At 36.6% G+C, this 72,089-nt stretch overlaps 2 protein-coding genes and 1 long non-coding RNA gene across 3 annotated transcripts; 1 reads left to right on the top strand and 2 right to left on the bottom strand.

The window, feature by feature from the left end:
• Nucleotides 1-30,359: 30,359 nt before the first annotated feature.
• Nucleotides 30,360-39,839, bottom strand: LOC113709367 (uncharacterized). Its single transcript, XM_027232116.2, has 2 exons — nt 37,505-39,839; nt 30,360-30,596 (listed from the first exon to the last, which is right to left on the bottom strand). The coding sequence occupies exon 1, from the start codon at nt 39,215-39,217 to the stop codon at nt 37,529-37,531; it is 1,689 nt and encodes a 562-aa protein (XP_027087917.1). The 5' UTR covers nt 39,218-39,839; the 3' UTR covers nt 30,360-30,596; nt 37,505-37,528.
• A 320-nt stretch (nt 39,840-40,159) lies between these two features.
• On the top strand, nt 40,160-40,558 carry LOC140014753 (uncharacterized). The gene is made up of 2 exons (XR_011821418.1): nt 40,160-40,240; nt 40,371-40,558. It is a non-coding gene; the product is annotated as an uncharacterized lncRNA (long non-coding RNA).
• A 16,263-nt stretch (nt 40,559-56,821) lies between these two features.
• On the bottom strand, nt 56,822-67,026 carry LOC140014620 (uncharacterized). Its single transcript, XM_072065693.1, has 4 exons — nt 66,939-67,026; nt 58,305-61,455; nt 57,194-57,902; nt 56,822-57,022 (listed from the first exon to the last, which is right to left on the bottom strand). The coding sequence occupies exons 1-4, from the start codon at nt 67,024-67,026 to the stop codon at nt 56,822-56,824; spliced, it is 4,149 nt and encodes a 1,382-aa protein (XP_071921794.1).
• Between the last annotated feature and the right edge of the window lie 5,063 nt (nt 67,027-72,089).

Raw genomic sequence — 72,089 nt, 5'->3', positions numbered from 1 at the left:
TTTCCTTTTGATTTGGCAAACCAGACATGTATCCACTTTTGAATACTTTTGTATGCCACTTTGGCTTGTAAATGCTAAGTTTCAAGATGGGAATGTTTGCTTGGTATTTGGTTGGGTTCTGACGGGTCGGTTACTATTCATAGCCGACTTCGATTTTATTTTATTTTTTTATTTATTTTACCCGCGTTGGTCAGTTTCGGGATGTTTTAGCTCGTTCTATACCGAACCGTTAGTCCTGGCGAGAGCTGGGCAGGCGGTCCGCCGAACCCTTTGGTTCGCCCTAGGGTAAGGTGGGGCTGTCACAATTCCCCTCCTCTTGAAAGACGATTTGTCCTCAAATCAAGTGCTTGCGTACAAAGGAGTAACTCGGAGAATGTCTTGATAAATGCAATCCAAGAAGCATGTCGCCAAGTCAACTTGATTATGAACACGAACCATTGCACATGCTCCATTTGTCAAAGAATATCTTCACCCAATTGTACTTGGCTAGAATTTGGAAGTTCAGTTTGGAACTCAATTTTTGGATTTTGGCAGCTGATAATATGAACCAAGTCTAACAAGAATTAGAAATCAAGAATTTGGAAACAAGATTCCAAATCCTTCTCAATTTACAAATCCAACGCAAGGTTGCCTTTTCTTGTCTTTGTTTGTCCGAATTGCTCTCCTGAAAAGGGATGACAAGTGGCGGCCTAACTCCCTAAAATATAGGAAGAGATGGCCGAATGTGAGGATAAGATGAATGGGCTAAGGACAACCCTAAAAAGTAGGAGAAGTGGTGGCTAAAATGTAGGGATAGGTCTTTGTAGCGGGTTAGGAAACTGGGTTGGGAGTGTTTTGGGAATGGTTAGATCGGTAGGTTCTTTGGAAATCAACCAATATTTGGAAATCAACCAAGATTTGGCAATCAATCAAGATATCAATCAAGATGTGGAAATCAATCAAGATATCAATCAAGATTTGGAAACCAATCAGGATTTGGAAATCAATCAAGATATCAATCAAGATTTGGAAACCAATCAGGATTTGGAAATCAATCAAGATTTGGAAACCATTCAAGGCAAGGCTGCCTTTTTTTTTTTTTCCTTCTTTCTTCTTTTTTTTGTTTTTCTAACTTGCCAATTCAAGAAAATAAGGTAGCCGCGCTTCAAGATTCAAGAGGATGATTTTTAGGGTTTTCAAAGTATCAAGATTTTTTTTTTTCAAGAGCCCACTATGCAATCCAAGAACTTCAAGAAATTACCAAACCAACTACAAGAAACAAACACAAGGGCAAAAAAAAAAAAAAATTCGGATGAACAGTACTGCTACAGTCATGAACAGTCCCGATGAGCAGTACCGCCGTGAACAGTTCCGAAATTTTTTTTTTTTTGCTTTTGACGACTCAACACAAGGTTACGACTTTACTTAGAAGAAATTTAATGGGAGTTAAACCCTTGAAAAACCTGTTTTCAAGAACGTAATCACACCAAAAAATTCCAACCTCGATCAATCACAGGATATGTCACGACCCCACCTCCCCCTAAGGCGAACCAGAGGGTTCGGCGGGCCGCCTGCCCAGCTCTCGCAGGGACTCAGTCGATCACTACAGTCCTCAAACAAATACAAGATAAAGTCTCAAATAAAAATCAAATATTCCAACATTTACATATCAAAAGCGAAGCGTCCACGCTTCCACTGCCACTCTGATCCTTGATCACAATTATTATACAGGAGGAAGTCCAAATCTTGACTATTACACATCCAATCAATTCTAAACGTTCAATACAATCCCGATATGAATGATTACACAAAAGGAATCCAAATTCAATCCATACATGAGATAATCCATGAATAAACACTACAAGCCACCCCTTCGCCTTGAGCCCTGTGGAGGGGAATAAAATATTTTGGGGTGAGCTAGAAGCTCAGCGAGTAACCAGTAAAATCAGTTATCAAATCAGTTTCATAATCGTTCATTTCAATGATGTCATTTCAATATGGAGTATCAATAATTCACGAAACATTTACAATGGAAAGCGATAGTAACATTCATGAAAAGGATACGTTCGTTCTCCTGTCATTTCATTGCATTTGGTTTCATTCGTGCATTCATTCACCCCGTCCCTGGCTTTTGGCCAGGCTCCACCAACCTACAAGGTAATACTCGAGTATACCGAAACGTTCACCCAAGTTCCTAGTCGCCCGACCGAGTCCGCTTCTGGCTCGAGACGACCGGTAACAAGGGGCAATGGCCAGTTCAGGCCAAAAGGCTTACATTCATGAGCAAGTAGCATTTAATCATTAATCATTGAAAATTTCATATTTATTTAGGTCGAGTGCGATAAAGTACACACTCACCTAAAAAACTCGTTTTAACAATCATTGAAAGCAAAATCAATAATAACAAGACACTGATATGCAAGCACGCATGATATGTAAGAAAACAGTTCCAAAAGTAACTTTGAAAACAGTTCAAAAGTAAATAATGCAAGAAATGGTTCATAAATAATTTTAGAAATAGTTTGAGGTCACTCACCTCCACGGCCCTGAAACCATCCATCGTATAGCATTGCCTTGCTCAAATCCAAGTCTTAGATCACAAACTCAATGCAAACAAGTCCCTTCAAAGTTCGGACAGCACTTCCCCTGAATTTGCTAACTTTTCCAGCCATCATGGCTTCATTATTTCCTCATTTCATCCCAAAGGTACACACACAACAACAAGTTCATCCAATAGCCATTCAGCAGGCTCCAAGTAGTACTAGTACAAGTCAAGCTAGGGAAAAGTCCGGAAATGAAAGTTAAGCTCAAAATCAGAAAAATAGTTTTGACGTCATTTTACGGTAATGGTACCAAAGGCACATCGAGTATCAGATGAAGGTTCAAGATACACCGTTTCGAAGCTAAAAGACAGGGCTACAACATTGTAGAAGGTCACTCAGTCCAAATCCCAACACAACTAAGTCAAATATGCCAAATAACAAACCAGAACCGTAATTGCAGGTTTACAAATTACACTATGCTGTAATCAGTACAACTCAGTCTAAACAGGTCCAAATGCAGAAATTCCAAAGGCATATGGTAGATAGAACATCAAGCTACATTTCATCAGAAGACCTCAACAACCAAATCCAAAGCAATTCCAGTCAAAACAACCCATTACAGGTGCAGTTCTTACATCCTGATGAACCCAGAACAGCAACAGTAAATTCGGCTTATCTCATTCTACACTACTCCAATTGCCCTGAAATTTTGCAGGCACCCTTAAAACATCAATACCTACAACTTTCATGTTTTGATCCAAGGCCAATTCGGCCTCTATCTAGGACCAAAAATTTCGGACAGAATGAAGAACCAAGAACCCTAATTTTCCAGATTTCTTCCAAAACAGAATTTCCTTGCAATCTTCCACTTTTTCCACCTTCTAGAATCATCAACTATCATTTCCAATCATCATACATAACCACATAATAACAATCATATGAGAACAGAAAAATCCTAATTAAATATAAAACTTCACTAATTTCAACCTAAATCATGAAATCATCCATAAAATCACTTATTCAACCACCACCAATCACTAATTGAACATTATCAAGATCAAAGGAAAGGTTCCTTAGTCACTTACCATGCAAACCCAAGGAAAGACCCAACTTAGCACCTTTGCTTCTCAAACCACTTCACCACACACCTTAATACCACCAAGAGAAAGGTTTTTATGGAGCAAATCACGGTTTTAACGGTTGGTTTGTGAGATTGGGCAAGAAATAGAAGGAAGAAATTGGAAGCTTTTCTCTCTTTTTGTCTCCAAGAGGTTCGGCCAAGGAGCTTATGAAGAAGATGAATTTTGGGTCAAGTTTTTAATCAATTAGTAAAGGTAGTAAAAATGGTCAAAGTCCACCCTTGAGTAAGAAAGTGACACTTGTCACCTTTAGGTTTAAAACTTATCTTTTTGTCTCTCCAATACAAATATCTTAACACATTGTACAATAATATCACTTAATACAAAATTCCAACAAGTTGTCAAAAATATAATGTATTTACCGCACTTGCGGGTCCCACGTTCAAAATACGCTCTTAATTTCTCAAAAACTAACCGACACTAGAAAAATCATTTTAAAACTATCTTTGCTCATAAACTTTATCTGGGGAATTTTTCTAATAAAGAAAATGTAGAAAAGGCGGGCGATTAAAAAAAATAAACCCTAGAAAATTAGAAAATTTCCGGGTTCTCAAACTCATTTTTTTTTTCGGGGCGTCACAATCTCCCCTCCTTAAAAGAATGTCATCCTCGACATTCCCTCTTGTACCAATCAAGTCAGGACATCCCGCAAAAATCTCTCAAGAGTCAAATCAAACCCACAGTCCGGCATCCTAAACTTCAAGCCTAGGATACACTACAAAGATCTGAAGCCTAAGCTCTGATACCACTTGTCACGACCCCACCTCCCCCTAAGGCGAACCAGAGGGTTCGGCGGGCCGCCTGCCCAGCTCTCGCCGGGACTCAATCGATCACTACAGTCCTCAAACAAATACAAGATAAAGTCTCAAATAAAAATCAAATATTCCAACATTTACATATCAAAAGCGAAGCGTCCACGCTTCCACTGTCACTCTGATCCTTGATCACAATTATTATACAGGAGGAAGTCCAAATCTTGACTATTACACATCCAATCAATTCTAAACGTTCAATACAATCCCGATATGAATGATTACACAAAAGGAATCCAAATTCAATCCATACATGAGATAATCCATGAATAAACACTACAAGCCACCCCTTCGCCTTGAGCCCTGTGGAGGGGAATAAAATATTTTGGGGTGAGCTAGAAGCTCAGCGAGTAACCAGTAAAATCAGTTATCAAATCAGTTTCACAATCGTTCATTTCAATGATGTCATTTCAATATGGAGTATCAATAATTCACGAAACATTTACAATGGAAAGCGATAGTAACATTCATGAAAAGGATACGTTCGTTCTCCTGTCATTTCATTGCATTTGGTTTCATTCGTGCATTCATTCACCCCGTCCCTGGCTTTTGGCCAGGCTCCACCAACCTACAAGGTAATACTCGAGTATACCGAAACGTTCACCCAAGTTCCAAGTCGCCCGACCGAGTCCGCTTCTGGCTCGAGACGACCGGTAACAAGGGGCAATGGCCAGTTCAGGCCAAAAGGCTTACATTCATGAGCAAGTAGCATTTAATCATTAATCATTGAAAATTTCATATTTATTTAGGTCGAGTGCGATAAAGTACACACTCGCCTAAAAAACTCGTTTTAACAATCATTGAAAGCAAAATCAATAATAACAAGACACTGATATGCAAGCACGCATGATATGTAAGAAAACAGTTCCAAAAGTAACTTTGAAAACAGTTCAAAAGTAAATAATGCAAGAAATGGTTCATAAATAATTTTAGAAATAGTTTGAGATCACTCACCTCCACGGCCCTGAAACCATCCATCGTATAGCATTGCCTTGCTCAAATCCAAGTCTTAGATCACAAACTCAATGCAAACAAGTCCCTTCAAAGTTCGGACAGCACTTCCCCTGAATTTGCTAACTTTTCCAGCCATCATGGCTTCATTATTTCCTCATTTCATCCCAAAGGTACACACACAACAACAAGTTCATCCAATAGCCATTCAGCAGGCTCCAAGTAGTACTAGTACAAGTCAAGCTAGGGAAAAGTCCGGAAATGAAAGTTAAGCTCAAAATCAGAAAAATAGTTTTGACGTCATTTTGCGGTAATGGTACCAAAGGCACATCGAGTATCAGATGAAGGTTCAAGATACACCGTTTCGAAGCTAAAAGACAGGGCTACAACATTGTAGAAGGTCACTCAGTCCAAATCCCAACACAACTAAGTCAAATATGCCAAATAACAAACCAGAACCGTAATTGCAGGTTTACAAATTACACTATGCTGTAATCAGTACAACTCAGTCTAAACAGGTCCAAATGCAGAAATTCCAAAGGCATATGGTAGATAGAACATCAAGCTACATTTCATCAGAAGACCTCAACAACCAAATCCAAAGCAATTCCAGTCAAAACAACCCATTACAGGTGCAGTTCTTACATCCTGATGAACCCAGAATAGCAACAGTAAATTCGGCTTATCTCATTCTACACTACTCCAATTGCCCTGAAATTTTGCAGGCACCCTTAAAACATCAATACCTGCAACTTTCATGTTTTGATCCAAGGCCAATTCGGCCTCTATCTAGGACCAAAAATTTCGGACAGAATGAAGAACCAAGAACCCTAATTTTCCAGATTTCTTCCAAAACAGAATTTCCTTGCAATCTTCCACTTTTTCCACCTTCTAGAATCATCAACTATCATTTCCAATCATCATACATAACCACATAATAACAATCATATGAGAACAGAAAAATCCTAATTAAATATAAAACTTCACTAATTTCAACCTAAATCATGAAATCATCCATAAAATCACTTATTCAACCACCACCAATCACTAATTGAACATTATCAAGATCAAAGGAAAGGTTCCTTAGTCACTTACCATGCAAACCCAAGGAAAGACCCAACTTAGCACCTTTGCTTCTCAAACCACTTCACCACACACCTTAATACCACCAAGAGAAAGGTTTTTATGGAGCAAATCACGGTTTTAACGGTTGGTTTGTGAGATTGGGCAAGAAATAGAAGGAAGAAATTGGAAGCTTTTCTCTCTTTTTGTCTCCAAGAGGTTCGGCCAAGGAGCTTATGAAGAAGATGAATTTTGGGTCAAGTTTTTAATCAATTAGTAAAGGTAGTAAAAATGGTCAAAGTCCACCCTTGAGTAAGAAAGTGACACTTGTCACCTTTAGGTTTAAAACTTATCTTTTTGTCTCTCCAATACAAATATCTTAACACATTGTACAATAATATCACTTAATACAAAATTCCAACAAGTTGTCAAAAATATAATGTATTTACCGCACTTGCGGGTCCCACGTTCAAAATACGCTCTTAATTTCTCAAAAACTAACCGACACTAGAAAAATCATTTTAAAACTATCTTTGCTCATAAACTTTATCTGGGGAATTTTTCTAATAAAGAAAATGTAGAAAAGGCGGGCGATTAAAAAAAATAAACCCTAGAAAATTAGAAAATTTCCGGGTTCTCAAACTCATTTTTTTTTTCGGGGCGTCACAATCTCCCCTCCTTAAAAGAATGTCATCCTCGACATTCCCTCTTGTACCAATCAAGTCAGGACATCCCGCAAAAATCTCTCAAGAGTCAAATCAAACCCACAGTCCGGCATCCTAAACTTCAAGCCTAGGATACACTACAAAGATCTGAAGCCTAAGCTCTGATACCACTTGTCACGACCCCACCTCCCCCTAAGGCGAACCAGAGGGTTCGGCGGGCCGCCTGCCCAGCTCTCGCCGGGACTCAATCGATCACTACAGTCCTCAAACAAATACAAGATAAAGTCTCAAATAAAAATCAAATATTCCAACATTTACATATCAAAAGCGAAGCGTCCACGCTTCCACTGTCACTCTGATCCTTGATCACAATTATTATACAGGAGGAAGTCCAAATCTTGACTATTACACATCCAATCAATTCTAAACGTTCAATACAATCCCGATATGAATGATTACACAAAAGGAATCCAAATTCAATCCATACATGAGATAATCCATGAATAAACACTACAAGCCACCCCTTCGCCTTGAGCCCTGTGGAGGGGAATAAAATATTTTGGGGTGAGCTAGAAGCTCAGCGAGTAACCAGTAAAATCAGTTATCAAATCAGTTTCACAATCGTTCATTTCAATGATGTCATTTCAATATGGAGTATCAATAATTCACGAAACATTTACAATGGAAAGCGATAGTAACATTCATGAAAAGGATACGTTCGTTCTCCTGTCATTTCATTGCATTTGGTTTCATTCGTGCATTCATTCACCCCGTCCCTGGCTTTTGACCAGGCTCCACCAACCTACAAGGTAATACTCGAGTATACCGAAACGTTCACCCAAGTTCCTAGTCGCCCGACCGAGTCCGCTTCTGGCTCGAGACGACCGGTAACAAGGGGCAATGGCCAGTTCAGGCCAAAAGGCTTACATTCATGCGCAAGTAGCATTTAATCATTAATCATTGAAAATTTCATATTTATTTAGGTCGAGTGCGATAAAGTACACACTCGCCTAAAAAACTCGTTTTAACAATCATTGAAAGCAAAATCAATAATAACAAGACACTGATATGCAAGCACGCATGATATGTAAGAAAACAGTTCCAAAAGTAACTTTGAAAACAGTTCAAAAGTAAATAATGCAAGAAATGGTTCATAAATAATTTTAGAAATAGTTTGAGGTCACTCACCTCCACGGCCCTGAAACCATCCATCGTATAGCATTGCCTTGCTCAAATCCAAGTCTTAGATCACAAACTCAATGCAAACAAGTCCCTTCAAAGTTCGGACAGCACTTCCCCTGAATTTGCTAACTTTTCCAGCCATCATGGCTTCATTATTTCCTCATTTCATCCCAAAGGTACACACACAACAACAAGTTCATCTAATAGCCATTCAGCAGGCTCCAAGTAGTACTAGTACAAGTCAAGCTAGGGAAAAGTCCGGAAATGAAAGTTAAGCTCAAAATCAGAAAAACAGTTTTGACGTCATTTTGCGGTAATGGTACCAAAGGCACAGTGAGTATCGGATGAAGGTGCAAGATACACCGTTTCGAAGCTAAAAGACAGGGCTACAACATTGTAGAAGGTCACTCAGTCCAAATCCCAACACAACTAAGTCAAATATGCCAAATAACAAACCAGAACCGTAATTGCAGGTTTACAAATTACACTATACTGTAATCAGTACAACTCAGTCTAAACAGGTCCAAATGCAGAAATTCCAAAGGCATATGGTAGCTAGGACATCAAGCTACATTTCATCAGAAGACCTCAACAACCAAATCCAAAGCAATTCCAGTCAAAACAACCCATTACAGGCGCAGTTCTTACATCCTGATGAACCCAGAACAGCAACAGTAAATTCGGCTTATCTCATTCTACACTACTCCAATTGCCCTGAAATTTTACAGGCACCCTTAAAACATAAATACCTACAACTTTCATGTTTTGATCCAAGGCCAATTCGGCCTCTATCTAGGACCAAAAATTTCGGACAGAATGAAGAATCAAGAACCCTAATTTTCCAGATTTCTTCCAAAACAGAATTTCCTTGCAATCTTCCACTTTTTCCACCTTCTAGAATCATCAACTATCATTTCCAATCATCATACATAACCACATAATAACAATCATATGAGAACAGAAAAATCCTAATTAAATATAAAACTTCACTAATTTCAACCTAAATCATGAAATCATCCATAAAATCACTTATTCAACCACCACCAATCACTAATTGAACATTATCAAGATCAAAGGAAAGGTTCCTTAGTCACTTACCATGCAAACCCAAGGAAAGACCCAACTTAGCACCTTTGCTTCTCAAACCACTTCACCACACACCTTAATACCACCAAGAGAAAGGTTTTTATGGAGCAAATCACGGTTTTAACGGTTGGTTTGTGAGATTGGGCAAGAAATAGAAGGAAGAAATTGGAAGCTTTTCTCTCTTTTTGTCTCCAAGAGGTTCGGCCAAGGAGCTTATGAAGAAGATGAATTTTGGGTCAAGTTTTTAATCAATTAGTAAAGGTAGTAAAAATGGTCAAAGTCCACCCTTGAGTAAGAAAGTGACACTTGTCACCTTTAGGTTTAAAACTTATCTTTTTGTCTCTCCAATACAAATATCTTAACACATTGTACAATAATATCACTTAATACAAAATTCCAACAAGTTGTCAAAAATATAATGCATTTACCGCACTTGCGGGTCCCACGTTCAAAATACGCTCTTAATTTCTCAAAAACTAACCGACACTAGAAAAATCATTTTAAAACTATCTTTGCTCATAAACTTTATTTGGGGAATTTTTCTAATAAAGAAAATGTAGAAAAGGCGGGCGATTAAAAAAAATAAACCCTAGAAAATTAGAAAATTTCCGGGTTCTCAAACTCTTTTTTTTTTTCGGGGCGTCACAGGATAGGTTAGATTCAAGTGATAAAATCAAGAGAACAAGAATCAAAATTTATTTTTTTGTTTCTTTTAAATCAAAAGGCGGCTAGGGTTTTGGTAGAAAAATAAATAGAAGAAAAAAAAAGAAAAGAAAAGGTTATTAACCTGAATCAAGAGCCGAAGCTCTGATACCAGATGATACGAACTCGACCCAGCAAGAACCTGTCTTGAAGAACCAAGTCGATCAGGCAGCGGAAGGATCTATCTTGATCAGGCTATGGAACAATAACTACCATACTAGACCTAAAGAGAACCCGTCTCTCCAAACCTAGTGGATTGGTTATTGGTTATGGAACAATAACTACCTTACTAGACCTAAAGAGAACCCGTCTCTAAAAACCTAGTGGATTGGTTATTGGCTTGAAAGAACAAGATGATGTGATCATCTTGCCTTGAACACCACAAGTATCCAAGCTAAATACTTGATATTGTTCAAGGAGAAACGCAAGTTCCATCAAGGAACTCCATAAAAGGAGACAACTCTCTTTTTATTAATTCATCCTCCATCTCCCCCAATAGTTAAATAAAGTTGGCTATTTATAGCCATACAAGACTCAAAACCATAATCTAAATTGGAAACAATACAAGCTTCCTTATTTGACTTGACACAACTTCCTAAATAAATTTGAAAGTAATTAACTACTTTTCTAAAACTCTAATTCAATTAGAATAGGAAACTAACTGACTCAATTGGCTTAACTATGGTCAACATGACCTTAGCCTTTATTTCCCTTAATAACTCAAGACTAACTAACAAGTATTGCTGGAACTTACTTAAATAAATAACAAGAAATAAGCATGACAAATCTTCAATGATTCTTGAACCCGATTGCACAATCAACCATCAATCAAATTTTCTTGAATTTGAAGGGAATCCAAATCTTCATGTTCTCATCATTTCCAAGTGTAAAAAGGATGGCAATTACTTAAAATGAGAACTACAACTTTCGAGCTCACTATTCTTTGAATGCCAAATCAATAACACTATAATTCTTCAATATACGATGTACATGCTACAAATCATCCGAATATACAAGCCAAAGTACAAGCCAAAAGTATGAGCTTGAACAACTAGTATTATAATATAGTATCGGCCAAATACAGGTTTAAAATTCCTAATGCAACTGGTGCTATTTTTGTCTCTCTCATCCCCGCATCCTGTTAAGGAAAACAAATAAAGGAATGAGCTAACAGTCCAGTGAGGTTCCAAGAAAACATGCAGTCAAATTGGCAAGATATTTTCCACATAACTCAAAACTTAGAATGAAGATAATAAACAGTTACAAATAATGTCATGGACCGTTCACACATTCAGATAAGTACTTTAACACCAGCAAGAAAAAGAATACGGTACTGATACAGTGGCTTCTGCCAGGTTCTAGGCAGAGCACCTAGGATTCAAACATTGATACAGCTGATATGGTGGCTCCTGCTAGAATTCAAGCGTAGCACTTAGTCCCGTACAGTGTTTCACTTGCAGCCAGTTCCGCAGCAACATTTTCCAAGTCCGTTGACACTCCGTCAATGTTTGAGATATAGTAACAAGTCCAGTAGAGCACCACTTATCTCCATCCACCCATCAACCCCCTATCGGGACCGAACACCAAATAGAAATAGTGGTGGTAATACTCGAGTATACCCAAGTAAGAACAAGTATGATCGATGAAATAACTCTCCAATCAACTTAATCAAGATAGAGGTACTGAGACGGGATGAGAGGCACCTCCTACTCAGATTGAGTGTGGTACATGCTACCGCTCAGCACTTACAAGTCAAACACAAGTACAGGTCAATCAAGTTCAAGCAAATACAAAATCATTCAAGAAGAGAAGGACGAGTGCGAATAAGGACACACTCACCTAACCCTGACCAAGTTACAAATAATTCCCAGCATGTCACATTTCAAAGCATTTCAAGTATTTCAAGTCAATATACAGGTCACATGCAAATCAAGTTACTTGTACATGCATGAATGAGATATCAAGTATTTAGTCGAGTTAGGTCAACTGTTATAAAGTACACACTCGCCTATGAAATGTCAAATCAAGTAATGTCTAGCAAACTTCTAGCAACAATGAGCAGGGAACATGCAGTTGGAACACTCACCGCGTTTAGAAAAGTTAACTTTCCTCGGTGAAAGGATCCGCGGGTTCGCTTTCGAAACCTGTGATCAAATACATAAGGTAAGTGAACTAAAAAGTTCACCATTTTAAAACATTTGGATAAAGTAGTTGTGGCGACCCCACTTCCCCCTAAGGCGAACCAGAGGGTTGGCGGGCCGTCTGCCTAGCTCTCGCCAGGACTCACGCAAGCAAGCTAGCAAAAATCCTTCCGAAGTATAACCTAATCTATTACAACATCGTTTCCCTCCAAATAGGCCGGTTTCTAGAATCACATTAACTTCAGAGATAACAGTGCCTTAAGATAGCCAACGTCGATTCTTGAAATACCTTCCCGATTACAACCCAAGAAACAAAACATACAATTCAAATACATCCTTACAAGCCAAGTAACAAATTCATACAAGCCACATACAAATCCAGGGTTTACACTTTTCCCACTTCAAGTGGCAACCCAAGGCAAAACTACATTGTTTAACTCGAATTACAATCCTAAAAGTAAACAATCTAGTACTACTTCCGGACACCCTTAGTCTCAAACCCTGTAAAAGTAAACCACAACGTGGGATGAGCTACACAGCCCAATGAGGTTCCAAGACACTCTAACAGTTCAAACAAATCAAGAAAGTTGTGCATGTCATATGCATGGTTCGAGGTTACACAATGGCAGGTTATCATGAGGTGATAATCATTACTCGGGTAATTGCTACTTTGAAAACACATGTAGTAGTAGTACTTTTGCTGGTAACTTTACTATGAGTACAACTCATAAATTATCTAAAATCACTAACGTATTTTTGGAATGAATGACCATATACATATATTTTCATGAATTTTAGTCAAACAAATAATGGCTCGTCCGACTAGAAGAACATTACAAGGATTGCTTCGTCTCAGAGATTAATGCTCATGAGGAGTCTTACCCGAGAAATGTCGACTAGGAGAGCAATAACAGTATTAATAGTAAAGCAAACACAAAAGGATACAGTACTCGGTCCACTTCCCGTCCTTATAACTCCCATCGGTAACTCCTTCGGTTGACTGGCCATCACCTTATCCCTCCAGTGGTAGTACTCGAGTATACCGAAACGGTTGTCCAGGGTTCCAACCTACCCGACCGAGCCCAGTCCTGGCTCGAGTAGGTCAGTAACCGAGGCAGGGCCCAAGTTCAGCTTAGAGCTTACAACATGCACAGGTAACCAAGTAATTCGACAAAAGGTAAAATTCATCATTTGAGTAGGTCGAGTGAGGTAAAGTACACACTCGCCTATCAATGATGGACAACTTCATATAACATGTGATTCATGATAATCAAGTAATCAAGTGGATACTTAGCACGTAAGCACGTAAGCAATACAAGTTGATTTCATGGAAGCATGTAATTCACGGATATCGAATAGTCATGTGGGTTGGTAAACGGTTCACGGTTCATGGTTCACGGTTAACGGTTGAGTAGTGGCGGTTATTTGGCAGGCATTTGCCATATTAATTGGCCATCATTGGCCGTTATCTTATTTTTATCACGCGAGAGTCGAGGAGATTCACAACACGTAAACTGGTCGAGGGATTCACCCAACGACGTCACAACACGTAAGATATTCACGAAAATATTTCACACAAGTCACCATTCGAAAGGCTAGTGTGATAAAGTACACACTGCTCACTTCGATGGATCAAAAATCATTTTCCAAATTATCACATATCGAGTCAAGAAAGAACTTTAACCAAATAAGCATAGAACAAGCAGGGATACTCATTTTACAAAACCAAGTAGGTTAAGCAAGTAATTTAGCAAATTAAACATGTATCGAGTTCATATAGTCATTTGATATGGTTAATCATTTAACCAATTCCTGTTGGTATACAATGCAAGTATTCATTATTTATATAGACATGAGTATGGTAAAAACTTAACACTTAATAATCATGAAATGAGCATGTCCTAGACTTATTCAATTACGTGTTCCTATATGGAACACTCACCTAGCAACAAGAGCAATAGGTTCAATTTGAAGTTCAAGCGTCCTCTGTCGGATCCTCTTGAAGGTCCTCGTGTGCGCCTGAACAAATAGTAATAGTCTATCATTTATAATCCCTACTATTGATGAAGATCGTATCATAGTACAATCTTAGGAAAAAATCTCGTGAAACAAGCCTTAATTATCCTAAATCGAGATTCTCAAGCGGGGTTTCAAGGTACAAGAGAAATTAAGTCTACATCATGAAAATCATGGATAAAACATTTGAATAATATCGAAGGAATAAGGAGTACTTGAAAAACTCCCTTCCGTGAAATTCGGAAAATTTTCAGTTTTGATACGATACTTTGAAAAATCGTATCTCACATTCTACATGTCAAAATTAGAAAGATTGGTACTAATGGAAACCTCTTCCAAAGTACTAAAAGTTCCTAGAATACACTTTTCTAAGATTCCACATGGAAAGCATTCAAAATATTCAGTTAGCAAGTCTTTGCCAAACCTTGCATCAAATCTGTCTAAAAATCAGGGTTTTCAAGGACAGAGCAGGTTTCATATTTTGATCACAGATCACTCAAATTAACTCGGAATTTGGCATGGTTTAAGGCGTTGGAAAAAAATTCATAGAGCTATAATTTCACAGAAGAAATCATTATGAAATTCGGCACACAACTAGCTCGAATTCGAGCCACAAGTTGCAGCCTCAGCATTTTGTTCTTGTAAAACAGAGAAACAGAACAGCCGACTTAAAACGGTTGGTTTGGCTCACATACATGGAATCAGAATGTGCATTTTATATCGTCGGAAAGGTTGGAATGTCTAGTTTCAAATTCCGCTGACGGCACTCGATTTTGACATCGGAGCTCAAAATTATGGCCAAAATACGAAAGCTGGTCAGAGCATTACAAAAACAGTTCCAGATTTACTAGCTTTGTGAAATCATTTTATTTGACCAACCAAAACTCAATATTTTTCAATGAAACTTTGTACACCATATACTCAACATATAAACATGATATACAAGTCATGAAACCCTCAAAATTTAGCACAAGAGTGGTGCGATTAAAACAGGGCAAAACTGAACATTTTTGAACTATGCATCCCTCGGCACCATCAGAAATTTTCCAGCACTTAGTTGGTCATAGAACCAATTTTTTCCTCGGTTAGATCATGGTATTAAGTACTCAAATCCAACATGCAAATACTTGACTAGCTAATCAGATCATCCAAGTCATTGTGGGAATTCATAGAGCCCACTCACCAAGTTTCCATTAAAACTCAAAAGAGCCACCATCGGCTAAGCTGGAAAAAAAATTGCAGCAGCTATGTTTCAACATTTTTGGTCAATTCATCCAACGGATCCAGTACTTTACAACTAAATATCTTACAAGACTTAAGACACATATATTTCATGCATTTCTAAACATTGTTTGCTAATGAAAAATTCCAGAAACAACTGCAAATTTTTGTTTCACTCCCTTGGCAAGTCACGTAAATTTTCCAGCATTTACTCAGTCATAAACAAAATTTTCCTTCGGTTAAAACCTTGTATTTGGCACTTAAATCTCACATGCACAACTACTGAACTAATTAGCTAGCATTTCCAGTCCAGATTTGTTATTCTTGGTTTTGATGATCACAAAAGTTTGTTGAAATGTTTATACAGTCCAAGAAAGTGAACACTTTGATCAGGCCTGATGGAACAAAGTAAGCATATGTTCGATTAACTCCAGACTACGATGCTTTGGATGTGGCAAACAAGATTGGAATAATATAAACAAATTTAGTCATTGTTTTGTTCCGATCAAAGATACTGTCTTTTAAGTATGACAATTTTGTTAGTCTTGGTTCCTTGAAATGTTTTATCTAACTTTCTTCAAATATAAGTGTTGTTGCCTATCAAAGAATCAGGTACGAATATGTCGTGAGCAAAAACAGGACACTCATGTCGGACGGCCGAAAGTAATCTGTCGGAGGTCCGAAGGGATGAAGAACATCAGGAAGGAGTTTCTGTCGGACGCACATCGATCGTGTCGGACGTCCTAAAAATTCCACAAAGCTTTGATGACTCTCTGCCAAGACACTGTCGGACGCTCGCAAGGAAGCATCGGACGTCCTGAAGGATCGGACGCATGCTTCGGACGAACATCAAGATCATCGGACGTCCTAAAAATTCCTCAAAGATTTGATAACTCTCTGGACGACGTTCGGACACTGAAGCTCGGACGATAAAATTCCATCGGACATCCGAACTTCAATTTGGCTGATTTTCGGACGATTGGTTCGGACGATAATTTGATCGTCGGACGTCCGAAAGCCCCAACGGCTAGCTGACTCTTCATCTGCCTTCTATCCGTTGGAAGCTTTAATGAAGCCCATTTTTGTTCCCCTTTAAAAACAAACTGTTCTGAACGAAGTAAGAACTTTTGCACACTTGGTCTACAAGATCTCAAGAGATATTTTAGCTAGAAAATAGTCTCCAAAGTTAGATTTGTTCTCTAAGTGGTGTGAACTTCTTGTGGGCTTTTCTCTTGTGGTTGAAAGTTTCATTAGTGTAGCTTTGTTGAGGGTTATCCGAGTGTTTGTAAAACTTCTTAGCTTGACTAAGTGAGGCTTAGGGTAAGGAGGAAGTGCTCCCTCCATTGTACATCTAGTTGATCATATTTCATCAAAGAGAAGTTGCTCAACCTTGTGATTGGTCTTCAAGTTTGAGGAAAGCTTGGTAGACAATTGGTTTGATTTCCTATTATTCTTTTTGTTTAATAAAATTCTCATTGCTTATATAAACTTGTTTTTCTGATCAATCTTGCTATTGTCTTCTAATCTACTTGGTTGATCTTTACTAGAAAAGAAGGTAAATTTTTATTAAAGAAAAAGTGCATAAATTTGGTTAGGATTTTAATCAACCCAATTCACCCCCCCTCTTGGTTGTCTTTGGGACTTACAATTGGTATCAGAGCTTGGTCTCTTTGAGATTAAGCTCTAACGGCTTGGAGTAAAGATGACAACCAGTCATGCTATGTTTGTTGAGGGGCAATCTGTTACTAGGCCTCCCATGTTCAGTGGCTCCAACTATGTTAGCTGGAAAGAACGGATGATTATCTTTTTGCAATCTATTGATATTGAACTATGGTTTATTGTGAGTGAAGGACCGCATGAAGCTAACTTTCTTGATGCAGATACAGGGTTGCTTCGGCCAAAAATGAGAGCTGAAATGAATGCTCAAGATAGGACTAACCTCACATTGAATGCCAAGGCCATGAATGTTCTTTATAGTGCCCTAGATTCAAATGAATCAATTAGAGTAAAAGGCTGCAAATCGGCCAAAGAAATGTGGGATAAACTAAGAGAAATCCATGAGGGTGGTGACAACGTTAAAGAACAGAAAAAGGCTATCTTGGTCACAAAATATGAATCATTTAGAATTGAACCTCTTGAGGATATTGACAAAATGTATTGCAGGTTCACTGACTTGATCAAAGATCTCGAGGTGTTGGGCAAAGAGTACACCTTGGGAGAGAAGAACAGGAAAATTCTCAATGCGTTGGGCAAAGAATGGGAAAATAAAGTGACTGCAATAGAGGAGGCTAAGGATTTAAGTTCTGTGCCTATTGAATCTATCATTAACTCACTAACCTCTTATGAGTTGAAACTGAAATCTAAAGTGCAGGAGGAAGAGGAAGCTAGAGCAAAGAGAAACATTGCTCTAAAGACTACTCAAGGTGAAGATGATACAGCTCACTTGGATGATGAAGACTCGGATGGTGATGATAATGATCTTGCTCTCATCACCAGAGGCTTCAAGAGAATCTTGAATAAAAGAAAGTTTAGAAGGGGAGGACCTAGCAATCAATTCCAGAATCAGCCATCTATCGCAAAGTACAAAGGAAAACAGGATTTCAACAAGAAACAGTTGGACAAATGCTTCGAATGTGGACAGATTGGACACTATGAAAACGAATGCCCCATGAAGAAGATGAAAGATGGAAAAGCTGATCGGAAGCCAAGATTCAACAACTTTCAGATTACTTGGAATGAATGCAACTCCGAAGGGGAAGTAGAAGAAGAAGAAGAATCAGCTCAAATGGCCTTCATGGCTATTGGAAATAATGAGGTAACTTCCACACACTCTCAATCTAAAAGTGATGATGATGAAGATGATGATCTTGAATCCTTTGTTGAAAAACTGCATAATGCCTTGAAGGAATCTTATGATAAAAACAAGCAGTTAAACCAGAAATTGGCTTTTCTCATTCAAGAAAATGCAAGTCTTTTTCAACAAAATAAACAACTAAAGACTGACAATAAAAGTCTTGTAAGAGCCGGATGTAATGTTCAAAATGAGCTTGATAGAAAGACAAATATTTGTGAAATGCTGAAGGAAAGACATTGTGATTTGAAAAAAAGGATGGACAACTTGGATGAGACTTTGAAAGCAAGAAAGCAGGAGTTTATCAAAAGGAACATGTCATCTACACATCCTACTACTTTTCAAAGAACATTTGCACACAACAAAAATGCACATGGTTTCACAACATATAGAAGAGGTGGATTGAGATATGTCAAACCAGTACATGTTAAGGACTCTTCCATTATGTGTGGTTTTTGTTGTCAAAGAGGGCATTTGAAAGGTGATTGCTATGTGAAAAGAAATCTGAACAAAGGGATGAAATGCATGTGGTTAGTTAGATACAATGCTAACTATTGAGGACCCAAAAATTAAAATGGGTACCAAACACTTTCTCTTTTCAGGAAAAATGCTCAAACAAGTCCAAATGGTTTATTGATAGCGGTTGCTCAAGGCATATGACCGGTGATCCCTCTTTGTTCATAAAGCTGAAATCAAAGTCAAGTGGAAAAGTGACATTTGGTGATGATGTGAAAGCTAAGACAATTGGAATAGGTGATGTTGGTAAGGATGGTGATACTTTTGTCCATAATGTGCTCTTAGTTGATAACTTAAGTTATAACTTGCTTAGTGTTAGTCAATTGTGTGATAAAGACTTGAATGTGTTGTTTAAAAAACATGAATGCATTGTGCTTGATTCCAAATATAATATTGTGTTCAAAGGTAAGAGGTTCAACGACATATATATTGTGGTTCTTGATAAAATTGATTCTTCTAGCTTAAAATGTCTTAAAGCTTCAAATGAAGATCCTTGGTTGTGGCATAGAAGACTTTGTCATTTTAACATGGATTTACTAAAGGAAATTTCGAAAAAGGAGTTGGTTAGAGGCTTGCCAAAAATCAGTTTTGATAAGGACAAAGTATGTGATGCATGTCAATTTGGGAAGCAAACAAAAAATTCTTTTAAACCTAAGATGTGTGTATCTACTTCTAAACCTTTGGAACTCTTGCATCTTGATTTATTTGGTCCCACTCAAATTACTAGCTTGGGAGGTAAAAGATATTGTTTTGTAATTGTTGATGATTATTCTAGATACACTTGGGTGATATTTCTTGCTCATAAAGATGATGCCTTCAAGAATTTTACTTCATTGTTTGCTAAAGTGCAAAATCTGCTTGGGTTAAAAATTGTTAGGATTAGAAGTGATAATGGGACGGAATTCAAGTATTGTGGTTTTCCAGAATTTTGTGATCATAATGGTATAACACATGAGTTCTCTATTGCAAGGACTCCACAGCAAAATGGTGTTGTAGAAAGGAAAAACAGGACTCTTCAAGAGGCTGCTAGAACTATGTTGAATGAATGTAGGTTGCCTAAATATCTTTGGGCTGAAGCGGTAAACACTGCATGTTATGTGATGAATAGAATACTCTTGAGACCTATTTTAAAGAAAACTCCTTATGAGCTGATTTTTGATAAGAAACCTACGGTTGGTTATTTCAAAGTATTTGGTTGTAAATGCTTTATTTTGAATCTAAAGGAACATCTTGGTAAGTTTGATAAAAAATCTGATGTAGGAATATTTTTGGGGTACTGTGAGAATAAAAGAGGATATAGAGTTTTTAATAGAAGGACTCTTGTGATTGAAGAAGCTATACATATAACATTTGATGAAACCAATGATGATAATTCCAAAAGTTCGTGTGAGGATGATGATGTAGGTGTTCGAGAAGGAATGGAAAAGCTATCAATTGGAAATGAAGGAAGCTCTAAACCAGCAGCAACTGAAATGGAAAATGAAGTTCATAATGATCAAGAAGAGGAAGATGAAGACAAAAATGATGATCCACTCAAAGATCTTCCCAAGGCTTGGAAATTCAGCCAAAATCATCCAAAAGAGCTTATAATTGGTGATCCATCCGAGAAGGTAAACACTCGTTCCTCATCTAGAAAATTGATTGACAATTTTGCTTTAGTTTCTCTTTTTGAACCTAAAAATATCAATGATGCTTTAAAGGATGAAAACTGGATTTTGGCAATGCAAGAGGAACTTAATCAATTTGAGAGAAATGAAGTTTGGACACTTGTTAATAGACCTCAAAATCAACCTATCATTGGCACAAAGTGGATTTTTAGAAATAAGTTGGATGATAAAGGTGTTGTTGTGAGAAATAAAGCCAGATTAGTTGCTAAAGGATATGCACAAGAAGAAGGAATTGATTTTGATGAAACATTTGCTCCCGTAGCTAGATTAGAATCTATTAGAATGCTTCTTGCTTTTGCATGCTTTAAAGGCTTCAAATTGTTTCAAATGGATGTTAAAAGTGCTTTTTTAAATGGTTTCATTGATCAAGAAGTATATGTGGATCAACCCCCCGGTTTTGAAAATACAAAATTTCCAAGTCATGTGTTTAAACTATCTAAAGCTTTATATGGTCTAAAACAGGCTCCAAGAGCTTGGTATGAAAGACTAAGTGGTTTTTTGATTGAAAATGGTTTCAAAAGGGGTGTTGTGGACACCACACTTTTTACTAAGCAAGTGTTGAATGACCTTCTTATTGTGCAAATATATGTTGATGATATTATTTTTGGTGCTACTAATGAGTATCTATGTAAGGAGTTTTCCACCACTATGCAAAGTGAATTTGAAATGAGTATGATGGGAGAATTAAATTTCTTCCTTGGACTTCAAATACATCAAGCTCTTGAGGGAATTTTTATAAATCAAGCAAAATATACCAAGGAATTGCTGAAAAGGTTTGGCATGGAGGACTCAAAGCAAGTTGGAACTCCAATGTGCACTTCTACAAAGCTTGACAAAGATGAAGAAGGTAATCATGTGGATGAAAAGCATTATAGAGGTATGATCGGAAGCCTACTCTATTTAACCGCAAGTAGACCTGATATTATGTTTGCTGTTTGCTTGTGTGCTAGATTTCAATCTTGTCCAAAAGAATCACATTTGAATGCTGTAAAAAGGATTTTTAGGTATTTGAAAGGTACATTAGACTATGGTCTTTGGTATGCTAGATCTAATGAGTTTGCACTATATGGTTATTCGGATGCTGATTTTGGAGGTTGTCGTGTGGATAGAAAGAGTACTAGTGGAACTTGTCATTTTCTTGGAAATTGTTTAGTCTCTTGGTTTAGCAAGAAACAATGTGCAATCTCTCTGTCTACAACCGAAGCGGAATATATTGCCGCTAGTACATGTTGTGCTCAACTTTTATGGATGAAGCACACCTTGAATGATTTTGGATTGTTGTATGACTGCATGCCTATATTCTGTGATAATACTAGTGCTATAAATTTGACCAAAAATCCTATTCATCATTCTAGGACAAAGCACATAGATATAAAGCATCACTTTATTCGTGATCTTGTTCAAAAAGGTGAAATATGTGTAAATTATGTTTGTTCTAAAGATCAATTTGCGGATATTTTTACAAAAGCTTTGCCATTAGATCAGTTCATTCATCTAAGATCAAAATTAGGAATAATCGAAAAATCATCTTAATTTTTGGGTCTTCGGACGTCCGAAAGAAGATGAACGGACGTCCGATAATGTTCTTCAGCCATTTTCCAGATTGCGCCTGTTCGGACGCAGCTGTCGGACGCGCAACGTCGTTCGGCCGTCCGACAGTGCAACGGATCAATTTTTTAAATAACCTTCTTTCTCATTTGCTTCAGACTCTTCCTATTCTATTTCCTCTCGGACGAAAACTCTCTCTTCCCTCACTCTCAAATTCGTACCATTTTGAAGCTCTCATTCTCAAATTGACTCAAACAAAACTTTTTCTGACTGATTGCGATTCATTTCTCCTGATCATTTCCCCGAATCGCATAACATTTCACAAATTCCCAAATTTCCTTCAAAACCCTACTTTCTCATAACCGCTCTGCCATATCTTGTTTAAGGCCTTTTTGTCCCAAAATTTCTGTGCAAATCACTTCCCTACTACTGTGTGCATCATTTGCATTCTTCATTCCACACATTTCACACAATGGTGAATCTGAGAGGAGGAAAGGTTACTGCCGGACGCAAGCATCCACTCAGGGATGAGGATGAGGATCTTCCTACGGTCAAACGTTCATCCAAACGCTTCAAGAGAGGAGCCATAAAGGGTCAAATGTCACGGCCTACTCCTCAACCCACCTCTCAGCCTGAATCTGGACAGGGAACCTCTGCTCAACCGCCTCCAAAATCAGCCCCACCCCCTACATTCTTTGATGATACAGCAAGAGACAAACACTCCTTGATATCCCAGAAAGGTGTCATCCCTCAACGTACTGTAAACCCTTCTGAATTTCGTCTCATAGGTTTAGAAACCATTCTGAAGTTGTTTGCTTTTCAGAAATGGTCGCATATCATTTCTATGCCAAATGTTTACTATCCTGAAATGCTGCATCAATTTTTTGCTAATCTTAGAAAAGGGTCTGACCAAACTGAAATCTTTTCCAGGGTTAATGGGGTAGACTTAATCTTTGACTCTGAAATTGTGAATTCCATTTTAAATACTACCATTGAACGTGGGTGCAAGGATAAAATTACAAATTTCTTTTCCTATGAAGAGCACCCTAATGCTGATAATCATTTTGATGGGGCTAAAATGATGACCTATTTTAAAAGAAGTTTTTCCTCCCCTGCTGATGCTAAACTGAATGATCTTGCCCCTGTGAATTTAATTGCTTTTTCTATCATTTCAAACCTGCTTGTGCCTACTGATGGCCATAGAACTGATGCAAATAAAATGGAGTTGTACCTCTTTTATTGTTTTCGAGAAAAAATTCGGATTGATTTTGGTTTTGTCATGTGCAAGTTTTTACTTCGCTATACCACTGACTCTCGCAGAAAACTATCCTATGGAAAGTTTCTTCAAAAGATTTTTGAGTTTTTCAAAGTTCCAATTTTAGGTGTTTGTCCCAAAGAAGCATCTTCTTATGCCTTTACCAAAGGATACTTTGAAAGGAAAAATCTTGTTTTTAAAGATAATATGTGGTCTTATAAAGAGGCATCGTCCAGTGAACATAGGTCTAAGGCTGCACATGATCCTTCATCTATTCCACTCACTCCCATTCATCCTAGGAAATCTGCCACTAAGGCATCTTCCTCCTCTAATGATGGAGTGATTGAGCTTCTTCATGAACTCAAACAGCATGTTCTTCTTCTAGAACATGGCCTAATGCTCACCATGTCCTCTGAGCAACAAACTGCCTTTCTAGACAAAAAGAACCTTCTCTTTCCCCCACCTGTGGTTGAGGAAGTGTCCCATGACAAAGAGCCACACCCCACTGATCCAAGCTCATCAATTCCAGACCCTGGTTCATCAACTCCTGTGACTCCTCATGGTCCTTCCACAGCAGATAAAGGCAAGGAACCAGTTGAAGTGGATGCTGAAGCTGATGAAGAAACTGAAGAGGAGGACCTCTCCCAATATCAGCTCTCTCGAAGAACTCCTGGATCCACATAGTTCACTACTTAGGACATTTGCATTCTGTTTGTCTATTTTATGTGTTTTGTAATGGTCAACATTTGTAACCTTCTTTTAATGTTTCTCTTGTTGGTACTGTATGTTTATGTTAAGTATTTTGAATGATGACTGTGTTTATGGATGTTTAAGTATTTTGATGCAATGAATTTGGTTTTCATTGATGAATGTGTTTGTGGATGTGTTGATGTGATTGGTTGCCCTTTTGTGATGACAAAAAGGGGGAGAGGACTGGATTGATTGATGATTGGTATTGATTGATGATTGATGATTGGTATTGATTGATGATTGATGATTGGTGATGTTGGATATGTTGGATTGATTGTTTAAATTGGCTGATATGCTTAATTGTCATATTTTTGGAAAATTGTTTAACTCGGATGGGCAGCCAAGTGAGGGGGAGCTTTTTCAAAATTTTCAAAATTTTATGATTCACTAAATAAGGGGGAGTTCGTGAGAAAGGGGGAGCTTATAATGCAATCATCAAATTTCATTTCAAACTTTTGTTTTGTCATCATCAAAAAGGGGGAGAATGTTATTCTTGGTTTTGATGATCACAAAAGTTTGTTGAAATGTTTATACAGTCCAACAAAGTGAACACTTTGATCAGGCCTGATGGAACAAAGTAAGCATATGTTCGATTAACTCCAGACTACGATGCTTTGGATGTGGCAAACAAGATTGGAATAATATAAACAAATTTAGTCATTGTTTTGTTCCGATCAAAGATACTGTCTTTTAAGTATGACAATTTTGTTAGTCTTGGTTCCTTGAAATGTTTTATCTAACTTTCTTCAAATATAAGTGTTGTTGCCTATCAAAGAATCAGGTACGAATATGTCGTGAGCAAAAACAGGACACTCATGTCGGACGGCCGAAAGTAATCTGTCGGACGTCCGAAGGGATGAAGAACATCAGGAAGGAGTTTCTGTCGGACGCACATCGATCGTGTCGGACGTCCTAAAAATTCCACAAAGCTTTGATGACTCTCTGCCAAGACACTGTCGGACGCTCGCAAGGAAGCATCGGACGTCCTGAAGGATCGGACGCATGCTTCGGACGAACATCAAGATCATCGGACGTCCTAAAAATTCCTCAAAGATTTGATAACTCTCTGGACGACGTTCGGACACTGAAGCTCGGACGATAAAATTCCATCGGACATCCGAACTTCAATTTGGCTGATTTTCGGACGATTGGTTCGGACGATAATTTGATCGTCGGACGTCCGAAAGCCCCAACGGCTAGCTGACTCTTCATCTGCCTTCTATCCGTTGGAAGCTTTAATGAAGCCCATTTTTGTTCCCCTTTAAAAACAAACTGTTCTGAACGAAATAAGAACTTTTGCACACTTGGTCTACAAGATCTCAAGAGATATTTTAGCTAGAAAATAGTCTCCAAAGTTAGATTTGTTCTCTAAGTGGTGTGAACTTCTTGTGGGCTTTTCTCTTGTGGTTGAAAGTTTCATTAGTGTAGCTTTGTTGAGGGTTATCCGAGTGTTTGTAAAACTTCGTAGCTTGACTAAGTGAGGCTTAGGGCAAGGAGGAAGTGCTCCCTCCATTGTACATCTAGTTGATCATATTTCATCAAAGAGAAGTTGCTCAACCTTGTGATTGGTCTTCAAGTTTGAGGAAAGCTTGGTAGACAATTGGTTTGATTTCCTATTATTCTTTTTGTTTAATAAAATTCTCATTGCTTATATAAACTTGTTTTTCTGATCAATATTGCTATTGTCTTCTAATCTACTTGGTTGATCTTTACTAGAAAAGAAAGTAAATTTTTATTAAAGAAAAAGTGCATAAATTTGGTTAAGATTTTAATCAACCCAATTCACCCCCCCCTCTTGGTTGTCTTTGGTGCATGGTAGTTTTCCGAGGGTGTGGAGGCTATTTTAGTCTTTTCACGTCTCTTCCAACTTTTCCACTTAAGTCCTAAATTTTAACCAACTTCTAAAGTTTACCCCAAAAGTAGTTTAAACATCTAATGATACACTAATCTCGCAGGAGTTCGATTATCGAGATTTTAACGTCATAAGTATACTTAGTGTTCTTGTAACGATTTTGTCTACAATTTATCAACCTCCTCTTATTACTAAGGTTCCTATAACCCTTAACATTATTAACGATGAAAATTAGCTATTGGAATTCAAAGAATTAATTATTAAGTCAATGAAATATTTTACCTTAGAAATATTAATTTAGTAAAACAAAACCAAGTAATTTAATAGTTTAGCACAATTATATTATTTTTCACATAAAATTATTATTATTATTATTATTTTTAATAACTCAAGAAAATAAAATAAATTCAAAATATATGTAATTTCTCAAATCGATTATTTACTCCAGTCGCGTATTTACTATTTTCACTTAACGAGCCTTCAGAAATTAATTTTCGAAACAAATCACTTTAAAAATATAACTAAGCTATGGATATATTTAATTAGGCCTAAAAAGGTTAGAAAATAATAATCGGAGAAATCGGATGAGTAAATACTTATTTGAGCCAATAAAATAAATAAAATAAGCAAAATTTTCGGGTCCTCACAGTAGTCGAACCCCCAAGTGCAAGCTTTTAGTCCAAAAGTATCACCTATCCTTGTTCAAACCACAAGAGAAAACTTTTGACGCTAAAGTCAAAAATACAAATTTAAACGGGATAAAATAAGGTTTCAAATGAGGCGAGGATATGGTAAGGTGATATAATAACGTTTACTCTTATCAAAACATTCAACAAGCGACTCGGGAAAAAAAATCACTCGTTCTTTAAAATACCCTAGTTTTAAGTGAAAACTCATTTATAAGTAGTGATCTAGGGGTTAACAAGGCATAGTGGTCTAAAAGCCACAAATTCACCATCCAAGTACCAAGTTATAGTTAGAATTCTTCTTCATAAGTCCTATCATCCTATACTAAACCTTTAACACCATCAAAACTGAAATTTTTGAATCACCACTCAAACCATGAAATTTCTCATGAAAACTACCAAAATCAGGCTCTAAATTCACTCTTATGCAAGTATTAAAAGAAAAGAGGGTTTCTTGATATAGTTACCTTGAAACCCTATGAAGATATGGCAACAAAGTGCTTCTTTCTCCAACATCTTTCCACCAAAGCCCTTAATCCTCCCTAAGTGTCAACTTTTATGGAGTGATTTGCAAGATTAAGGTGAAAACTCAAGATTCAAGCAAGAACTAGGGGTTGAAGATGACCTTTCTCTTCCTTTTTTTTCTCTTCAAGGGGGCGGCCAAATGAAGAAAAAAAATGATAGGTTTTGGTCAAATTTTTTTGGTTTATCAAAGGATAAGAAAGGTTGGAGTCAAAGTCAAAAATCCAAAGCTTTGTTGACAAATGTCCTCTAATGGTTAATCCTCATCCTATTGTCTTCCAAATGCTAAAATATCTAGCCAACCTCTAATTATCCCTTAACACCTTATAAGATAATATCCCTTTACACAAAACTCCTCCTAATCTTCAAAAATTTAACGCACACACCTCACTAGTGGGTCCCACTTGCATAATACATTACGAACTTAACATGTACTAACTCATACAAGGAAAATGATTTAAAAACTTGACTCACTTTGTAAAAATATCTAGAAAATTAAGGCAATAAAGTAAAGTAAAGAAAATGTATTCGAAAAAATAAAACAAAATAAGGAAATTTTCGGATCCTCACACCCTAAGGGGAGGTGGGGTCGTCACAATTACTCTAGTTGCTCCTTCATCTACTTTTTTAAATATTCTGCACAGGTTTACTATGGATAACTAATCTTCAACTCTTTCTTTGAAAATGGCCATGTGGGTTCCTGGGTAGTGGAGCCGTGGTTTTTCTCTGAATCTCCCACCAAAATACATGTGTATGTTAACTTTATCCTCGGATTTCTCCTCTGATGCTGCATGAGAAGCAATAAAGCTCTCACTTTTTAGTAATTTATCTTTCGCAATGACACAAAAAGCTAACATAACGGAACCAAAACAAACAATTCATTATAGGTGGGATTGGGGACTACATTTGACTACAACATGTCTTCATGAACCCCATATTAAGATAACAACAGATTATCTACCAATATTAATCTACTTTTTCTTGTGATAATGATATGAATATAATAGCAAGACAGTAGTTTCATGACACTTCTGCTCATTAAATAACTTGATAGTACAAATTGAAAGTTTCATGACACTTCTACTCAAACACAAACATTTAAGAGGTTGAGTAATATTCAAAGACAACCATATATTCAAATTCGTCAACTAAGAATCTCTACCAAAAAGCAGATTCTAAGGCTTTCCATTTCCATAGTCAACCAAACACAAAACCCTAACAAATCTAACAATCAATAATCAAAATAGCAAATTGAGGGCATAAATCAAAAACCATATCTTAACAACATCCGTAAATACAACAAAAATCTTGTCTTTGTTAAATAATGGCCTCACTGATATCAATAAATCACAATTTCCCTTCCACAAAATACGCCAAAACCCAGATCGAAATAGACTAGGGATGATATACGAACCCATTTTTCTTCGATTTTTTGTCGCAAATCTTCACTTCCTCATATTTCCCATCGATCTTGTTGTTTGATTTAAATAACAATCGAAAATTTTGCTGAAAATTGGCTAAAAAAAGGTTGCTCTCTCTCTCTCTCTCTCTCTCTCTCTCACTTCGTTTGTTTTGAAAGAATGAAAGTGCTAAATTATTTCGGCTATTTTTTGCTTATATTATTAGGATATTTTCATCTTTTCACTCAGTTCCGTCTGTTTTAACGATTTCCGTCGATGATTTACCTTATTTCAAATCATGAGGTAATGACACATATGATATGAAATCACAGAGGGCTTTTCTGTATGATAGTTATACCATAGGAGGTTTTCTATTTTTAACCCTTTCTTTAATCCCATATTAGACGGGGGCTACCTCTAGAACCTGTGGAATTAAGTGCTACGTCGGATGGAGGCCACTTATGTGCATGCCATTCTCCTTCAATGAATTATGTTTATAAAATATATGAAATGAGATGACAAATGTTTTTAATTGATGTATGCATATGGTATGGTGTGATCAAATTTGCAAATGTATATAGTATGTATATAACTACATGATCCGACAGGGGAGTAAGTACTATCTATTGGGTGTACGTCGCTCAACCCACATCTCATTTTTTTTTCTTGCAGATCAAGAAAACCAACTCGTGTACATTTAGAAGATAAGTGAGAGGTAAATAGGTAGATGTTTAAATTCAAGAAACTTAAAGCAAAGCATTTTGTAGATGCAATTTAGTGATGTATATGTATTTCATTGATATCTGTAAAATTTAAATTTTAGTGAAATTGTAAGTTATAATCATGATGCCTTGTATTTATGGAAGTAAGGTCTCAAACATACAGCGTGCCATGTTGCAAATCTAGTTCAGGGATTCGAATTCGAGGCGTGACATTTAATGGTATCAGAACTAGGGTTGCAAACGAATCGAACCATTCTTGAGCGGTTCGAGTCAAGATCGACTTGAGCTCGAGTTGGCCGAATCAAACTCAAGTGCAAAATATTAAGTTCTCGCAAGCTCAAGTGTATATATATATATATACATATTATTTTAATAATAAAATTACATATATTATTATTAATATTTTATTATTTATTAAGAAAAAAATGTTATTTTATTTATTTTTAAATAAAATAAAATAAGTATTTTTATTTTTTTCGAACTCGAACTTCAAAATTGTCAGTTCGTCAAGGTCGAGTCCGAGTTTAATAAAATTAAGTCAAAACTCGACTCGATTCATTTACAGTCCTAATTAGAACTTAGGCTATGTGATCTAAAAGTATGTGAAATGATGTTTGAAATATTAGTGATTTTGAGAATTGAAATGAGATTGGAACTTCCCGCCTTTTTCTTTGTCAACTTTAGCGTGTTATTCTCCTATTGCTAAGTATCATAGAGTAGTGGTAGAGGCTGAAGTTGGTGTATGTATCCACTTCCTCCTATAACTCCACTATTCAAACTATCTCCCACTTTCTCTTCTATATACCTGCAACTATTATGTAGTTATTTATCAGCTCATTGGAAGCACCTTGCCATAGTTAAGATACAAGTAAAGGCATTTTTTAAAATATATATTTATATTGAGCCAAAGATATGCGGAGTATTACAATAGTAATAAAATTTTAACAATTGAGAAGTGGGGATGCATCTCTTTGTTGAAAGGACAATAGGTATTTTGAAGAACTTTAGGAGCTGATTCAACTCCTATTGATTTGATTGATTCAAAAGGTTGGTCATTGCAAATCACAGCATGAACAATTTCTACGCAGAACTAGCAAACCAAACATATTTTTTAAGCTAACAACCTCAAGAACAACATTTCAGCTCATCAAACACATAGAACCTGGCAACAATGCACCAATATATCAAAATATTTGGGTGCTAGCTCAATAATTACTTAGTTGATAATGAGGAATATAAACTTCAGAATCATAACAATCAATAATGAATGGCCGAGGCAGAAAGCAAGCTTTGGTCTGGGCTTGCAGGTGAATGCCATCTTCAGTTACCTGCACCAGGAGAAGCCAATTAAGCAACTTTGTACTGCTGAGTGAAGCAATGCAAAATGGTAAAGATGTTGTCATACTAAAAAAGCAAAACTAATTAACCTACATAAAAGAAATTAACAGCCATAAAGCATTCCATGATGCAAAACTGCAACAAGAGATAATAGTTTTGTTTACTTCTGATCCAGTGGTAACTAGTATAACCGAAACTACAATTCTTATTTCCCAAGCATGCCCATAGAATGCTAATATATATAACCGAAGCTCTCTCTATTTCATCAAGGACAGAAATTATTTATGGTCCTAAAAGCTGAACATGCTACATAAAGGTTTATGGAACAAGATTCGTCGCAAGAGTTATGATGAAGCAGTTGTGGGAATGAGGTCAAAGTGTTGAGTGGCAGCTAACAATTTTGAGTTCCCCTTCACTTTAAGAATTAGCTATCAAAGTTCATTAACTACAATTAGCAACAAGTCCACCAATCCCATCCAGCTTTTGTTGGTAACTTACCAACAAATCCAACTTAAATAGGTACCTTGTTAACCTATATTGCAGAATGCGAATGATAATTTGATATATATACTCAGGCTGACATTCCCACTATGGTCATGTTCCTTCCTTTTGTTTATTGGACTGTGTTTCTAAACAAGCAGGTAGAGTCAAGCTCCAATCTTAGCATCAAATAGACCTATCATCCAATCTTAGATAAAGAAATGAACAGGTGAAATGTCAACATAGCTTCAGCTGCTAGCAATGCAAAACTGTCTCTGTTGAGTTTATGAAAAAATGGGGTTCCAGATTTTTTAAAAAAAAAAAAAGAAGGTTATTTGTGTCTCTATTGCGTTTAAGAAATGTATTGTAAGTGGATACATAAGCATAAAAAACCTTTAATAGGTTATGCATGGGGAAACACATTCAAGCTTATTCTAAAACATCAACACAATTTTACGAGTGTTGACCATCTTATCTCAGTCATAACTTCGTGTGAAGCAGCTAGTTATCTAGAAGGGTGACCTGCTACATGTACACAGTAGTTACACAAATCAAGAAGAACCATGTTTGACAGTTCCATCTAATTACATACTTAAATGAAGGATGGGAACTGCCCACCAGGCATGATACAAAAATAGTAAAAATTGTAAAACGAACTAGCAAACAAAGTTTGAACTATTGACAACTTAGGTTTTCATCGAAAGGTAACTTCTGGAAAGAATGCATGTTGAAACTTTTCCCAGATTCACTAAATAATGACTGCATAAAATGGTTGCTTCAAAAGGATTGTGAGTATGGTTTATACCAGACATTAATGTACTGAAACCACTTCAACTTTTTAAAAGATTTGTGGGTACTAATACAAGCTCTTCAGCTAAGTTGATCAAGTGAGGACAGTTTGAGCTTGATTTTCCAACCGAATATGTCATTCGAGTTTTCAGAAGTTTGTGGCTCTTCAATTATCATTATAGCAAAGGCGTTATTTGATGCACTTCTCTCTTCATGTTCCAGAGCCCCTTACTTCTGTCCATGATTCTAAGGTTAGATACTGTGCAAGAATGTGCCACTTTTCACTGCTATAGCCAATATGAACTTCACTTTATGTTTCGAAATTTATTCTTTTTTAGTTCAAAATAAATTTTTTGTTTAATTTTAGTTCAGTTACTGGACATTTTTAGCATAAGCATGGAAACCACTCCACCCTTTCATCTGTTGCATATATGTGTTTATTGATGAGGTTTTGATATAGCATATATGCATGTATTTTGCATCCAACTTCATTTACAATGCAAAATTAACCAAGTTCACATAAGTAAAACTTTGAAAAAGAAAAGAACAGAAAAAGTTAGGAAAATGAACACTGCAAAATGGCATTTATCTAAAGTCATAGATGCAAAAAGTTTGGGAGGGCTAAGAGGACCTTAAGGAGGAAGTATGTCAGACTTTGTCATCCACTCCTCTACTGTTAGGACAGACATGATAAATCATTCAACGTTCCACAATTTCATAGTTAATTGATTTGTATTCGAGGACTGAGTCAGGGGTCCACGTATAACACCAAAACCAAATGAAATACCAGGGAAAACGTACTGATGTTTGACTATTTCATGTTTTTCTGAAGGAAAAGCAAATCATTATGACTAGTTAGATTAATAGGTAGGGTTTAAATTGGATTCCTTTGATCCAGATCTAGATCCATTAAATTTAGTTAGATCCAGACCTGGACCCAAACCCTTATGGGTTTAAAAAAATAAATCCAGGCTCAAACTCTCATGAATCTGGGTATCCAATGGGTATTCGTTGTATTTTTCTAAATATACTAAAGTAAAATATATAGAGTTCAAAAATAATATAAATACCATCCAATTTTTACTTTTGAATAATAAAATTAATATTCAAAAAGTTGAATGCAATATTATGATCTAAAAAAAGAATTATTATTAATTACTGCTATTTATTTTCAAAATTCTATACCCATATCCAATCTTTTACTTGTTTGCCGTTACTTTTTCTTCTTTACTTTTCTCCTTATCCTAAAAAAGTTTGTACAATTACAATGACAACTAAAATTAGTTTGAAAAAATAAAACAATCATGAAGTCTTACTATATTTGATTTAATTCCCATAGAATATTAAATTATTTTATAAATTTACTTGTGTGTGTTTGGATTTGGGTATGGGTCATGGACAACTAGACCCTACCCAAATCCATGACTCTCTTACAGGATTTGGATTTGGGTAGGATCTAAATTTAAGAAATTAAATTCAAACCATATCCAAGTATATTGAATCTGGATTGGATTTGAGTAAAATCCAACCCATTGACATGCCTAATTATGACAGTAACGACAAAAGAAAGCAACAAATAAACCAAATTGTTATTGTGTGTGTGGTCCCCATCCCCTCCCCCCCCCCCCCCCCGGCAAAAAAAAACCCTCAATAGATGTTGACATTTATTACTACCCAAAATTAATATACCATGCATCCAGCAGGAAAATCTGCAAGTCATTACCAAGATAGATGTAAGAAAAACATTTGGGGAAGAGAAAATGCTTGCAAGAGGGCCAGCATTAATGTCATTGTGCTTAGAGGCAGAAGATAGCAAATGAAAAATAAGCAAAGAGATTTAATTATGAGATTGAACAAAAAGAATAAAACATTTTTTTTTGTCCTCACTGATTTGTACAGAACGGGAGTATGAAAATGAATCATCAATGTCATGAAGTCAAAGCCATTAGAGAGTCTTGACATTAATATACTATAATTGAGTGAGATCATCAAGAGCCCTTGAAGGCTGTAGAAGGTTGAAACTGTATTTAAGTAATTCAAGCGTCAATATTGCTGGATTAGATATTAACTTTAATGATATAGATAGCAAATGACCTCATGTTATGTATTCACTCATAATCAAGCTCCACTACTTTGTTATCTAGGTTGAGCCATATTCTCCTGCTCTGAAAAGTTTAATACACCGAAAGAGTTCTAAATACAATATCTTAATGGAGTAAACACACTTAGTTGGGCGTAAGTAACAACGACTAACAAATCATATAGACTGCTGTAACAAATGTTTTTCTTGCTTGGTATTAAAAAGAAATTTGGCTTTGCCACTTTCATGTAAGTTACTAGGTATGTCTTGGTCAAAAGGAAATCTAAGAATGTAGTTACTGGAAAAGTTGATGTATTGTTACAATACTAGGTGAAAGGGAAAAAGTTCAGAATATTCTTGCCGGAGTATGGATGAAAGTTTACAAGAGTGCTGCAAAATGCTATTTAACCAGCATATGAGGCCAAAAGCCTAAAAATCTAATGAAAAGCACAAACTTGCTAAGGAAACTGATTAAGCAGAAAAATATTCTTGATAATTCACATTTTAAAGCCTTCTTAAAACTACCAGGGAGATTCAGAATTTTAACAAGAATGAAGGTTTAATTGCTTCTTGAAAAAACTTATAGCTTGTGATTTTAGACAAATATGAGAAACTTCAAAACGATCTGAATATTCTTCTCTAATATGTACGCTTCAGCACATCATCCTGGATAAACCCATGCATTAGCACCTCCTAGGAGATTTATAGTGAGAAGATCAATCTCTTGTTAGAGCCAACATTTAGATGAATGATTTTCCATACAAAGTTGGGTCAATTGAGTGTGTGCTACTACCATAGTTCTAACTATAATCAGTTTTCTTGCACTGTTACATGGTATTTACATGCTTAATATTGAATCATTCTATAACCTTTATGAACACGATTTTCCCTTTCAAAATATAAATAAGACATTAGACTGGCTTGATTTTGCAGTTCATGCCAAATGACACGTCTGGTATGGCTTCGCTGTCTACAGTTGATTCTGGTATGCATGAAGACTGATCGTATAATCTGTTCTACCTTCTTTTTTTTTTTTTTGGGTGGAAAACTTTCCTTCTAAGTGGGAGTGGTGTGGGATGGACTAATACTCCCATTTTAAGTCCCAAAAGTTTAACAAAGAATGCAAATGCTACCCTAAGCTATGAAAACTTATCCTTTTTGTGAAAAGCATATGGACCTTTGAAATTATTTATCTCCTTTCCGTTTCTCTGTTCATGAATGATTTGAAAGGTTCCTCACTATCAAATTTGGAGATTTGTGCTTCTTACTTCTAATGGCTGGCTGCTGTTGGTATCCCTCACTTACTTTTCAAAGCAACAAGGAAAGAAACAAAGCCAAAATTGATAAAATGGTAATTGTGCTCAGTATACACATGATTGACTTAGTAATAAAAATTTTAGTCCCTGAAATATGCTAGTCTCTACAATGTCATGTTGCAATTATGGTCGTTGTGATCAATAGAGTTGGTTGATTACAAATTATCTATCTTTGTACTAAGCTGCATAAAGACTCTTGTAATATGCCTAAAGAATCAAGAATTCAACATGCGGATTAGCTTAAGAGGTTATGGTTAGGTAGAAGTATCAAAATTTCGGGGTACAGATTACCATCCTAGGTCACTGCAACTATGCTGCATATCTCAAGGATTAAAATCTTTCCAACTTACCAAGTTTAGGAGAAATAAATTAATAATTAATGGAAAACACTCAATTGAGTATCAGAGAAGGATATATGATTCTTGTAAATGAAATGATGGAGATTTATTTATCTGAAAGATAATCCATATTGGTTGTCATTAAATTAATTAATGTTATTTTAATGGTTTTACACATGCATTTGAAAACTTAATAATGAATAACAGTAAAGTCAAACTTATACTTACACAGTAAACTGACATGTGGCAACCTAAAAACATACCATAAAAATACTATAACCAAATAAAATCTTCCAGTAGTCCACTAATTTTCTTTTTTGCGTTGTGTTTAACTTGATCCTCTCCTCCCAAATTCCAAACTTATCAGCTTAAACCTCAAGCCCTCCAAGAACTCCAAGAGTCAAAGATTAAACCAAATAATGCTTATTAAGTACAAGTTTATGATTGACAAAACACATTAAGCAGATACGTACAGAAAAATATAAGTTTTAGCATACAAAATGAAAAAACTTTGTGGTACAAGTCTGAAAACGATCACATTTTTATTTTTACTTTTTTAAAGAAAAATGTGCATATAGAGGCCCCTAAGCGTAATCCACAATGTGATGGCATGTATTTGATACAAGGCTATTGCTATTAGTATCAGTTTTAGACCCATTGCCTTTCAGTTGAATTATTTGATCTTCATGGGATTTTTCAGCTAAACATTTTCCACTAGAGGATAAAGGAATGCAATCTTAGCCCCTCTAAAACAGCTTGATCACATATCAATGCATAACTCAAGAGGAAACCATGTAGCACTCAGTAAACAGGGTCGGAGAATTTTTGGAACATGCTACAAATGGGATAGTTCATTTCACTAAAATCTCAAAATCTCACACAAAATATGAAGCTCGCAAATATTTATTTCCCTTTGCTCAAGTCATTAGTCCAAAATGCAAACTACCGTGTTAATGAAGAAAAACAGAATGCTTAGCAATATCAGCCTACCCTTCCTATCTTCTTGCTTTGACTTGAAATCCCATTTAATGGCCTCTATAGAGTTCTGAAAGTCTAGCCCTTTAACTTCAAAAACCCACTAAAGTATCAGTACTGACAATGCAAGTTTGGACCTTGGACTTGAAAAACAAAAACTTTATGCACAAAATTCTAGTTGAAACTCCAAAGGCATCCAGCTAATAAACACTATCCGGAAAGCACTCCCAACGTGCATGGATAGACCATTGCATTATATATAACACAGAAAAGATGCATTCAAGCAATACAATGCCATATAGTAAGAGATCCGACAAATCTTGGATTGGCTGCCAACCAATTGACACCTGTTCTAACAGTTATACTTTTACTTTTGTGGGGGCAGGTCAAGGCAGAAAGAAGGAAAAAAAAAACAAATAGGAATCTAGGAAACAAAAGGAAAAGAGTGTGGTTCTGAGCTCCTCCATTTCTTAAAGTGCACTTCTCTCTCAAAGACTAACACCTGGGCTAGCCAAAGACATGCTAGAAAGCAACGAGTGCACTTCTTTCTCTGAAAGACTAACACCTGGCCAAGCCATAGACATGCTAGAAAGCAGGGAACCAAAGAGGATAACTAAGCCAGAGACAACAAGCCGTTCCCCAGGTCGCAGGTATCCATGCATGTGCCACAAAATTAAGACAAACACACCAGATGGCGCTGATAAAAGATACTGCCCAATAGTTACGCTTTTTATGAAACCAAGAAATCGAAAAAATCATTCATGGTACAATAACACGTAGATCCGAAAAGAACCCAAACAATTTGCTTTGGCTAAAGCATAGCGGAAAACCCTCAAGAACTCGTGCAGTAGGAGGCTATAAACAAACTAAAATGTACAGAATATATAACATTGAACTCCAAGAATCAGAAATGTAGTTACCAGGATAGAAGGTGGGACGATGACTCAGTTTTTTCCTTTTGACTTGTGGTCAGAATGGCGGGTACCGTCGCCGTAGCAAAGCTGCAAGCGGGCATCGAATCCGGGGAGAAAGTGGTGGTGGTGGTGGTGGTGGTTCTCCACAGGTGCAACAGCAGCATTAGGTGGAGATGCGGTTGTGCTGCTGAAGAAAGCCGATGATGGTCCGTCTATGGGCGAAAACCTCTGGACGTGAGGTAACAGAGACGGCGGAGAAGAAGAATTGGACTGAAGGGTCCCCCTATTGAAAGCAAGGCCGGAAGAAGATGGAGAAGAAATGGTAAAGTTGAGATTGTAATCACTGTTACTGCCATTACCGTTACCAGTATGATTACTATGGCTATTCCCATTCCCACCGGCAGCTGTCACAACCGGGACGAGGTGGTCCGGTACAAACGAGAAATGCGGAAGGTCCGTGTGGTGGCTGTGGTGGTGATGGTGGTCAGCTGTGATGGTAAACAGCGGGGAGGATACAGACGTCAGGGACTGATGAAGAGGATTACCCAGCTGGATTTGCCCCAAAAAGCTTGCAGATGGTTGATGTATAGCACGGGAAGAAGAGGACAGGCCTAAAAGCCCTGTGGCAAAGTAGTCCATAGGAGTAGAAGAAGACCAATGTCTGGATGATGATTTGTGGAAAAAATTAGACTCATTTGCAGTGCCATTATTACCATTACCGCCGGCATTGCTGCCGCCGCTACCGCTGCCGCTGCCGCCACCGCTGCCAGGGTTTTGATGAATTGAACCGCCTGTAGGACTACCAGTTGTGTTGTTGTTGCTGCTAGTGTTGCTAACATTAGCAGAATTACTCATCCCAGCAGTCAATAGCTGAGTGAAAGAAGAATTTTCAGAAATAGGGTTCACATTCAGGTGTGGCTGATGGGCTACACGAGAAGATTCTTCCTTCTCTTTCTCTTTCTCCTTCTCAGCTGCTCTTTCCCTGGCCCTCTCTCGAGCTTTAATTCGGCTTTCAGACCGGGAAAGCGACAATCCTGAACCCTTACTGGTCTCAGAAGTGCTACTACAAGCAGATTTAGAGAAAGCCCCAAGCTGCTGCTGTTGCTGCTGCTGTTGCTGGTAATTGAGTTCACCTTCCATGTCCACTTCTGCAGAATCAAAGCCGTGCTCATGAGTACCTGCACTTGACCTCTTTTCATCACTGAGCTGCTGAGGAGTGTCTGGAAATGCTGTATTAATCGAGGGCAGCTCCGCGATAGAGCTGGCTGCAGCCTTAAGCAGCCACTCTACGGCCTTGCTGGGCTGATCATAACCCAGTCTATCCTGCAGATCATAGAATTGTATTGCAGTGGTCACTGACAAACGAACACGCCGGTCTCTTAGTCCTTTCGTAGTCCAAACTTTGCTATGCCGATCTTTTCCACCGGATGCCCGTGAAACCCTAACAATCCGAGAAGAAGGCCACCCACAAAGCCTACCTAGACCACTCGAAGCAGTTATATCCAGTCCCCCCACCCCAACAGCACCTCCTCCTCCTCTGGCACTGCCATTGACGTTGGCCCTCTTGACCTCCTCCTCCCCATCTGCTTCGTCTTCCTCAGGCTTGCACTGGTCATCCCCTTTATGCCCTATCTTGGCTGCGTCATCATTAATCCTACCACTTCTGCTGCGGATCCTCGGAAATTTACACCCTGGGGTTTGCATCTCCTCCATCTCCATGCCACTTTCATACCTTTCCAAACCAAGATAAATTAAACTTGCAGAGCGAAAAAAGAAACCCAAGATGCAAGCTGCCCTTTTCAAGATTTAACCAGCAGGTTTTGAGGAGAGGAAGGAGAGAGAGTAAACAAAAGAATAAATAAATAAAACAACACGAATAGAAGAGAGGCCTGATGAAATCTGGGGAGCAGGAAAAATGGAAAATCAAACCCAAGGTTAAGTCATGGAAAGAAAAAACTGTGGGAGTGAGTGGACAGGTTGGTGGGGAAGAAGGGAGGGGGGGGGCTTGTATCTATTTGTGTGTGTGGTTGAGAGTGTACTTTGCATTGATGACAATTACCCTGAGTACTTTGGCTTTTGTAAAGATAAATACACACATCACACATTTATCTCTGTGTGTGTATATATATATATATAAGAAAAAGAAAAAATACGTATAGTGTGTGAGTGTGTGTTGAAAAAGGCTATTTTTGCGGTATGAAATATCACGTTCCAGTTACAGACAGGCCAGGCTGCTAGTAATGTCAGAGGAAGAGAAGAGAGGAAAGGAAAGGAAAGGATGGCAAAAGCAAAGGGGACTTCTTTCTCTCTTTCTTACTCTCTTTCTTTCTCTCTTTCTGTTGTTTGAAGCTTTTTGCAGTAGTGTTTTCTAAAGCAAATAAAAGCCTGTGAGTCTGCTCAGACGGAATCCTCTCTCAAGTCGCATCCTTACCCCTAAAAAAATCAGCAGCAAAATTGCAAGTTATAACTTATAACCACAAAAAAAAATAAAAAAGAAAGACTAAATCAAAAACCAATTCTAAAATTTAAAAAATATAAAGAAAAAAAAAAGAAACAAGAAAAGAAAGATGTTGAGCAAGCATCAGATGCTGAGAAATGTACAACACTACTTTTTAGTACACATAACACAAACACACCATAAAGTAGCCAGTAGTGTTGGTTGTACTCCTAGAGTACTGGCACCATCCACCTCTATAATTCATCATCTGCTAAGAAGAAAAGCTACAGAAGTACTGATGAAAAGTCTGCATCTCTTTTTCATATAGGCTGTATACATACATACATATTACAGATTACTGACCTTTGATCTGTATGTGGTTGTGGCTAATAGCTTGTTCTATCTCAGATTTTGCTGTGTTTGTTTTTGTTCTAGGTTGATGAGGAAAAGGCAATATGGAAGAAGGTGTAATCGCTATTAATTTGCTGTCAAGTCCTGATATGTGAGGAAAGTGCTTTACTGCTAATTGCTGCAGGCGTATCTAAAACTTGGCTATGGCTAATGAGCCTGAAAATGTGGAAATTGCACACTGAATGAAATGAAGATGAGAGATAAATCCCAAAGGCATAAATGGTCAATAAACTAGTATCACTAAAGTAGTTGTAATAAAATACAAATAAATTTGAAACATTTATTTTGACTGGTCTGTTTAATATTGAATGGTAGAGTAATAAAATATGTTTTCAATCTTGGTTGTCTCTTGAGAAGATGCAAATCATGCAATTAGACGACAAAATACAAATCTACTACAGTTGGATCTGTGACTTGTGATCTCATTGAAGGGCTTATTCTTGGCAGATCCAGGGCTAGCTCCTAAAATGTACCAAAAAGAAAAACAAAATGAGCAATTAGAGGGTGGTAGAAACTACAAGTCAAGAACAAATCTCCATACATGTTCAGATATCATTGATCAGGCTTTAAGATTTCTTTCGTACATCTTTTCTTTGCTGTAACGAATTAACTGACATTAGCACGTAAATTATGCAAGAGAAGTTCAGGTTTCTTGAAAACCCATCATCTGTCCTGTCCAAACTTGCTTCTAAAGAAGTGAAATGGGACCAAAAAGTACTACTGCCATTGACTATAGCTGAAGACTGAAAAGCTGAAGAAAATGAGATATCGTAAATGGCTGGCAAGATAGGCGAAGAAGAAGAAGAAGAAGAAGCAGAAGAAGGGGAGGTCAATAGAAAAGTTATGAAGTTCAAAAGGAAAAAATAAAATAAAATAAATTTCTACTGCATTTGTGTTGATCTGTTGCCCGAAATTCCAGTGGTCTTGTTTCCTTGCTTCTTAACTGAGCAAACCCCAAAGCCAACAAAAAGATCCTAAAATTCCCTCACCACCTTGCAAAACCGAAAATCAATGCATTTGTTAGTGACAATTGCACCCTAAAATATATGATCGAACATAATGGACATAATCAATAAACAAATTATGTAGATTCTAAAACATGAAAATGCGACTACTATTTTATCATTTGCATTCTTAAAAATTAAAATATTTTTATATATTTTTATCTTAGTATTTACATTTATTGTTTGTGTCTATTGTATTAATATATGCATTTTATGGTGTAATTGTCCATGTGGAAGCGTAACATATCAAAACTATCACTAACAAAAACTCAATTTTGACATTTACAAAACTTCATTTTCCTATTTTTTTTTTAATGTACAATGCTTGTTTTGAGGGTGTTTTTTAAGCAAGAAAGAAGTGAAATTTAAGGAGTTGAGAGGAGGGAAGGGGATTGAAACCAAGGCTAAATGCTGAACTCTCAATTTTAACTATTAAATTAAGGCTTTTTTGGCCATTGTTTTTTCTTTATTTACTTGTTTGTTTAGTGTTATTATTATTATTATGTTTAGTGTTATTATTATTATTATTATTATTATTTGGATGTTAAGGTTGATTAGGAGTGGTGATTAAGAAAGAATTGAAGCGGTAAGGTGAGCGGCAGGATGGGGCGTGACTCGAGGAGGACCCGAAGCTCAAAAAGCGCTGCCCGAAGGATTAAGGTAAGGTCATATCTGGATTTGGGCAGCTCACCGGGCTTATCGGGAAAGCACAGACACTGCGCCGTTCGTCTCTTCTACATCCTTTTGTATTTGTACACTTTACGTTTCTTGGCCTCTTTAGCTAGGGGATCGGAATAAAAGCTTTTGTTTGATTGATTACTCTTCTCTTTTTAATATTTTTCTTTTTTCTTCATTTACTTAACGTATCCCATCAAATGCATAAAGAAAGGGGAAGAAATTGAGAGAGAGAGAGAGAGGAAAAAATGATAGTGCATCAATATTTGTTGGATACCTTGGTTCGTATCCTTTGAAATGAGGAAAGAAGTAAAAATAAATAAATAAATATAGTATTAGTAAAAACTCATACTACAATCTTCTTATCCAAAAATAACTATTATGTTATTTCATTTACTTTGGAATTATTATCACAAGTGGATAAATCAAGTATAAGATTTGAATTCTTGAACTCTAATACCAAGTGTAGAGTCACATAATTTAGAAACTATCAAACCATTAAGAGTCCGTTTGATTCGTGGGATGACACAGGATTAGAGTAATCACCGTGTCATTCCATGTTTGGTTACATTTTACACATTAGATAACATATCCCAACTAAGTGAATTAATTCTCTATTCATTGAATAAAATAATCCCATGAGAGAGGTGATATTAGTCATCCCGAGATGACTAAAAGATGTGATGATGAAATTTTAGATTAATTTATCTTTACAAATAATATAAATTTATACTTTCATAATTATATAACCTTACTCTTATATGATAATACAATATAAATGGACTAATTTGCCCTACTAATTAATTTAAAATTTTTTACTAATTTGCCCCTACTACCAACGTAACAATATTTGGACTAATTTGTCTTTACGAATGATACAAATTCATACTGAATATTACACAACCATACTCTCACATAATAATATGATAATAAACAAACTAATTTGCCCCTACTAATTATATTAAAATTTTTGACCAATTTGCCGCTATTCATTATTTTAAATTTTTGACAAATTTATCCCTATTAATTAATCAAAATTTTTTGATTAATTTGCCCCTACTTACATCATAATAAACGGACTCTATTGTCACTGGACTAAATTGCCCTCACAAACCTTATTTTCTCAACTGAATTCTATATAAATAGATAACATTATCAATTGGGCTTTGCAAACAGGGGTTTCAATAAGTTCAAACTTAGCCAAAAGAAAATTTTTCTATATTGGCTTGAGTTTGGCTCATTTAAAACTCTTAAATGGGTTGGATTTTGTTCTATTTAACTCTAATTAAGCCAAAACTCAGCCCACTATTGAATTGAATTGCAAATTTAGATTAAAAAAGTTAGGTTAAAACCAATTTTTAAGGGGCTGAATGGGCTAAGTATGAGTGAATGCAAATTTTTATATATCAAACCCTTGATTTACTTTATAATTCTAAAGTTTAAAATTACTTTATTTTAATACAAGTTATAAATTATTAAATTATTTTACTAAAATGATCCTACAAATTAAGGGGTAATTTAGTCATTATAATAGTAATTCTATCTCATCCAATCTCTAACCAAACACAGGATATGATTATTTCCTAATATATCCTAGACAACCTAAAACCAACTAAACACTAGATAACTTGGATTATTAATTTGAGAATGACTCAACCCAAGATTAATAATCTGAAAATGAGTCAACCCATTTCATCCAATTCATGAGCCAAATGAACCTTAAAAATTTAAGCAATGAGAATATTTGATGCACGGATATCTGTTGAAGAAGAATAATAATCCCCACTTTCAATGAAAGAATATGAACATTTTAAAAATGACTGAATGCAATTTTAATTTTTCTCAACTCAATATAAAAACAGAAGTATCCAACAAATAACCTATAAATTTTGGTGAATAAGAAAAAACACAAATAGAAATTATCAAATTAATACACAAAACCTAAAACAACTAATATGAAATAAATTATATTTAATAAAAGTGACTAAGCAACTTAATAACAAACAAAAAGTAAAATAGAAATTAACAAAACTTTGAATCTAACTTGAATTCCAAAATTTAACTTCTAAACTCTTCCAGATGCCTTAACGTTTGAGGGGAAAAAGATCATGGGTGCATCATTGTAACTCAAATCTGGCCAAAAGATTTCCAAATTTGGGGTGTGATAAGTTAGGTGTATATCTTTTAGTTTAGATATAACCCTAATTAGAATCAAGTCACCCGATTTAAATGAATACGACGTGAAAAAGATTATACTAACAAAATTTGAGAGTGACGGGTTAGCCAAATATATATATATATATATCTATATGTATCTGTATGTATATGTGTGTATGTATATATGTATGTATATGTATATATATAGACACACACACAACTAAAAAGAAAGCAAACTGAATTAAAGTCAGGTCAAATTTTGATCTGACAAGTTACACAAATTTGTGATACATCTGTAGTCAATTATGCTTTGATAGACAATTTGCTTCAAAGGGACAGTACAAGTATAACAATCTCAGCAAAGACAATGGCTATAAATTTTTTTTTTCAACAGCGCAAAGAAACACACGTATCCAGAATCTAAGATAATCCCACAAGTTTATCCAAAAAGCATGCTGACTTCTGGGTAAACTCACGGACCTTAAATCCTACACACACACCTCTCATAACTGATGTGGGAACAAGGACGAAGGGAAAGGGAACGCAGGGAAGCTTAAGAGCCTTGAAGAAGAAAATGGCTATAATTGAAAAAGAAAATCACAATCTACAACTAAAAACGAGGAGAACTATTGTTATAAATGTAAAAAATGTTGATTTACAAGCTAAATATATGGTAATGGATGGTACTATGAAAAGATCAAATGTTCCGCATTCCATCTTTTTTCCTTTAATTTTTAATTTTGTCCAATTGCATTTTTAGACATGAGAGATCCCATAATTACAAGTAGATCATTTTGCAGGAGGTAGATAATTTTTACGTTCCTTGTAGTGCATAGAACGTAACAGTTACTTCTCCTGTGTACTTGTTGTAGCCAGAACACTTAGTGGCACAAATGTTTTTGAAATAAAAAACATATTAACAATAGAACTATCAAATTTGGAGGTTGAAGTACAAAGAAAGTGTTTATATAGTTAAGGCTTGCACGAGGACGACACCCATACACCTAAATAAACGCATGCACATATATTTTAAAATTTTCATATTCTTTTAACAATTATAGTTTTATCACTCGAGATTAGAGAAGAATATGTGCATCCTCAAGTGTCCTCAATCGTTGTGTTATTTAGTTTAAAAGTGCAAATTCATAAAAGCGTAAAAACTTTTGCTTTTGAAAATTTGGAAAGTGCAGTTATGGTTTGATTTTTGTAGTTTGATTGTTGAAATATAACGGTGAAAAATTGAGTAAAACATTTAAAGAAGTACTCCTAGCTATGAACTTATTTATTTATGCTAACCAATAAATATGACATTTTAATAACAAAAAATGACGTTTTCATAAATTTTTTATAATGGAGGTCAGGCCTATGTCCCTTTCCAAGTTTATATTTATTATGGCTTTCAATTTAGAATTGGCATTCCTCCCTATTATACGGGGATTTACTAATTAAGGTAAAAAAAATTAACATTTTGGACCAAATACTAAGCAAAAAAGCATAAAAAGAGAGGGGCATGGGGCTGTAAAGCTTACATAAATAGGGCAAACACAGATAAGATAGTTGAGTTTGTACATATTAGGAGTAAAAGTAGAGGATTGGTTCCAAGAATGATGAAAAGGAGAGCACTAAACTAAAGTGCTGTTAAATTAGAGGGCTTTCATTCTTCTCTCCACCACCCAAATGTCAAGTTGAGAACTCATTCTTCCAACTAATCACAAACTTTAATAGAAAAAGGAAAGTGGATTTGTTTCCATATATTCAATCAACTTTGCAAAAGTGAGGATTTGAAGGCAATCGATCTACTTTGTTATGCTTAATTCTAAATAAATGTCATCCGTACGAGTCATTATGTGTCTCATTACCTCCAACCAGTTTATCTAAGCAGAAATATTATAATATTTTTTTTGGTTGGAACAAAGTATTAATAATTGATAATTGGCCACTTGCATATGGTGCTGGGCCATTTGGTTGCAGCAGAAACTCCCACTACGTGCCCATCATCCACTTCAGCCAGTAAACAAAATGTCAAAATCAGCGTGTCTCACTTCGGTTCGTTAATAATACTTTGCCCCCCGGGCTATAGGTTAATCCTACTTAGTCCCCCTAAACCGAAACAATATACACTTTGCCCCTCATGACCAGTTAAATGTTAACTTTGAGTATGTTGTCCCAAAAAAAAAAATGATGTAACAATTAAATTATGGCTTTCTAGCAATTAATGGGCCAAAGTACCCCTGACTTATTAATCAATTTTTTTGTGGTTAATTGCAATTTGACCTCCTATGTTTTAGGATAAATCACACTTGCTAGCATGAATAATTAAAAGAGATTCTTACATATTCATGAATATTTGTTTTTATCAAATTAATGCATCTAAGTGTTTAGGAACCATATTAATTTTAGAATCAATTATTAAATTTTTATATGAATAAAACCTAAAACTATATGTCTATATTTAACTAAATACCAAAGATACAGAAACATATTTTATCCCTAAAAATTGATTGATCTAAGGGTATACGTACTAACATTAAGAAAGAGGAGAAAGAAGTGGCACCTTATCAACAATCGAAGAAGCAATCACCACTACAGCATATATTGATCCCAAACTCCTTCTTGCATGAGGTCCCTCACCTTATGATCTGCCACTGCAGTCATAGATTTATAAAGAGGTTCCAGTCCAACTCAATTATCAAACAAGAAATGAGAAGAACCATTTTTCAAAAGCTACTAAATAGACCCCTCTACTCCATATGAATTATGCCTAGAGTGAACTCTATTTCCTAGTGTGGGGAACACTCATACGTTAACACAATAGATAATTTCAGAAACTTGTCTAAGGTTACTGATAGTTTAACTGTTCTCCCTTGAAATTTCAAAATATCACTAACCTTCCTTAAACTAATGTTCTTGTAATAAATCAGCCCAATTAAAAAAATTCAACAATGAAAAAATGATTTTAAGAGTGGGAAGAATATTTCATTCTAAAAGTGCCCTCAACTTATTACTTGTTAGTTGACTTGGAATCAAAAGCGAATATCAAATAAAAATCGAAATAAAGACCAAAGCTAAGTAGTGTAAATGTTGCTGAGGGAAATTGCAATACTAGCATGAGTAAGTAGGATTCAATACTACTTTCCATCAAACTGCATCAAATAGCAAAATCAAAGAATTGGAGAGGAAATTTTATTAATTTCAAATCAAGATTTGCATGTAGAATTATTTAATTCTTAGTATTGGAATTTGGAAGATTTTGAACAAAAATTAGACTGTACAAATTGTGGAGTCTTCAAGAAGAAACACCACAATAGGTTGCCAATCATAAAAAATATAAAATATACTAAAGTATGTCACGTTTTTTAATTATTCTTTTCACTTGTGGGATCCATTGTTTCACATGATTAAAGAGAAATTTCTATCATTTGCAATAAAAAGAAAAAAATAACAACTCTTAGGCAATGTTTAGATTATTAGAAAGGAAATGAATTTAGTGGATTATGTATGCAAACAATCTTAAAATGTTAACAATTATCATAAAAAATTTTAGTATTCAAGATTTCCAAATTTTTTTACATTCCAAATTATGGTTAATTTAGTTTAAAAGGCCTCAATTAATGTTTCTCTCCATATAACTACATAAAAATCTCTCAAGTTGTAAGGATAATGAAGTCATTTGTCTATCATGAGGTAAACATTGAGTTTCAAATGATTGATAAGAGAGGTAACTGATATTTTCAAAACTTTAGAGGAGTATAATAAAGCTGGTAGAAACCTCAAGAGAGGTTTTTGAAATTATCCCTTAAGACAATATGTAACGACTCAACCTGACCCTATTAAAATTTTGCGGCCGCTGTCTGATTCTCACTAGGGCTAAAAAAACTAGAACCATAAAGTTTACACTTTTTTAAAAATTCTAAATCCTCATTAAAATGACACAATTGAACTTGATGAGTTAATGCCCAATGAGTCTCTTTGTTTATGCAAATGACATTCAATAAAAATATTAATAAGCCATGATAGAGATTCAAAATTTATGTATCAAATATTTTTCAAAGTTATCAAATGAATATTTTCACAAGATTAAATATCGAGGAGTAAAATATTTACAAATTGCACACAATGATCAATCAGATGGATTTTACCAAAACTTGATTGATGTAGCTGATTCAAACGAAAATTCATACAACTTCATAGATTGCACACGCAACTTAGTACCTCCATATCACACCAAAATTTGCCTACACAGCAGCCAAAAATAGAATGGGATACCTAGAATATATCCAAAAAATTCAACCATACCACATAAGATCAAACCTCTTGATCTTGCTGGACACAGATCATGGTTACTTATTACTTATCATCAGCCCAATGCTTTCCTGATTTCCATAAGTCAACACATGAAGGGCCTAAAAACTCCTTGGCATAACCGAATTCACATCCTCTCCGAAAGTTTATTTGCGGATTCACAGAACATATGCAATATAAAGTAGTATACACAAATCATATGAACAACTTTCGGATCCACAAGCCAGTTCACAAAATCGTATTTTTATAAATCTTCAAAAATTTAAATTCAAAATGTTTGCACAATAATCCATGAGGTATGGAAAATCAATAGTTTAAAATCACAAAAATCTCTTTTATATATTGCAAGATTTGAGATTTCACTAAACAAGTGTTTCCAATTTTGAAACATATTTTGGTAGATATAGTACATGAGTTTCAAATAACTTTTTTAGAGGAGCACTCACAATTTTTAAGCTGTTTTGAGTTTTTAAACTCCAAACGCTTTTGATCTACGTTTACTTACTCCATTCCACATACAAGGAAATAAACATTGAATATCCAACCGTTTTCACCTATAATAAATTCTTCTGGAATCTGGCTAATATATTTAATCCAAATTGGCCTAAGACAATCTTAAGAAAAGGGGCCTAAGAAAACTTGCTAATCAAAATCAATTACCTAAGAGTTAACCCCTCATTGTGCAACTTTCGTTGTAGCTGCATCAAGTATTTTTTCCCCTTATATTCTAATAAAAAATAACCAACGATTATTGGTGGGTGTCAAACCAGCAAAAATAAAATTCCTACTCTTAAGTCACGAATTAAGTCCACTATGGTACTGGAGCAGGGACTTAGGCTGTGCAATGGGTTACTAGCTTCACCCTGGTGCCAGAGTTTGTTTGATCCGATATATCAAAGTATCTTAATTACGTGAAAGATAAAATTCGAATATAGCAGTGAGCAGGGTCGAATCCACAGGGACTTGGGAATTTATTTTGAATAAATGTAACATTAAATAAAAATGGGGGGATTGATATGAAACTACCTAATTTAATTGCTCAAATTAAAAATAAGACAATCGCAGATAAAATAAATAACAATAAATATAAAGTAAGTTAACGGAAGGAAAATCTCTAGTCAAAGGTATAATCTCCACTAATGGTTCGAATCATTGATCACAGCTGCAGAGATAAAATCTTTCATTTACAAATAAACTGGTTATGGTTGTCAACAAGTTCTGACAACCTGCCTAACCTTCCTGATTCGATAACCACAACAAGCTCTGTGGTTATTGCCCTAGCCAATTAAGCAGTCCTAAACACGCTCTTAGGATTTAACCTATTGACAGCATTAATCATTAGACTGGCCACCAATTATAACCAACAAACACACACGCTCGGTTTATTTAGGCTATATCATATATTTCCGCAACAACAATTCAAAAGTTTCTACTACAATTGAATCATGTCACTTGCCACATGCACTAAAATTACCCAACAATTACGGATTGAGCACTCTTAGATGGCTGTTAATTACTCACACAATTAAACAGTGATCAAGTATTTAATTGCAAGAAATAATCATATGCATAAGTGAACAGGAAATATATAAATACTTGCAAATTAAAGAACGTAGGCAAATCAATTCGATCTCACAGTTTTGTCGAACCAAAGCTTCGATTTAACCTCTGACTAGATGAAGAAATTAGCCACTCCTCATAGTTGAATTGCAGCCAAAAGTACTACTCGAGTTCTTAATTGAAAAAGGAAAATAAATTGGGAAAAGGAAGGAAAAACGGAACGGAACAGAATGGCCTGCGTTGATTTTCAGAGTCTTCTCCCCTGCCGTTTTCTCCTTTTTCTTTTTTCTAATCCCCTTCAGTTGAACCAGAGGTTTTGTTTTACCTAGTGTCCCCCCAGGGCTTCTTTAGCGTTTCTTTCTTTTTTTTCCAAAAATGGGCCTCGTGTGCAATGGAAGCTCAATGGGATGCGGGCTTTCTACTGCATCAGTTGTACTGTTCTTTGCTGTAAACTAACCAAATGCAAAAGCCCAAAACGCTTGCTAACTTGATGCAGTAACAATCATCAACACCCTATCATCCCTAATGTAGCGGTTTTCAAGTATCAACTAAGAAACTTGTATCAAGATTTTCTTAATGGAATTTCCTCAATTAGGCTTCAATTTCTCCTTTTCTGCCTCAATTGACTTGAAGTTCCTAGAAATCACACAAAAATTCAAATATAAGTAGAATCTAGCAAATTATCACAACATTTGGTCAAAATAAAAGGGAAAATATTAACAAATAAACTGCCTAATATGCGCATTAACAAATTCCCCCACACCAAGACAATGCTTGCCCTCAAGCATTCACTACCCAAAAATCACAGTCAAGATCACAAATACTTGAATAGCTCCTGTCGCGCCCCACTTTTTGAGTGTGTGGTGAAATGTGTGGAATATGTATGTGAATGTGTGTGAAAATGAAAATAAAAGGCCGTGGCACTTGAAAATGCGACGATTTGGCCAAACAAAGTTCAAAAAGGGTTTTTTGAATGAAAAATGGAGTCGCCACTTGGTATAGAGTTAGGGTGTACCAAGTCACCCAAAAAGTGATTTTTGGAAAGAAAAGTAAACAAACCCTTTTTAAAAAACTTTTAGATCTACGTAACCAAAGAAAGGGATCAGGGGTCACATTTGATAGGGGAGAAGGCAAAGGCAAAGCCTAAGGCACTCCCTTACCCTAGTCAAAGCTAGTTGCGTGACTTAGCCCCTCTTTTCCTAATTTCTTCTACCCAAAATATGCGTTGCATGTTGGATGTGACTAATGGATATGAAAAGGAAACGCAATCCTAAATCTAAAATGTCTCTTACAAGGCTTTTTGGTCCCAACCACATGATTTGTGGTGGCCAATAAGGAAAGTCCTCATAGAGGTCGCGAATGATGCAAATGAAGACTCAAATATGAGTGCAAGTGTGAAAATGTAAGAAAACGTGCATGTGTGCGAATGTAAGACAAGTGCATGTGTGCAAATTGGGAAAAATAAAGGTGTTTGTGAGCAAATTGATGAAAATATAATAGTATATACATATAAGTGCAATTGGGTGCAATTGGGTGCAATTTGTGAGGTAGAAAAACAAGTGACAAGAAGAAAAATGTGTAAACATGGCATTTGTATTGAAAAGGGTATAAGTAGTGAGAAAATGTGGATAAGAGGGTGAGGGAGTGACATGATGAGAATGAAAGTGTATGAACCTATAAGAATGCATCAGGTCGGGTACGGGAATGACTCCTAACTTCATGACTTTAATTTTCCCTTTGATTAGAAGGAAGAACTAGCGTGCTAAGGCTATTTTGTAGCCACACTCGCTCGTTTCCCTTATCTAAAGGGGACTCATAAGCAAATGTACCCTATAACTAGCATGCAGATGCAAAAACCTAAAATGAAAGGGAAAGGGTTGGAGGGGCATGCTAAATGCTAAAAAACTAAGAAAAATGCATGAAATGTAGTGAAACATGCGAGTATGAACTAGCGAGGGGAATCCTTAAGGGTCTAGCGTTGGACTAGCCCATATCTATGATTTCCCACTAGCGTTGGACTAGTGGAAAACGGGACAATGAGCCACAACTAGCGTTGGACTAGTGTGGTGACGTGCATTCATCCATTTCATTCATCTATGACTATAGAAAGCAAGTAGTCATGCCAATCACCTATAAACACGTAGCACATAACACTTAGCATGCTCGACTAAATGCAAGAGTCTAATAAAGCAAATTAACATGTAGCAACAAAAGCAAACAATCAATCTAGTGAACCTATCACATTTTTGCTAACTAAAATAAAAAAGGGGAAGGGGAAAATGGACAAAAATGCTCTCCAAGCCCTATCTATTACAAGCCAAGAGGTGTACACATACCCCATAAATAAATAAAAGAACAACTTAACAAAAAGCAAAAGTAAATGAAATAAATGAAAGGAATTAAGGAAAAGCAAGGAAAGCAAAGTAGACATGCAATTTTCACTTAGCACATTGGATCACATAGGGTCAGATAAGGTCAAAATAAGGGATAGAGTGTACCTCCCTTGCAATGGTGATCAAATGAAGGAAAAATGGCTTCAAAACAATAAAAAGGTCAAGGTACCACTTTAATTAAGAAAAATTAAAAGAAATGTGCAAAACAAAGCTCACTTGATCATAAAGCCCCTAAAGTCACGAATTAAATGCAATTAAACAAACTATGGTAATTAATTAAAGCAAACAAGCAATGAAGTTGCAAAAATCAAATCTGCGAAGGATCAAATTGATGAAATTATTCAATTGATTGGGTCATAGTGAAACAAAGGGGAACTTGGGGGGTCAAAGTGCAATTTTTGTGAACTTTTTCATGCAACCCATGCAAACCTACGAAACATATGCTTCTGCAATACCAACCTGTTACCATTTCAATTCAAACAAGGAAAACTTTGATTCAAAACTTGTCATCTAGACTTCAAAATTTAACTTAAGCAACAAAACACATATATTCCACATCCTAATTCAAACAAAATTTAAAAGAAACAATTATGCAAGTCTTGAAGAAATGTTCAAACAGTCCAAAAACAGTCAACAAGCAAAAAACATGTTTGCTGCAACTTTGCAGCTCATCTTAACACAAAGGAAAGATTGCAAACTAACCCAGCATTTAGTTACCAAAATTACATACATCTTCCAACATCATTAACCAAAGGTAGCTGAGTACTCCCTTCATCCCATCCGATAGAATCCAATCAATGGGAACAAGAAACATGCACTCACACAAGAAAAATGCAGCAAGAATTTCTGCAATTGAGACTCTCGGCAATCAAAAGAAAAAAAAAAGCCTGTTAATACTTCACTTTACTACAATTAAACGCGAGCTATCAGCATTGCTGCAACATTTTTAGTTGCTCAAATTGATGCTAATACCTTTAACTAGAAACAACGAAAAAACAAAATGACTCAAAACATGCCATGACTTATTTATACACATGAATCTGGGACAAAGGGGAGCGGGAAGGTTCAACAAGGTCTCTGAACATGAAAATGCAGCAAAGCAACACAATCTAAATGCCCTGAATATTCGTCAAAACCTGAACTCTAGCCCTTCAAGATATCAGACCCAAAACAGAAAAAAAAACAAACCAAAAAAAACAAACTTCAGCAGCTCGAGAGAAAAAGGAAGCTGTTCGCACAGCTGCAACATGATCAAGGGTAACTCTCGGCTACTCTAAGCTTCAATGTAATGAACTAAAAGGGACTTAATACAACTCCTAACTCACTCCAGCACAAAAACTTGGGACGAAGGGGAGAGGGAAGATTAAATACAGCAGTGCAACATGAAATGCAGCAGGGAAAATGGAACGGAATCATCCAATCCCAACTGAAGTTCGGCAGTATAAAGGCGTATGAACATCTGCCAACTTTAAACCTAAAACTTCAAGAAAACAGCCTAAGACCCAAATCATGTGAACAAACAAGATACTAAGAACGACACTTGCAACTCACGAACCACACTCATTCAGTTTCACAAGGGAAAGAAAGCACGAAAGCTAACAGCTTTTTGGTTCCTAAGTTTGCAACAAGAAGATTCTAACACAGCTTTGATAGCAAACAAGTTCATGGCATCCTCAGTCAAGCGACAAACAAAAACAAGAACGACAAACAGGTCACAACTTCGACGACTAAAGAAAGAGAAGGATGATTTACAGTCCTCGTCCTCAAGCATCGACAACACTTAGGAAAGGAAGAAAATTTTGTCAAACTAAGATTGAAAAGGATCCATGACTACCTGAAAGCACCTAGGCTGCTAAACGAAACAGTAGAGGCTCCTGGAAATCGCACGGCTCTGGCAATTTAAATCCACGAACTGGGTTGCAAGAGACTCCAGCGCTGATGCAGGCGATGCCAACCGAAGATCCTTCCTTTTCCTTTTCTGATTTCCAGCCGAAGCCCTCCTCCCAGCTCTCTCTCTCGTTCTCTCTTTTCTAGCTACTCCCTCAAAACTGCCTTTTTTCTAGCCGTCCCACCTCCATCAGCCATTCCCCAGCCGTCACCAAAAGCTCTCTCCCCAGAACCCTCGTAGCTCTTTTTTCCTCTACTGCCGTCAACTCTCAAAAACTCTCTCCATTTTTGTTTTTTGCTTCCCTTTTGCTAGGCAGCCGTCCTCTGGCCTCTCTCTCGGTCGCTCTCTTTTGCCGTTTTCTTTCCTTTACTCGCTCCTTCTCTCCCTACCGTCAGTCCCTCTCAGCCGTTGTTACCCAAAACCTCCCCTTTTCTCTGTTAAACCCCAGCTCCTTCTATCTCTCTCGCTCTTTCTCTCTAGCCACGGAACTCTCCTCTCTGTTTTCCAGCCGTGAACAACCCCAGCCCGTTGCCCCCTAGCTCTCGCTCAACCAGCCGTCATTTCTTCCTCTCTGGTTTTTCTTTTCTTAGTCGTCCCAGAACCTCTCTACCTCTGCCTCTTGCCCGCTACTCCTTTTTATATCTCTAAAGACATCTAAACCTACATCTTATGGTGCTGGTTTTTCTGCATTTATGGTCATTATCCGGAGCCTTTGGATGATGGATTTGGGATAAGAATTAGAGGATGATTTGTCTGTCGTACTGAGGGGCTCTAACGGAAAAGAAAAATGCGAGCCAAGGGGTGTAAATGGAATCCATATTGCCGCTGCAAAATTTCCTGTACTCGTGTGCATATTTGTGCTTGAAATGAGATACGGAGAGATGGCTAGGATCCTATGCAACTTAAGGTGTATGAGCTTGTTTCCTCTTTTTTTTTTTTTTTTTTTTAATACCAATGAATTTAAGTCAAAAACAACTAAAGCATATTTTTTGAATGCTTTTCTTTTCTTTTCAAGAAATTGTATGTTAAAACTTAAAAATAAAAATAATAAAATAAAAAACTAAAAAACTAAAAACTAAAAAGTGAATAAAACTAACACGACAAATAAAAATAATTAAAAATAGTAAATGAAATTATTCTAAAAATTTGGTGTCTACAGCTCCATAAACTTGCACAAGTGTCACATCTTCTCAACAATTTCACCAAAATGAGGATGTTAAAAACTTGACAAACCTCACATGGATAGCAGTGTATACACTCAACCACTCAAAATATGGAAAGGATGTTTATATCACTCAAATCAACAACATAGAATGATTTTACCATATGCTTGCTAATATATCAAATCTCCACCACTTTAATGAACTTGATACAAAAATCAAAGGGTCTTTTATTAAGGATGTAATGGGGCTTGGGTTAAATGTTAGACAAAATGGACCTTTAGGCTAATAATATCAAAAGAAATACCAATAGCTCATTGCATGAAATGAATCGCCCTTTTTTTTTTCAATCCCCTAACTCCAAGGCACATCAACAATCGAAGCCAACTCTACATAAGAACCTTCACACAGGCATCAACCCAACTTTCTCAACACTACTACAAGGACACTTCCATATTTTTTTTGTTTTTTTTGTTTTCTTTTTTTGTTTTTTTTTGTTTTTTTTTGTTTTTTTTTGTTTTTTTTTTGTTTTTTTTGTTTTTTTTGTTTTTTTTGTTTTTGTCTTTTTGTTTTTGTTTTTGTTTTTTTTTTTGTGCAGCAAAACATAACTAAACTTGAAAGATAAACACAACTGCCAAATCCTTGTAGCAATACTTGATAATTTTCACGCAATAAAACTCAGGCATCCTTTTGACTCAAGGTTCAATAATAAAGTTCAAATAAAAAGGCTTAGGGTGCAAATTTGGGTATCAGACAAAGAAACAGTCAAGGCTCAGATTGGTTAACTAGGTGAAATATGATCAAGGTAGGCTTTTAGAAAGTCAAAAGGGGTTAAACCTAATTGCCCTTCTCATATTAATGCCTCAAATTCAAACATGGTCTCGACATGCATAACAAAACAAGTTCTAGAATATCAAATCATGTGTGATATCACTCATTCAAAGCAAATAGAGCAATTATAAATGTAATGCTCATTAGACCCAAAAGCTCACAAAAAAAATGAAAATATGTCAAATTTTTAAACACCCTTCATTTGAATCAATAGTCAAGAAAACACATTACTTGCACTAGCAATAGAATACCATTCACACTTCCATCTTGACTGAATCAATACGAATCTCAAAAAGTCTTGAAAAATCAGAAACTAGACGAATTAACTCAAAAACTGACCAAAAATACTTAAAATTTTTTCTCTTTTTCATTTTTTTTGAAAGAAAACCAAACTAGAAATTAAAATCAACATGATCTCCCTCCCCCACACCTAAACATTGCCTTGTCCTCAAGGAAAAAATAAAAATAAAGTGTAGAAAGAAAGAAATACTCCCCTGAAGAAATACTAAGTTTCCGGTGGAAAAGGAGGTTGGAAACGAAGGTGCTCGAAATAAGCTGCCAGGTTCTGACCCATGCGGGACAAACGTCGATCCATCTGTTGGCTCTGCTCCGTACGAGGACCGACTGCTCGGAGATTCTGCTGATGGTTGAAGGTTCGCTGCTGATCTCGGCGAGGGCCAACAGCTGCTGCTTTATTTGATCCTACCTATCACAAAGAAATTATATCACGTAAATCACTTTTAACAAATCAACAAACACAATCAAACTACTAAAAACAATAACTCTTGGGTTGCCTCCCACGCAGCGCCTTTCTTTAATGTCTTTGGCTAGACAAAATAATGCTTCAATCAGAGAGTTCAGGCACTGCAAGGGTCACCTCCTCAATATTATTAACTTCAAATCCTTCATAAAAAGGTTTGAGACGATGACCATTAACCTTAAAAATCTTGTCAGTGTGAAGACTTTGAATTTGTACTGCACCATGAGGAAACACATTAGTCACAATAAAAGGTCCAATCCAACGAGAACGCAATTTACCAGGAAAAAGTTTAAGTCTAGAGTGAAAAAGAAGTACTTTTTGACCAATACAAAAAATTTTCCTCGAAATTGTTTTATCATGAAATGCTTTTGTCTTTTCCTTGTAAATGCTAGAACTCTCATATGCATCATTTCGGATTTCCTCCAACTCTTGCAATTGCAACTTCCTGTGTTCTCCAGCTTCATCCATCCGCATATTGTAATTTTTAACTGCCCAATATGCCCTATGTTCCAATTCCACAGGTAGATGACAAGGTTTGCCAAAAATTAATCGGTAAGGAGACATACCTATGGGGGTCTTAAAAGCTGTACGGTAAGCCCAAAGTGCTTCATCTAAGCGCAAACTCCAATCCTTTCTATTGGGATTCACCGTCTTTTCAAGTATCGACTTGATTTCTTTATTGGAGATTTCTGCTTGACCACTAGTCTGCGGATGATAGGACGTAGAAACCCGGTGAGTGACGCCATATTTCTTCAACAATGCTTCTATTACTCGATTGCAGAAGTGTGTCCCTCGGTCACTGATAATTGCTCTTGGCGTGCCATACCTGACAAAAATATGAGATTTAATAAAATCAACTACAACCTTAGCATTGTCAGTCCTAGTTGCCTTAGGCTCTATCCACTTTGAGACATAATCAACTGCAAGTAATATATACATATTACCAAAAGAGGAAGGAAATGGACCCATAAAATCTATACCCCATACATCGAAAATTTCACAAACCAGTATGGGAGTAAGAGGCATTTGATCTCTATGGCTTAAATTACCTGTCTTTTGACAATTTGCACATGATTTACAAACTAAGTATGCATCACTAAACAAAGTTGGCCAAAATAAACCACACTCTAAAACCTTTCTTGCAGTTCGCTTAGGGCCAAAATGTCCACCACACGCATATGAGTGACAAAAAGATAAAATTGATGGAACCTCTTCTTCAGACACACACCTGCGAATAATTTGGTCAGAACAATATTTCCACAAGTATGGTTCATCCCACACATAATATTTAACATCACTTTTAATTTTTTCCTTTTGAGCTCTAGACAAATCATTAGGTAGCATTCTAGTAACAAGATAATTCACTAAATCAGCATACCAGGGAGTTGTCTTTTGAACTACAAAAAGATGCTCATCTGGAAAATTATCCTTCAAGGGAGCAGGTCCTTCACTATTGATCAAACGACTGAGGTGATCAGCAACCATATTTTCAGCACCCCTTTTGTCTTTAATTTCCAGATCAAATTCTTGGAGTAGGAGAATCCACCTTATAAGTCGTGGTTTGGCCTCTTTCTTGTTGAGCAAATATTTCAAAGCTGCATGGTCAGAATAAATAATGACTTTAGTGCCAAGTAAATAAGAACGGAATTTTTCTAAAGCAAAAACAATAGCTAAAAGCTCCTTTTCCGTAGTCGAATAATTGCATTGGGCACCATCCAAGGTCCTCGAGGCATAATAAATGACATAAGAAGCTCTGCCCTCTTTCTGGCAGAGTACTGCACCAACAGCAAAATTGCCGGCATCACACATTATCTCGAAAGGAAGACTCCAGTTTGGTGGTCGAACCACTGGTGCTGAAGTCAATGATCCTTTGAGCATGTCAAATGCACTCTTGCAATTATCATCAAAATGAAATACCACATCCTTTTGAAGTAATTTGCATAGAGGATGGGATATCTTTGAAAAATCTTTGATGAAACGCCTATAAAAACCTGCATGGCCAAGAAAAGAGCGAACTTCCCACACACTTGCGGGGTAAGGTAAACATTTGATAATTTCTACCTTAGTCTTATCTACCTCAATTCCTTTAGCAGATACCACATGGCCTAAAATTATGCATTGGTCTACCATAAAATGGCATTTCTCATAATTTAAGACAAGATTAGTCTCAATGCACCTTTTAAGAATTTTTGTGAGGTTAATTAAACATTCATCAAAAGAATTACCATAGACAGTAAAATCATCCATAAACACTTCTATGATATTCTCCACATAATCAGAAAATATACTAACCATACACCTTTGGAATGTAGCAGGGGCATTACAAAGACCAAAAGGCATTCGTCTATAGGCAAATGTACCAAAAGGGTAAGTAAATGTGGTTTTCTCTTGATCTTCAGGCGCCACTGGAATTTGTAGAAAACCTGAAAAACCATCAAGACAACGATAATGAGATTTTCCTGCCAACCTTTCCAATATCTGATCAATAAAAGGCAATGGAAAATGATCTTTACGAGTTAATGCATTTAATTTTCTAAAATCAGTACAAACTCTCCACCCATTTTGAACTCGAGTGGGCACTAACTCACCTTTAGGATTTTCAATAACAGTAATTTCTGTCTTTTTAGGAACTACTTGAACAGGACTTACCCACTTACTATCCGAAATGGGATAGATTATACCTGTGTCAAGAAGTTTTAAAACTTCTTTCTTCACTACCTCCATCATTGGTGGGTTCAATATCCTTTGAGCCTCTCTCGAAGGCTTAGCACCATCTTCTAACAAGATGCGATGCATGCAAGTGGCTGGACTTAATCCTTTTATGTCAGCCACTGTCCATCCTATTGCCTCCTTGTGGTCCTTCAACACCCGAATTAGTTTTTCTTCCTCTAAAGCAGTCAATTTACTAGAAATTATTACTGGGAGTGTATCTCCATCTCCCAAGAATGCATACTTTAAATTATACGGTAACTGCTTTAATTCCACATTCGGGGCTTGCACAATAGATGGCAAAAGCTGTGAATGAGACAAAGGTAATTCCAAGTAAGACACATTGGAAAATTCTGGACAAAGAGAATTCAATTCAAAAATAACTTCCTGCAATTCAAAAGGAAAAACAAACTTCCCTTTTATCTTTTGCAAATTTTCCTGACAGAGACCAGTAGAAATAGCAACCTTCAACGCATCGTCATTATTAAATTCAAAATTTTGCTGCGCCAAAGAATCAATTACATCTATAACAAAAACTGAATGAGATTCACCAGGATATTTCATGGCATCATAAATACTAAATTTAATAACATCACCATCAAATTCCATAGTCAATGTGCCAGTGAAAACATCAATTTTTGTTCTAGCAGTTTTCAAAAATGGTCTCCCTAACAGTATTGGAGATGAATTAGAATTATCATCCTCCATATCAAGCACATAAAAATCTGCAGGAAAAATCAAATTATCAATTTGCACTAAAATATCCTCCAAAACTCCATCAGGATAGGCATTTGATCGATCAGCCAATTGAATTATTACGCCCGTCTCTTTTAAAGGCCCAACGTTCATCAAATTATAAATAGAACGAGGCATAACATTTATCGAAGCACCCAAATCCAACATAGCTTTTTCAATTTTAATATTGCCTATTTTGCAAGGGACAGTAAACATACCCGGGTCCTTGCATTTAGGAGGCAATTTTTTCTGCAGAACTGCCGAGACATTTTCTCCCATATGCACTTTCTCGTTTCCTTTCAACTTTTTCTTACCAGTGCATAACTCCTTCAAAAATTTAGCATATCTAGGAATTTGCTTAATTGCATCTAAAAGAGGGATATTTACCTCAACTTTTCGAAAAGTGTCCAAAATCTCCTGTTCTTGCTCTTGCTTTTTGGACTTTGCCAGTCGACTAGGAAATGGAGGCGGAGGTGTAACCACTTGTGTTGATTTTTCTCCAAAATCTGGTTGTTCCAAGGCCCTAGGTTGAGACACATTCCCCTCTTTTTCGAGCTCTTCCTCAATTGCTTGTTCAGAAATTCTCTTGCTCGGCTCAGGCAACTCTTTGCCACTTCTTAATGTGACGGCACTGGCATTTTGCTTGGGGTTGACAATTGTCTGTGAGGGTAGCTTTCCAGATAATTGGGACTCTAATCTATTGACTGTGGAAGCTAACTGGCTCATTTGATTCTCCAAATTATGAATGCTAGTTTTCGTCTCCTGTTGAAATTGTTGAGTGTTAGTAGCCAAAGATTTCACAATATCCTCAAGTGACATACCTGATTTAGGAGCAGGTTGTTGCTGTGAAAGTTGAGGTCTAGGTTGATATTGTGGCTGTTGTGGAAATCCTGGTGGCCTTGCTGCATAACTAAAATTAGGATGATCCCTCCATCCTGGATTATAGGTGTTTGCATAGGGATCATACTGTGACGCCCCCACTTCTCCCTAAGGCGCACCAAAGGGTATCCGCGGAACGCCTGCCTAACTCTCGCTAGGACTCAAGCAATAAACGTTCAACCTTAAAGCGATACTAGATACCAAAATCAAATTAGTACGAATACATATAGTGCGGAAACGTTCATGCTTAACAATATCCATCCATTACCCAACCTGTCAGCATATGGCTCTGATGCCAACTGTGACAGTTCTCATGGTTACATCACAAGGTACCTATCAGCTTGCCACCCGCACGTCGTGCGTTCATAATACAACTTAAATTTCAAAATATACATCACAGATATCCGAATGATACATTAAACTTCCAAGGTACAATCATAAAGGGGTCAAGCCAAAATACACCTAAAACCCTAAAACAAAATATATCCAAAAGGAGATTTCTCCGCGTAAACTCCATTTCCAGTCCTGTTAAGGAAAACAAATCTACAGGGTGAGCAAAACGCTCGTGAGGCCAAGGACACACATGCAAGCACATTGTTCAAATAGCAATCTCAACTTTATTAAATAAAACCGTGATATTTCAATAAAGTACCATTTGAGCAGGAAAAATAATCAGAAACAATTCAAGGATATAGTAGCTCTCAGGAGCTAAGTTCCACTCGCTCTGCCGATGTCATTCGTATACCTTCCCGCATTGACCCTCCTGTCAACCGGGTCGGTATTTCCATTTCCGTAGATCACCACTTACTTCCCTCCGTCCACCGTACACCCCAAGGGCCCACAAGTCTTTTGTAAGGCGATACTGCACGAGTATGCCAAGCAAGACCTCTAATTAGGTCGAGCTTATAATCTCATGGCTCGCCCAAGTTCCCGACCAAGCCCATTGCCGGCTCGAGTCCAAGGTCGGCCTATGAGTTTGGGCGTCCCCCATTCATTTGAAAGTCGAGGAGGTTCACTCCAACGACATATGTAACCATTACATAGCATTGCATTTCATTCATTCATTCAATACATTTCATTTGAAAGTCGAGGAGGTTCACTCCAACGACATATGTAACCATTACATAGCATTGCATTTCATTCATTCATTCAATACATTTCATTCATTCATTTGAAATCAGAACGGATGCGATAAAGTACACACCCGCCCTTATTTTTAAAATCTCTAATAATTACCACAATTAAGCAAGTATCAAAGATTCACACACTTGACACTCACCGAGCAATTTAATAAAGATTATTCGCTGGAGGTTCAAGTGTCCACGGTGAGATCCTCTTGAAGGTCTCCTTGTGCGCCTGGCATTTAATAGTGGATAATTACTCAAGTATCTCAATTATCAAGTAAGATTGTACATTAGTACGATCTAAGGAATATTTCACAAAAATGAACCAAAAATTACTCGTAAATCGAGGTTCAACTTGCGTTTTATGAAGTATAATATTAGTTGAGTTTTTATCATGAAAATCGTGGGCAAAACGTTTAGATAATATCAAAAGAGTAAAGAGTTCTTGAAAAACTCTATTTCTTTGAAATTGGAAAATTTTCAGCTTTATTATGAATCTTTGAAAAATCGTAACTCACTCGGTACAAGTCGAAAATTGGAAAACTTTATACCGTTGGAAACCTCTTAGAAAGTACTATAAGTTCCTAGAAGATGCTTTTCCATGAATCGAAGTGGAAAGTGTTCAAAAATGGGCTTGAAGGTGCAGACTTGGTTTCAAGGCAGCATTAAGTTGGATTTCGGCCAACTTTGAAAATTCGGCACGATTCACACGTTGCAAACCGGCCTCTGAAATTTGCAGCTCAATTAGTGTTGCAAGTGAGGTGTATAACAAAACAAGCGGATCAAGAATCGGAGTTTCGAGCACCGAGATACGGTAGCTCAAAGTTGAGCAAATTCAAGACTGGATGAGAATTTTCCAGATTTGAACCTCTAACTTTAGTAATTTAATTGGGTATCGAAACGAACTTGAATTGGTACCAAAATTGGCAGTATTTCAATACTATATGGAAAGTATCTCTCTATCGAATTTCGGGGAAAAATACCTTCGGCAAGGTAGTTAATTAGCCAACCAAAGTTCAAGAAAAATCCTAAGGCAATCTGCCTTTGACTTTCATTTTCCAAATTTCCAATTGTTTAACCAAGAAAGTTATCCAACCATGGTTCATTTGTGAAATGAGGGTCTAAGATACATCCATGATACCTTTGGTAAGTGTTTAATATCAAGAACATCAACTAACAAGTTCACTCCAAGATTTTGTTCCAAACCAGTCCAAACATTAGGTTTTTTTCCAAAACAGAGCAGTCCACTTGTTTCAGTCACAACTCAGTCAATATAGCTCGAAATCGAGCATGGCTTACGCCGTTGGAAAATAAATTCATAGAGTTAAAATATCACAGAAGAAATCGTTTCCAAATTCGGCACCCATCTGGTTCAAAATCGGGCATCAAGTTGCTGCCTGAACACTTCATTCCAGATGAACAGAGCAACAGGACAGCGAACTTAAAACATTTGGTTCGGCTTGCTCACAAAGAATCAGAACGTACATTATATACCAAATTAAAGCTAGGAATGTCTAGTTTCACATGCCACCGACGGCACATGATTTCGACATCCGAGGACAGAGTTATAGCCGAAATACCACAGCTGGTCTGAGCCATACGGGAACAGTTTCCAGATTTGCTAGTTTCGAACAAAAATTTCATTTGCCCAACCAAACCTCATTATTTTTCAATGAAATTTTCCACACCTCTAATACATCATATAGGCATCCAATTCAAGCCATTAGTTCATTAAAAACTGGCCTTAAAATGGTCGAACATGGCAGGGGCAAAATCGGAAGTTTTTGCTTCTTACACCCAATGAAGTTTCTACTAATTACCCACCACTAATGCATCATTATAACCACTAAACCAACAATATAATCACCATCACTCATCAAATCAGCAACAACAACCCAAGTGTGGGAATTCAAAGAGCCCACAATCACATTTTTACACCATACACAAGCTAACCAAATGCATGCATGAACTTAACAAGGTAAGATAGCTTCCAAACTTCAAGTTTTCAAGAGTGGATCATCACTTACTTTGGGTTGGTGTTCAAGCAGAAATTTCGGCCCTCTAATGCACCAGAAAAACCGTGATTTCCAGCCCTTGTTTGCAGCTCAAAATGATCCTCAAGTGTCAAGCTAGGTGTGGTGCAAGTTTGGTTAAATTTGGAGATGATTTGGGGTGGTTTTGAGTGAGATTAGTGAGCAGAAATTTTGTTGCAAATGAGTTAGAGAGAGGAGGGAGTTTGGTCGGCTGTGAGGAGAGAGAAAATGGAGGGAAATCTGACTTCCTTTAGCTTCCAAGAGAAGGTGAAATAAGTGGTGGTAATTCACCCAAAAGTCAACTCTCATTAGGGGCCGTTTGGTGCGATTACGGCTCGATTTTCTCGCGCGTTGGGTTCACTAGTGCACTAAACCTCCAAGGCATATATATTCATGTAAATATTATTCACTCTTAATTGTCCCGAAATAAGGGTCTAAAGTCCCTCAATTGAAGTCGCGCGCGTGAAAACGCGTACCGTCAAATTTAACGTTATAACGCGAAACTTCCGAGAAATTCTTATAACGATTGCACTACTAACTATCACTTGAGTATTTATTCATAATATTACCTATTTTAGGACCGTAGTACAAGTCTCCAATATTCCAAGTTCATTGTGCTCCTACGCGGTTAAAATCTCCAAGCACTATTCACTATTTTTACTAAACGCGCTCTAGGAAATTAATTTTCGAAACGAATCATTTTAAAAATATAACGAAGTTATATTACCATGTATTTAGGTCTAATAAGACTAGAAAATATTCCTTGGAAATAAAATCCAATTAAATAATTTATTAAGCCATAAATTAGGTTTAAATAAAATAATAGTTTTTACGAGTCCTCACATGAGTCGAGTATTAACTCCTTAAATCTCCAATAAATTTGTATCCATGCGTCTTTTGGAAAACTATCCACGCGTGAGTAGTATATGCTCACTTAGAACTTATTTACCTTTAATTCTCGATTAACTTTTCTTAATCTGCTATTGTCCGTTCTTAATTTCCCCAGGATAATCATACTCTCGAATATAATATCACCTCGAAACACTTGTGTTCACTATCTCGCACTTAAACAATCCTTCCGAAAATTGAAGTTGTTAACGGGACATTTTAAAAACACAATGAAGACATTATTCCATACGAATGGATTTAAAATGGTCGTAATAAATTATTTGGGGAAAACAGGTGGATAAATACTTAATGAAACCATTAATATTCGATAAAATAAGAAATTTTTCGGGTCTTCACATCCTCCCCTCCTTAACAGAATTTCGTCCTCGAAATTCACACCTGAGAAAATATCATTCTCTTCATGGTTAAACCTATCAGATCGATCACCAGCTTACGTTTTTTTTTTTCTAACTTATACTTGACAATTTCCATTCATTCGACTAGCAATCAAACCTTGATATATATATATATATATATATATATATTTTTTTTTTATATAGGCGTTTTAACTTCCTAGAGGCATATACAATCACCTTTTCATGTTTTATTAATATACATTCTAAACCATCCTTTGAGTCATCTGTAAAAAGCACAAAATTACCCCCTACACATGTACACCAATTAACATTCTTCATCTCAAGATTTTTCCTTACATTTAGAACCTCAAATGGTTTGCCAAGTCTTGCACTCTTACAAAAATCCTTGATTAACCAAAGGTAGTATTCGACTAACTCCGAGAATCCCAAATTTCAATATGCTTTTCTGGTCGTTTCCTCTTATACAATCTTTCATTTTAGCTGAGTCAATAATAATTCCTTCCTTAGATACTGTATAACGTAGAAAGATTATTTCTTCCAATCGAACTCACAGTTATTGAACTTAACAAAAGTTGGCGTTCTCTCGAGGTTCGTAAAATTACCATCAAGTGTCTTTCATGACCTTCTCAACACTTGAGTATATCGATATATCATCAATAAATGCCTCCACCGATTTGTCCAAGTACGATTTAACTCCGATACCTTGGGTCCATAAATACTTCTAGTGCATCTGTCAACTCGAAGGGTGTACCAAAAATTTTAGAGTGTCCATGTCTTAATTTGAAAGCGGTATTAACCACATTAGTTCCTAGGGTTCCCAAATGGGTAATATCTCTTCTTTAAATCCAACTTAAATAGGATCACGGCTCCTTACAAATTATCGAATTCTTATCCATGTAAGAGAAATGGTAGTTGTTCTTAATGGTCACATCGCTCCAGGCTCCATAATCTATAAATACATAGCTTCTAGCCTTCATTCCAACTATAATATCTAGTCCTTAATCATTAGGCACATTGAATCCATTAATTATTTCCTTTTACTAACTCAATCCACCGATTTTAATATCTCAAATTGGCATTTCAAACATTGAATTCCATTTCAACACTAAGTCCTCACTTCGATCCCGATCTCTAGTCACTATCAAGACCTCAGGTGGTCTATATTCTTCAAGCAAAATCTCGATCACATCCAATACTATTCGCATCTTATTATAATTCTAAGGGCGTGGGGTAGGATTTAAACATACGTGTAAGTCATAAAAACAATTAAAAGCGAAGTAAGTTTTCATGAGTCATAAAGATCATAATAATTACATCCAGTTGGAAGAGGTTTATGAACTCCTCTCAAAAGGAAAGGAGAATGACAGGATTGTAGCAAAACATGTCAAGTTGCCAGGATACAAAACAACAAAAGATTTTTTTTTTTTTTTTTTTTTTAAAGATCACAACCTCCAAAGGTGCTAGCCCAGTCTAGGGTAGAACTACCACCTCTATTCCTCGAGTGAAGTCAAACCATCTCAATCTGTGAAACCTTCGCTACTAGGACCCCGTTCATAGCCATTAGTACTAATTACTCCCATCTGGCACTTGATCGTTTTGCGGTGGGCCTAGTTGGCTATTGAGTACTTCCTCTTTTTGAAAGCTCTAGGGCAATCTGAAATCCTATGCTTAGTACTACCACACCTCAGACACTTTCCTTGCTTCATCCAGCACTCGGCCTCAACGTGGTTAACCTTGCCGCAGTATCCACAATGTGCATGAGAAGTGGCGGCTTGGCCAGTTCGAGGATTTTCTTTGCATTTCTTCTCTAATTCTACATTCTGGCGTAGTAATTCAATTTTCTCTGCATATTCTTGTTTCCACCGTCCTTCCCAGTAGTCAGCTAATTTCCTTTGAAATTCTACCTCGTTTCGAAGAAGGTTCAATTCCTTACGCATTTCTTCCAAAGTTGTCATCTTACCAGTTGACTTAAGTCAAATGCTAACCTGTCAGGCAAATCAAAGGATCAAAAGTGTAGCCATGCATAATGGAAGCTCGAGCCAGATTACTCTTTCATTCTTTTGCTTATAGGTCACCCCGAAATATAAATCTTAGTTATTCTCTGCCGAACATGAGTGAGTTCTTAAGTCTCCATAAAATTACTACCATTAATTCCAATTACAACCAGATACGGGGACTCTATTCCTTGATATAAAGTTTTTCATGTCCTACTTCAATCTTCGATATTTGTCTATGAAGTGGTTTGAAAAGGGATCAAAATCTCGTAGTCCCATTAGTGCCTTATAGTATCCTTTCAAATCAATCTTACTGTTTCAAGGTTAGGTCCCCCGTGAAACCTAGATAGACGACCTCCAAGAATCATTTCATTTTCACACCTCTCCTGGTCCTTAGGTTGGCTTATTGGTCCGGAACTTTGGTACTCGACCAACTGTTCTAGGATATCAGTCGTATGGCCAATAGTAGGAGCTATGTAGGTGTTTCCCTTTATTTCTAGGGTTTCGGTTCAATCCAGCAATCGTTCCCTAATTATCCCCTGGAGCTTGGGGTGGTCTAACCCCCTCGCCCTCGATCCCCCTTTTACTTATTTGGCCACTCATAACTTTAACAGTCATATAAACATGGCATGAAATGAACGCACCCAAACGAAGTTTGAAAGCGAGACTTGATCATGCTAAACAAATATGAGAATAAAAGGGAAAACGCTGAGATAATCGTAAATACGTATAACCCCAATCATGGATTTTAAAATCATAAAGTAGTAAGGTTAAACATGTCATGAGAAATGTTTAATTGCCTCAAAAGGTAGAAAACATATTGAAACAAGACACAAAATACAACGGCCTTTAAGCGAGCGTCACCCTGTCTATCTTTGGCAAACTATTAAAATAGTTTAAATCACTAAATTAGTGATTGGCAGTACCCAAAAGTCTTCACTACCTCCATAGGATCAGTTTCATTTCCAGCACTAGGAGTTTTAGATCTCATGTCCCTTATCGAATATCTTGTCATTCCCCACTCATGCAACCAAGGTAACACACCTAGCCACCGACTCATCCATTCTGTCTTTAATTTCGGACACTAACCTAACAAGTCGGTTCTTAGCTTTTGAAGTTTCTCACCAGGAGCCTTTGTCTCCCTCGCTCCTGAAGTACTTCAACTTCAATTTCAGGAATTCTAGTAGTCTAGGCATCCGCAATTGTCCTCAGTTCTCAATCATCCCTTCGAATCACTCCAGTTTATTCGGATAGCCACTTCAAATAATCGACCACTATTAACACCCCACTATTTGGGCTCGGCAAGTCCTTTGAAATTCACATGAAGTCCTAGTCCAGTAAATCGGACCATTTCTCCAATGCTCTTTTAGTTCACTCTCTCGATAGTGGACCACCGGAAGGCGCCCCCGAGACAATTTAATATCGCCATTACCTTCTGTAGTTTACACTTAAGAGTAAAAGCTTAGGTAGGTCCAGATAAACGAAATAAACAAGATTTGATCACTTCATACTATCCCAAATGTATCACACCATATCAAGACTCCTTGTCATCCACTAATTCGAACTTAGGTTCTAATTTTTTTCATTTTCACAAGCAGTCACTTAACTTTCAATCAAATTCCACAGTCCGGCATCCTAAACATTTAAGCCTAGGATACACTACAGAGATCTAAAGCCTAAGCTCTGATACCAACTGTGACGCCCCCACTTCTCCCTAAGGCGCACCAAAGGGTATCCGCGGAACGCCTGCCTAACTCTCGCTAGGACTCAAGCAATAAACGTTCAACCTTAAAGCGATACTAGATACCAAAATCAAATTAGTACGAATACATATAGTGCGGAAACGTTCATGCTTAACAATATCCATCCATTACCCAACCTGTCAGCATATGGCTCTGATGCCAACTGTGACAGTTCTCATGGTTACATCACAAGGTACCTATCAGCTTGCCACCCGCACGTCGTGCGTTCATAATACAACTTAAATTTCAAAATATACATCACAGATATCCGAATGATACATTAAACTTCCAAGGTACAATCATAAAGGGGTCAAGCCAAAATACACCTAAAACCCTAAAACAAAATATATCCAAAAGGAGATTTCTCCGCGTAAACTCCATTTCCAGTCCTGTTAAGGAAAACAAATCTACAGGGTGAGCAAAACGCTCGTGAGGCCAAGGACACACATGCAAGCACATTGTTCAAATAGCAATCTCAACTTTATTAAATAAAACCGTGATATTTCAATAAAGTACCATTTGAGCAGGAAAAATAATCAGAAACAATTCAAGGATATAGTAGCTCTCAGGAGCTAAGTTCCACTCGCTCTGCCGATGTCATTCGTATACCTTCCCGCATTGACCCTCCTGTCAACCGGGTCGGTATTTCCATTTCCGTAGATCACCACTTACTTCCCTCCGTCCACCGTACACCCCAAGGGCCCACAAGTCTTTTGTAAGGCGATACTGCACGAGTATGCCAAGCAAGACCTCTAATTAGGTCGAGCTTATAATCTCATGGCTCGCCCAAGTTCCCGACCAAGCCCATTGCCGGCTCGAGTCCAAGGTCGGCCTATGAGTTTGGGCGTCCCCCATTCATTTGAAAGTCGAGGAGGTTCACTCCAACGACATATGTAACCATTACATAGCATTGCATTTCATTCATTCATTCAATACATTTCATTTGAAAGTCGAGGAGGTTCACTCCAACGACATATGTAACCATTACATAGCATTGCATTTCATTCATTCATTCAATACATTTCATTCATTCATTTGAAATCAGAACGGATGCGATAAAGTACACACCCGCCCTTATTTTTAAAATCTCTAATAATTACCACAATTAAGCAAGTATCAAAGATTCACACACTTGACACTCACCGAGCAATTTAATAAAGATTATTCGCTGGAGGTTCAAGTGTCCACGGTGAGATCCTCTTGAAGGTCTCCTTGTGCGCCTGGCATTTAATAGTGGATAATTACTCAAGTATCTCAATTATCAAGTAAGATTGTACATTAGTACGATCTAAGGAATATTTCACAAAAATGAACCTCAATTACTCGTAAATCGAGGTTCAACTTGCGTTTTATGAAGTATAATATTAGTTGAGTTTTTATCATGAAAATCGTGGGCAAAACGTTTAGATAATATCAAAAGAGTAAAGAGTTCTTGAAAAACTCTATTTCTTTGAAATTGGAAAATTTTCAGCTTTATTATGAATCTTTGAAAAATCGTAACTCACTCGGTACAAGTCGAAAATTGGAAAACTTTATACCGTTGGAAACCTCTTAGAAAGTACTATAAGTTCCTAGAAGATGCTTTTCCATGAATCGAAGTGGAAAGTGTTCAAAAATGGGCTTGAAGGTGCAGACTTGGTTTCAAGGCAGCATTAAGTTGGATTTCGGCCAACTTTGAAAATTCGGCACGATTCACACGTTGCAAACCGGCCTCTGAAATTTGCAGCTCAATTAGTGTTGCAAGTGAGGTGTATAACAAAACAAGCGGATCAAGAATCGGAGTTTCGAGCACCGAGATACGGTAGCTCAAAGTTGAGCAAATTCAAGACTGGATGAGAATTTTCCAGATTTGAACCTCTAACTTTAGTAATTTAATTGGGTATCGAAACGAACTTGAATTGGTACCAAAATTGGCAGTATTTCAATACTATATGGAAAGTATCTCTCTATCGAATTTCGGGGAAAAATACCTTCGGCAAGGTAGTTAATTAGCCAACCAAAGTTCAAGAAAAATCCTAAGGCAATCTGCCTTTGACTTTCATTTTCCAAATTTCCAATTGTTTAACCAAGAAAGTTATCCAACCATGGTTCATTTGTGAAATAAGGGTCTAAGATACATCCATGATACCTTTGGTAAGTGTTTAATATCAAGAACATCAACTAACAAGTTCACTCCAAGATTTTGTTCCAAACCAGTCCAAACATTAGGTTTTTTTCCAAAACAGAGCAGTCCACTTGTTTCAGTCACAACTCAGTCAATATAGCTCGAAATCGAGCATGGCTTACGCCGTTGGAAAATAAATTCATAGAGTTAAAATATCACAGAAGAAATCGTTTCCAAATTCGGCACCCATCTGGTTCAAAATCGGGCATCAAGTTGCTGCCTGAACACTTCATTCCAGATGAACAGAGCAACAGGACAGCGAACTTAAAACATTTGGTTCGGCTTGCTCACAAAGAATCAGAACGTACATTATATACCAAATTAAAGCTAGGAATGTCTAGTTTCACATGCCACCGACGGCACATGAT

The sequence above is a fragment of the Coffea arabica genome, chromosome 9e (assembly GCF_036785885.1).
Source record: "Coffea arabica cultivar ET-39 chromosome 9e, Coffea Arabica ET-39 HiFi, whole genome shotgun sequence".
Taxonomy (NCBI): Eukaryota; Viridiplantae; Streptophyta; class Magnoliopsida; order Gentianales; family Rubiaceae; genus Coffea; species Coffea arabica.
This window is presented reverse-complemented; position numbering and strand designations above follow the sequence as displayed.

What these genes read in the sequence shown, in the direction of transcription:
- LOC113709367 (XM_027232116.2), bottom strand. Translation starts at nt 39,217, where the DNA reads ATGGAGATGGAGGAGATGCAAACCCCAGGGTGTAAATTTCCGAGGATC.
- LOC140014620 (XM_072065693.1), bottom strand. Translation starts at nt 67,026, where the DNA reads ATGCGAATAGTATTGGATGTGATCGAGATTTTGCTTGAAGAATATAGA. An exon ending in GACTAGAGATCGGGATCGAA is followed by an intron (nt 61,456 to 66,938) that starts GTGAGGACTTAG and finishes CCTATAATCCAG; the next exon opens with GATGGAGGGATCATCCTAAT. An exon ending in TCTGACCAAATTATTCGCAG is followed by an intron (nt 57,903 to 58,304) that starts GTGTGTGTCTGA and finishes TATTTTTGTCAG; the next exon opens with GTATGGCACGCCAAGAGCAA.